This window comes from Gorilla gorilla, chromosome 16 (assembly GCF_029281585.2).
Source record: "Gorilla gorilla gorilla isolate KB3781 chromosome 16, NHGRI_mGorGor1-v2.1_pri, whole genome shotgun sequence".
Classification (NCBI taxonomy): Eukaryota; Metazoa; Chordata; class Mammalia; order Primates; family Hominidae; genus Gorilla; species Gorilla gorilla.
Window position 1 is genome coordinate 85,881,251 of NC_073240.2, and position 69,832 is coordinate 85,951,082.

Below are 69,832 nucleotides of genomic sequence, written 5' to 3' on the forward strand. Positions count from 1 at the left end.
CAATGTGAGGAGAAGTTATGTTTAAATTAGAGCATTATTTCCAGCCAAACTATTAATCAGGAGTTGGAGTAGAACAATGACATTTTAAAATATGTGGGGTCAGAAACCTTGGCTTCCATTCACTCTGTCTCAGGAAGCCACTGGAAGATGTGCTGCAACACAGTGAGAGGATAAACCAAGGAAAAAGAAGATCTGGGGCCAGGGAACAGGAGATGCACACAGAAGAGGCAGCAGGAAATTCACACGATGGTGCAGAGACATGCCAGGATGCCAACTGTGCCATGGGCTGAGAGCCGAGTCCAGTTTGGAGCAGAAGGATGGAGTTCAAGGGAGAGAGAGAAGCCTCCAGGAAAATAATGGGGCTGATAGAGTATCCAGTGTATCTTAGTTTTTGGATAATTATCACTAGGCATTTGATAGATTGGTTGAAGCATCTGAAAAAATTGGTGTGTAATTGGTAAAAAATAAAAATAAAAATAAAGAAAAACATAAACAAATGAAGGGAAAAAGTCTAAAGCAATTATTAATTCTGGGGGAATGAAGGAAAGAAATGAAACAATTTCAGTGTGGAACTTGGGTTAGGGAACAATATTTACATAGCTATAAGAATGTAAATGCTTTTGATTTCATAAAATTGTGATCCAGTCAAGTTGGTGTAATGGAGGCAAGGAAATTAAGACCTCATAAGGAAGGTAAGTCCTATACTGTGCTATGCCAGGAATTGACAGATACTGAAGAAAACAAATCAAGAAATAGCAACATAAACATTCTTCAGAAATACAATGATAGTCCGGGCATTTTGGCTCACACCTGTAATCCCAGCATTTTGGGAGGCCAAGGTGGGCGGATCACCTGAGGTCGGGAGTTCAAGGCCAGCCTGACCAACATGGAAAAAACCCATCTCTACTAAAAATATGAAATTAGCCAGGTGTAGTGGTTCATGCCTGTAATCCCAGCTACTCGGGAGACTGAGGCAGGAGAATCGCTTGAACCTGGGAGGTGGAGGTTGTGGTGAGTGGAAATCACACCATTGCACTCCAGCCTGGGCAACAAGAGCAAATCTCCATCTCGAAAAAAAAAAAAAAGATAAATACCAGAGGAAGTAGCAAAATCAGCTTAAAGAGATGGCCTCTGGGAATTAGAACTCAAAGGCAAGAAAGGAAAGGGAAGAGTAAATGGTTTTTGATATAAGCCTTTTATTATCATTTTGTTCTTTTTTCTTCTTTTCTTGTTTTACTGAGGATTTCTTGATCCAGTTACCATTTTGTTCTTAACTCTGTGTATCTAGTACTTTGATCAGAATTAAATATAATGTTATTAGTTCTGGAGACCTGTTGTACAGCATGACTATAGTTAATAATAACGTATGCTTGAAAATTGCTAAGAAAGTAGATTTTTCGCTTTTATTATTATTTTTTTCTTTTTTTTTTTGAGACGGAGTCTCGCTGTGTCACCCAGGCTGGCGTGCAGTGGTACAATTTTGGTTCACTGCAACCTCCGCCTCCCGGGTTCAAGCAAGTCTCTGCCTCAGCCTCCCAAGTAGCTGGGATTACAGGCATCTGCCAGCAGGCCTGGCCAATTTTTGTATTTTTAGTAGAGACGGATTTTCACCATTTTGGCCAGGCTGGTCCTGAATTCCTGACCTCATGATCCACCTGCCTCAGCCTCCCAAAGTGCTGGCATTATAGGTGTGAGCCACCAAGCCCGGCTATTTTTATTTTATTTACTATTTTTTTTGGCATGGAGTCTCACTCTTTCACCCAGGCTAGAGTGCAGTGGCACGATCTCAGCTCACTGCAACATCTGCCTCCCGGGTTCAAGTGATTCTCCTGCCTCAGCCTCCTGAGTAGCTGGGACTACAGGCCCATGCCACCACACCTGGCTAATTTTTGGTATTTTTAGTAGAGACGGGGTTTCACCATGTTAGCTGGGATGGTCTCCATCTCCTGACCTTGTGATCCACCCACCTCAGCCTCCCAAAGTGCTGAGATTACAGGAATGAGCCGCTGTGCCCAGCCTGCTTTTATTATTTTTAATCAACACATAGTTGTATATATTTATGGGGTATAATATTTTATACATGTATACAATGTGTAATGATCAAATCGTAATTAGCATCTCCACCACCTCAAACATTTATCATTTCTTTGTTCTGGTAGCATTCAAAATCCACTCTTCTAGCTATTCAAAACTATATAATAAATTGTCGTTAATTACAGTCACCCTATAGTGCTAAAGACACTAGAACCATTCTTCCTATCTAGCTGTACTCTTTGTTTTTGTTTTTGTTTTTGTTTGTCCCCCAGACAGGGTCTCATTCTGTCCCTAAGGCTGGAATGCAGTGATGCAGTCACAACTCACTGTAGCCTTAACCTCTTGGACCCAAGTGATCCTTCCACCTCAGCTGCCCAAGTAGCTGGGACCACAGGCGTGCACCACCATGCCTGGCTAATTTTTAAATTTTTTGTAGAGAGTGGATCTCCCTATGTTGCCCAGCCTGGTCTCAAACTCCTGGCTCAAGTGAGCCTCCCAAAGTGCTAGGATTACAGGCGTGAGCCACTGCACTCAGCCATGTACTCTTGTATCTGTTAACCTGTTAGCCAACCCTTGGTTACCCCCTCCCCCTTACCCTTCCTCACCTCTAGTAAACACTATTCTAAGCAAAGAGATCTTAAATGTTCTTACCACAAAAATAAAAGTATGTGAGGTGATTAAAATGTTAATTAACTTGATTTAATCATTTCACAATGTATGCATATATCAAAACATCACACTGAACACTGTAAATGTACACAATTTTTATTTGCCAAATATACTTTAATAAAGATGGGGGAAGAATTGAATATGATGTTAAAACAAAAACAATAGCAAAACCTAAAGAAAATTAATAAGCTAGTTCAGACCAGCCTTTTACAGATGAGGTCACTGAAGTGCAGAGAGCTGAACTGACTTGTCTGATCTTACACAGCAAGTCACCGGCAGAACTTGGCCTGAAATCCAAAGCCAGGCATTTTCTAATACCTCCAGCTCCTTCAGTCCAGCCCTCCCGGGGCTCTGCTTGGGGAATTGGTATTGGTGACAAAGGGAATAGAGAGAAACATGCATGGCGTTCTCCATTTAGATTAACATATTCACACTGTGCCAGGGCATCGGCCGGAAACAGTGCAAACTCCAAGGGTGCTCCCCCTGACCCTTTTCCCCTCCCCATCCTCTCTCATAATCAATTTCAGCTAAAAGGACTGAGAAGAAAAGGGAATCTTAGATGACTCTCACTAGGGTATAAATGGCTCCCACCGTGATGTTTATTTTATTGAGACATAAATCTAAAAACAGTTTGACGTATAGGATGCCAGGCAGTAGAATGAAGACAGATGGGGAAACTGCCTAGGGTCATGAAGAATGTGGAGGCACTGAGGTCCTGAGTAATTTCATAAACAACACCTTAGGAAATGTCCAGCACCATGGTTTTTTACCTTCACTCAGGACCCACAAGGCCCCACGTTCTGACAGATTTTGTTTATCAGACAAATTGCGCTCAGTCATGCTTCATTCATGTTCCCTGGAGAGTTCCCAGGTTACATAGAATTGAGATAATCTCCCCCCTCCCCGTCACTCCCACGAAGACACTCCATCTTTCTGTTTGCAATACAATCTTATACGGATCAATATTAGATTTTCATGGCGCTCTTTGCATTTTGCAACTATTGCTCAAGCTGGAGACCCAAAAAGAGCACTAGCTTTAGAGTCAAAGACCCCTGGGTTCCAGTTTCAGCTGAGAGACCGTGAGCGCATCACTAGCCCACTCTAATCCTGTATCCCAGTTGTATAATCACCTATTTCCCATCAATTGCAAGGCTGGAGAGAAAAGTGCCCACTCTGTGACCAGTACACAGTAGGAGCTTAGTACGCTTATCTTGCTTCCCCACTATCCTAGTGTGTTAGGGGAAAGACAGAGATGTGGGGAATGGCACCTGGGAGGCTCCAGCTGTATGCTTCATAACACTACCGAAGAAAAATCTGAATTAGGCTTCAGTTTCCCATCTAAAAAACGAGACAGGACAGGAGTGGGTAGGAAGAGGAGGAGCTGGGCTTTGTTGGTTTAAGCTGGGCCCGTCTGATTCTGTAACGTGGACTTCACTGTCGGATCCAGCCCACTCCCCAGCCGGAGCTTCGCGTGCACTGAATGTCTTTTGGCCAAGTCCAACGCTGTCCAGGGTCGGGGTGGGGAGGCGGGGTGGTGGGTAGCGGGGTGGGGAGAAGCAGTTCCCACACATAACCTGTAGGTGGCACCAGAGCAGCGCAAGAGCCAAGGGTTCCGCTCCAGCCTTCCTGGAGACCTGGGCAGGGCGGGGTAGGGCTAGGCAGAGGTGGTGCACACCGCTCAGCTGGGCAGCGCCACTAGCGCGGCTGCGGATGGATCCACACGGTTTGAAACAGACACGTAGGTCTTCTGGCTAATTTCCTCTCTTTAGTAGGGTGATCATATGCTTTATCATCCAAATCCAGACACTTCGGAGAGTGAAAGGGGACACTAATAATTGCACCGGGACAGCAGACATAACCTTGGCTGTACCTTGCAAACCAGAACGAACATATGGTTGCCCTACCCTCTGGTCACTTTTTCTTCCTTGTTTCCATTCTTTTTATTTTTATTTTTTTCTTCTTAAACACACAGCATTCTTTTTCCCCAAGCGCCATTGTCTTTTAAAATGCCCTTGCAATCAGGATATTTCCGACCATGCAACATCGGCTTTCGCATCTTGAGTCTGAACAGCCTCTCTGAACCCACCCCAAAGGCTGGTTTTAGCTTCCAGTCAGAAGACTTTGTTCCTGGCTTACTATCCCTATGACTCAGGAATTAAAGATGTCAGACCTGGAACAGTGGGCCTTATCTCAACTTTGGTGCCTCTTTGCTAAATTTGTTCCTGAATTTTTTTTTTTTTTTTTTTTTTCTGAGATGGAGTCTCACTCTGTCGCCCAGGATCCAGTGCAGTGGCGCGATCTCAGCTCACTGTAACCTCCGCCTCCCGGGTTCAAGTGATTCTCCTCCCTCAGCCTCCCAAGTAGCGGGTACTATAGGCGCCCACCCCCATGCCCAGCTACTTTTTGTATTTTTAGTAGAGACGGGGTTTCACCACCTTGGCCAGGCTTGTCAGAAACTCCTGACCTCCGGTGGTCCGCCCGCCTCAGCCTCCCAAATTACTGGGATTACAGGCGTGAGCCACCGCGCTTGGCCCTGTTCCTGTAATTTTGTTCTGAGTGCTCATGTCCTTTGTCTCTTTGAATTTACGTATATTGATTTATTGAATTGCAAGTAGACAAGCCCCATTAAGCAGGATTTTTATATTTCCAAGATCATCCCATTACGCCATTCAACCCCAAATTAGCATGCCATTTATTCCCTTGTTTCTGAACCCTCTTCACTTAATAGTCTCGGAAACATCCATTGCAAAACGGACTCAAACTTTGCTCACTTCCATTTTTAGTTATCCAAGTAATGATTTGTCTGGGGGAGTCATTAGTAGAGAATTGTGCCATTAAATGTATTTTTATAGTTGGATTCTGCTAGTTAATCTCTCTCTCTGTCATTCTCACATTGCAACCAACGACTGTGGGTTTCTGTCTTAACCTAAAATCTAGGTTAGAAATTTGGTTTTATCTGAATAGGATATTAATAGATAATGTGAGAAAAAAATTTAATTTACTGAAACTTTTCTCAGCTAAGAATGACACTCATGGTCACAAATATGTATGCAAGCAAGCAGAAAATTGGGCTGTAAATATATAAACTCTTTTTTTGAAATGGAGCCTCACTGTGTCACCCAGGCTGGAGCGCAGTGGTGCGACCTTGGCTCACTGCAACCTCCGCATCCCAGGTTCAAGCAATTCTCCTGCCTCAGCCTCCTGAGTAGCTGGGATTACAGGCGTCCGCCACCACATCTGGAAAATTTTTTTGTATTTTTAGTAGAGATGGGGTTTCACCATGTTGGCCAGGCTGGTTTTAAACTCCTGACCTCAAGTTATCTGCCCGCCTCGGCCTCCCAGAGTGCTAGGATTACAGGCGTGAGCCACCATGCCTGGCCTAAACTCTTAAAATATTATGTTTAGAGGCAAGATTTTCCTTTTTTTCTTCTTTTTTAGTAAAGTATATTTGCTATGGTTGGAATGATTGTGTCTCCTCCAAAATTCATGCTGGAATTTAAGACCCAATGTGATAGTATTAAGAGGTGGAGTGTTTAGGAGATGACTAAGTAGTGAGGGAGAAGCCCCCTCATGAATGGGATTAGTGACCTTATGAAAGGGCTTGAGGGAGCTACCCAGCTCAGTTTTGGTCTTTTGCTTTTCTGTCCTTTCCACCATGTTAGACACAGCCTTCCTCATCCCTGGAGGACTCAGCATTCAACGTGCCTTCTTCGAAGCAGAGAGCAGCCCTCACTAGACTACAAACCTGCTGGCACCTTGATCTTGGACTTCCCAGCCACCAGAACTGTGAGAAATACATTTTTGTTTTTTATACATTACCCAGTTTCAGCTATTTTGTTACAGCAGCACAAATGGACTAAGACAGTATCTTACATACAGTGAGGTGCATATACCTTAAGTTACAACTCCATACTATTTACATATGTGCACACTCGCATGACCATCATTCAGTTCAAGATACAGAATGCTTGCATCACCACAGAGGACTCCCTCTTGCCCCTTCTCAGTTGCTATTCTTCTCAAAGTTAACCACGATACTGACCTCTGTCACCATGGAATAGTTTTGCCTGTTCTTGAACATCATACAAATGGAATCATACAGTATGTGCACATTTGTGGCTGGCTTCTTTCATTCAACATCATCCTATGAGATTTAGCCATGTTTTGGGTACTGGTAGTTGTTTATTTTTCTGCTTGTGTGGTTTCCCATATTTTATTTATTACCCTTCCTTTTTTTGTTTTTTTGTTTTTTGAGACAGAGTCTCGCTCTGTTACCCAGGCAGGAGTGCAGTGGCATGATCTCGGCTCACTGCAACCTCCACTTCCTGGGTTCAAGCAATTCTCCTGCCTCGGCCTCCTGAATAGCTGGGCTTACAGGCATGCAGCAGCATGCCCAGCTAATTTTTGTGTTTTTAGTAGAGATGGGGTTTCACCATGCTGGCCAGGCTGGTCTCGAACTCCAGACCTCGTGATCTGCCCACCTCGGCCTCCCAAAGTGCTGGGATTACAGGCATGAGCCACCGTACCTGGCTATTTATTACCCTTCCATTTTTATGTCTAACTCAGTGTCTTGTGGGGTCTATTGGTACTTTTTAGCTGGATTGATATTAAAAATCTTCTTATCGAGGGAGCTTAGGAAATTTTTAGAAGACGAAAGCCTAATAAACCCAAGCCCCCCAATCTTAAGCCAACTTTCCTTCTCATGACTGCTTCAGTTGCTCTTCTTTGTGTGGTATTTTTTTCCTTACAAAGCTGATGGAAAACCAAGGAACACAGAAGCTCTTCATCATGTTATCAGCTTACGGACACTTGTCATCTGAATAACAAGGTAGATATTTATAACCTGAAATGTTAAAATAACAATAGCACACACTTACATACCACTAACTGCTGTTCAAGGTGGCTTCACATATATTATTTTCCTCACAACACCTCTGTGAAATAGACACTATTATTGTCATCCCCACATTTTAAATGGGGAAATTGAGGCAGAGAGAGACCATGTAACTTTCCCAAGGTGGTAGAGCCAGGGCTTGAACCTGTGTTTTCTGGTTTTAGAAGCTACACACTTCACCACCATACCATATTGTGTAGCCTGATGCTTCCTGTAGTTACGGTATTTTCTTCTATTAGCTTGGGAGCATTTTCTGAATAATACAAATCTTATAAATTTCCTTGAAAGAATATGAGTAAATTGAAATGGAAGATCTAATATAGAATGTGTGGCATTCGTGAATAAGTTATAGGACTCTCTGGTTTTAAATAATAATTATTTGCTTATCTTGTGACTTTTGTCACACAGGGCTGTAATGCGCTAGCCTCATTTTCCTTCTCTTCAATAGGAGGAGATGGACTCAGAGACAGGCACAATTTATCATAAAGTCTCATCACACTTTCCCTCACCATCTGGAAGCTGGAGACAGGTTCATGAAATCTTGATTGAGAACTAGTTGAATGCCACTTGTAGCATAGCAAGTCTAAGAAAGAAAGATGGTTTTACTTGCCAGTTCTGTTGCACAGGGTCCTGCAAGTTTTGGCAGTTAACATATGTGACCAACAGTTTTCTCACAAAGATTATCAGGGTTCTAGAGGAAATTATCTTCCAGTTTTATTCTGCTGCTAAAGTGCTATATTTCTTTTCTTTTCCTTTCTTTTTTTTTTTTTTTTTTTTTTTTTTTTTTGACAGAATCTTGCTCTGTCGCCGGGCTGGAGTGCAGTGGTGCAATCTTGGCTCACTGCAACCTCCACCTCCCAGGTTCAAGCGATTCCCCTGCCTCAGCCTCCCGAGTAGCTGGGACTACAGGAGCGCCACCACACCCAGCTAATTTTTTGTATTTTAGTAGAGATGGGGTTTCACCATGTTGACCAGGATGGTCTTGATCTCCTGACCTCGTGGTCTGCCTCCCTTGGCCTCCCAAAGTGCTGGGATTACAGACACGAGCCACTACACCCGGCCAGTGCTGTATTTCTTTATAAATGAACTAATTATTGGTCACTTGTTTTTCATTAGACATTTCTTTTCCTCTTTATGCTGTTTTATGTCTCTTTATGCCCAGCCCCAGGTTTTTCCTTCTAACAGCAAGAAGATTATTGAAATTTTCTCTCTCTGTCAAACTCCCAGGCTCGAGTGATCCTCCCCCGTCTGCCTCCCGTGTAGCTGGCATTACAGGTGTGCACCATTGCGCCCTGCTGATTTTCTCTTTAACCTTCCCCCTGAGCATGTGTACACATACACACAAACATGAATATGGATACCCAGACATCCACATGTATACACAAACACACACACAGAAACATACACATATCTACATGTACTTATTAGATATACATTTACAAACACAAACACACATGTGCACACACATATGTACACATCTTCCATCTTCTTCTCAAGACTCAGGGTTCTCAGAGAGTGGAAAGAGCATTATACCATGAGTCAAGAATCAACTGTGCAACTTTGCTCAAGTGTCTTTCCTTTCGACATATTGCTTATAATAATAAACATCCTTACCCACCAGTTAGGGTTATTTTGAAGATAAAACAGAAAGGAAGGATAACATAATGAAGGTATGTTGTATAGCTAAAAAAAAATTAATCTTGACCCAAAAGCGGTCTGGCCTTTGTCCTCGACTCCTAGGAGGTAATCTCCAACATGTAATGCCTGACAGGAATATCTTTGCCTGTGGATCTTGGGTCTTGATGGATAGTCTAGTAGAAAGATTTAGGGTGGGGACCAGCCAGGCCAGGAAAACCAACTATGTGATTTAGAGTCCATGCTTTATGTCACCCCTGGAATGATGGGAGACTCTAAACTAAGAGCAACCACGTGGACAATCAAGCATGCCTCTGTGATGAAGTTCCAGTAAAAACCCTGAACACTGAGGCTTGAGGGAGCCTCACTGGCTGGGAATACTCCATGTGTATTGGCACATAGCAAAGTCAGGAGGGTAATGCACTCTGACTGCATGGGGAAGGGATAATGGACACTCCATGTCTGGTGCCCTCCTGGACTCAGCCCTATACCTTTCTTCCCCTGGCTGATTTTAATCTATATCCTTTCCCTGTAATCAAACCATAACTGTGAGTATAACAGTTTTCTGTGAGTTCTAGCCAGTTCTTAGAGGTAAGCAAGCGGAGCTCATCTACTGCTTGCTGAAAAAACTATTTTAAAATCCCTAAACCAAAGAAGGCCAGAGTTCTCACGAATCTGACCCAACAGATTTTGGAGCCAAAGCTGAGGGCATTTGAAGCCAAAGCCAGGCTACACAGAGATGAGGCTCCTGGGAGGGAACAGGTGCAGTCCTGCTCAGGCTGCAGTGTTCCCGGGCTACAGCTGGACAAGGGCTCCCTCTGGGTCACAGCCTCTAGGGACAGAGTTTGGGGCAGGTTGACTGTCTGATTTGTAGGACTCTGGTTATGAGCTCAGCTGGGAAACTGTGTGGTAATGGGAAGAGAATGGTTTTGCTTTTCCAAATCATCCACCCTCTGCATGCTTTGATCCATACTTGAACTCAGTGTGGAAACAGTGCCTTTGAACAGCCTAAGCCTAAACTCTGGGCTGTGTGTCCAGTTTCCTGGCCTCCAGCTTTGTTCACTCCTTACCCCGCCCATCACTGATACCAGATCCATCCTACCAAATATCCTTTCATCATGTTACCTCCCTACCACCTCATGGCACCTTCTACACAACAGGAAATGTCTCCAACCTCAGCCTGGTATTCAAGGTTCTTTCTGATGTGGCCCACCTCTCACCACTCCACCACATCTCCCTGTGGGCCCTGCCAAATTGAATCATTTTTTTTCTATCCATGAGCTGTGAACTTTCCCACCTCCAAATTGTTGCTTATACTGTGTCCTTCCTCTGAATGTTCTCTTCCTCCCTCTCCCCCAGTCCAAATGCTATAGACTGAATTGGGTCTCCCCAAAATTCATACATTGGAGCTCTGATCTGCTATGTGATTGTATTTGGAAATAGAGCTCTTAGGAGATAATTAAAGTTAGGTGAGGGAGGAGAAGCAGATCAAGATGGCTGAATAGCAGCCTCCACCAATGATTCTCCTTGCAGGAAAATCAAATTTAACAACTGTCCACAGCAAAAAAGCATCTTCATAAGAACCAAAAATCAGGTGAGGACTCACAGTACCTGGCTTTAACTTCATATCGCTGAAAGAGGCACTGAGGAGGGTGGGAAAGACAGTCTTGAAACACTTATGTCACCCCTCCCCCATCCCTCAGCAGCGGCCGCTGTGGTGCTGAGAATCTGTGCACTTGGGAGAGGGAGAATGCAGCAACTGTGGGACTTTGCACTGAACTCAGTGCTGCCCTGTCACAGCAGAAAGCAAAACCAGGTGGAACTCTCATGACACCTGCCCATGGAGGGAGCATTTAGACCAGCCCTACCCAGAGGACTTCACCCATCCCAGTAGTTAGGAGGCTTGAGGCTTGGGTTTTGACAAGCCTTGGCATGGCAGGCTATCATGCTCTGGGGCCCTAAATAAACTTTCAAGCCAGTCTAGACCATAAGGACTTCAACTCCTAGGCAATTCCTAATGCCATGCTGGGCTCAGAGCCAGTGGACTCGGGGCACACGACCTAGAGAGACACCAGGCAAGGGAGCCAAGGGAGGGTTTGCACCACCCCTCCCCCAACCCCAGGCAGCACAGCTTGCAGCAACAAAAGTGACTTCTTCCTTTTGCTTGAGGAGAGGAGGGGGAAGAGTAAAGAGGACTTTATCCTACATCTTGGATACCAGCTCAGCCACAGTAGGATAGAGCACTAGTCAGAGTTGAGAGGCCCCCATTCCAGGACGTAGCTCCTGAATTACATTTCTAGATACACCCTGGGCCAGAAGGGAACCTGCTGCCTTGAAGGAAAGAACCCAGTCCTGGCAGGATTCATCATCTGCTGACTCTAGAGCCCTTTTGACCCAAATAACCTGCAGTGATACCCAGGTAGTATGCTATGGGCCTGGAGTAAGACTCTGAGGCATGCTGGCTTCGGGTGAGACCCAGCATATTCCCAGCTATGGTGGCTGTGGTGAGAGACTTCTTCTGCTTGAGAAAAGCAGAGAGAAACGTACAAGGGACTCTGTCTTGCAGCTTAGGTACCTGCCTGGCCACAATGTGGTAGAGCATCAAATGGGCTCTTGTGGTCACTGATTCTAGGCCTTGGCTCTTAGACAGCATTTCTGGACCTCCTCTGACCTCACCCTGAAGGGTGAGTCCCAGGCCTGGAAGCATTCACCACAAGCGACTGAAGAGCCCTTGGGCCCTAAGTGAACATTGGCAGTAGCTTGGCAGTACTCCCTGTGGGCCTGTGGGGGTGGCCACAGGGTGAGGCTCCTCTGCCTGTGGAAAGGGGAAGGAAGAATGGGAAGGACTTTTTCACATGGTTTCAGTGCCAGTTCAGCCACCATAGACTAAAGCACCAGGTAAATTTCTGAGCTTTTTGACTCCAGTCCCCGGCTCCCAGACAGCATCTCTGGACCCACCAGGGCCTGAGGGAACTCATTGCCCTGAAGGGAAGGACACAAACATGGCTGGCTTTGCCACCTGCTGACTGTAGAGCCCTAGGCCTTGAGTGAACATAGGGGATAGCCAGGTAGTGTTTACAGCAGGCTTTGAGTGAGACCCAGTGCTTTGCTGGCTTTAGGTCTGATCCATTGCAGTCCCAGTGGTGGTGGCCATAGGGATGTTGTGTCAGCCCACCCCTAGCTCCAAGTGGCTCAGCAGAGAGAGAGAGAGACTGAGACTGTTTGTTTGGGAGAAATGACAGGTAGAGGATAAGAATCTCTGCCTGGTAGTCCAGAGAATTCTTCTAGATCTTACCCAAGACCACCAAGGCAGTACCTCTATGAGTCTGCAAGAACCATAGCATTACTGGGTTTGGCGTGTCCCCTAATGCAGATACAGTTTAGATCACAAGACCCACATCCTTCAAATACCTGGAGAGCCTTCCCAAGGATGGGTACAAACAACCCCAGACTGAGAAGACTACAATAAATACATAAATCTTGAATGCTAAGGCACTGACAAACAACTGCAAGCATCAAGACCATCCAGGAAAACATGACCTCACCAAACAAACTAGAGGGGTGAATCCTAGAGAAGCAGAGATAAGTGACCTCCAGACAGATAATTTAAAATAGCAGTTTTGGGGAAACTCAGAGAAATTAAAGATAACACAAAAAGGATTCAGAATTCTATAAGATAAATTTAACAATGAGATTGAAATAAAAATAATCAAGCAGAAATTCTGGAGTTGAAAAATGCAATGGACATAATGAAGAATGCATCAGTCTCTTAATTGTGGAATTGATCAAGCAGAAGAAAAAATTAGTGAGCTTGAAGACAAGCTATTTGAAAATATACAGTTAGAGAAGACAAAAAAAATTTTTTTTAATGAAGCATGCCCACAAAATCTAGAAAACAGCCTCAAAAGGGCAAAGCCAAGAGTTATTGGCCTTAAAGAGGAAACAGAGAAATAGAAAGTTTATTCAAAGGGATAATAACAGAGAACTTTCCAAACCTAGAGAAAGCTATAAATATTCAAGTACAAGAAGATTATAGAATACCAAGCAGATTTAACCCAAAGAAGACTACCTGAAGACATTTAATACTCAAACTCCCAAAGGTCAAGGATAAAGAAAGGATCCTAAAGCAGCAAGAGAAAAGAAACAAATAACATACAATGGGACTCCAATACGCCTGGCAGCAGACTTTCTGTGAAAACCTTACATGCCAGGAGAGAGCAGCATGACATATTTTAAAAGCTGAAGGAAAAAAACTTTTACCCTAGAATAACATATCCAGTGAAAATATCCTTTGAACATGAAGGAGAAATAGACTTTCCCAGACAAACAAAAGCTGAGGGATTTCATCAACACCAGACCTATCCTACAGGAAATGCTAAAGGGAGGTCTTCAATCAGAAACGAAACGACATTAATGAGCAATAAGACACCATCTGAAGTTACAAAACTCACTGGTAATAGTAAGTACACAGAAAAACACAGAGTATTATAACACTGTAATTGTGCAAACAACTCTTAAGTAGAACGACTAAAAGATGAACCAAACAAAAATAGTAATAACTACAACAACTTTTCAAGACATAGACAGTACAATAAGATGTAAGTAGAAATAGCAAAAAGTTAAAAAGCAGGACAAATTAAAATAGAGTTTTTATTAGTTTTCTTTTTATTTGTTTTATTGTTTATTTGTTTGTTCCTTTGTGAAAGCAGTGCAAAGTTGTCATCAGTTTAAATAATGGGTTATAAGATGGTATTTCCAAGCCTCATGGTAATCTCAAATTTAAAAATATGCAATAAATACACAAAACACAAAAAGCAAGAAATTAAATCATACTGCCAGAGAAAATCACCTTCACAAAAAGGAAGACAGAAAGAAAAGAAGAAAGAGAAGACCACAGCAACCAGAAAACAAAATGGCAAGAATAAGTCAATAATAACATTGAATGTTAATAGACTAAACTCTCCAATCAAAACTGTTATGGAAAGAACTGTTACGGAGCAGTTCTCCCCGTTCCCACCCACATCATTTTTCATCAACTCTAGATGAGCTAAGGGCCCCTGAATGCCTTAGGCTGAGCATTCCTTGGGGTGAGGTCCCTTCTTGCTCAGAGCCTAAAGACAAGTAGTGATATTGTTTCTGCCTGTCCAGTGTTTCCTAACAGGCCTTCAGTCTCCAGAATGGAGAATCTGCCTTTGTGTGGGGTATTAGTAAGAAAATCTAGGAGCCACATCCAATCCTCTCTCACCCTGCTGCATCCAGGGAATGTGCATGTGACTTAGACTCAACCAACCAAATGCTCTTTCCTTGCATGGGAGAATTTGTGTGAGAAAGGCGGAGAAACAGAGATGGCTGTAGTACCACCAGAGGTCATGGGATGGGCAAGCTGAACTTTTTCTGCTCAGAGACTGTTATTGTGGTTCTTGGGGACTTCCTCTTTGTCTCTTGGCTCCTAACTGTTCTCAAGCCTGATTCGTCAGCTCACTTCTACTCTGTCAGTTCCCTGACAGTCTTTCAGTAAGTCCCTTTTACTTAAGTTAGCCAGATTAGTTCTTAAGCTTTTAACCAAGAATGCTTTCTGGTGGAACAGAGCCTCTCTCACCCTTGTGGTTTGGCCAATGGAGAGAGGAATCTCTTGGGGGAGCAACCTTGAACTTGGCTGTGTTTCCAGGCTTGCTTCGATGAAGCAGGCTGGTCTTAGGGTACTGGCTTGGCTACCAGGGCCCTTCTCAGTAGGATCATTATGCCATGAATTGGTCTTAAATGTGACTTTCTCTCTGTCTCATGTAGGATAGTTGACACTGGCAAGGACCAGCTTCCCAGAATCAGACACAGAGGAGACAGCTTCTCTAGGACTCTCCAGTGACAAGCTAGTGCCAGTTCTGTGGTCAAGGGTTGACATGGGTTAGGAACAGAGGTAAATAAACGCTTGAGCTGCTGGAAAGTTCCATCTGTGCATCCCCAGCCTCCCCTGCATCTTTTCCTTTTTGTGTAAATTTCCATTCCTGGTAAGGATGGACACATGGAGAAACCCATCTTTTTTAATACAATGTCATCCCAAAAAAAATCACTTGGAGGGGTGGTGGCCCAGAATTCTGCATCCAGGGGCTTAGTGCAGACTTCTCAGGCTGGCCTGGAGGTGGTGCTATTTGCATGTGGTCAGTCTGGGATAATAAAGATGCTACCAGGGTATTGGATAAGAATCACTAGCTGAACTTCACTTTGCATCTCTGTAATTGGATTCAAGAGGTTAATTAGTGAAAAACAAGTGAATTTCACATAATCTTTGGAGTGGTGCAGAGGACTTTCTAACACAAAACTCACAGGCTATAAAAAGATAAGATTAACAAATTTGACTGCAAAAAAATTTCAAATTTCTATATTTAATAAACCAGCAGAAAACAAACAGCAAACTGAGAAAGAGTAGCAACTGCTGTGACAAAGGGATAATTTTCTTAATATACAAAGAGCTCTTACAAATAAATCCAATTTAAAAATGGGAAAAGGACCGGGCACGTGGCTCACCCCTGTAATCTCAGCACTTTGGGAGGCCAAGACGGCTGGATCACCTGAGGTCAGGAATTCAAGACCAGCCTGATCAACATGGTGAAATCTCTGTCTCTACTAAAAACACGCAAAATTAGCCAGGTGTGGTGGCGCACGCCTGTAATCCCAGCTACTTGGGAGGCTGAGGCAGGAGAATCACTTGAACCTGGCAGGGGAGGATGCAGTGATCCGAGATCGTGTCACTGCACTCCAGCCTGGGCGATAGAGGAGGAAAAAAAAAGCAGTCATTTCATTGCAGGTGCCTCCAGTAATTGCTCTGTGCAAACATACATAACTATTCTATCAGAGACCATTAAGGGTGTCTCTCTCCATTTTTAGATTTTCCGCTTGAGTTTCCAGGTAGTTTCTCACCTGTTTTCAAGCAGGGTTGGGGCAGCCGTTTCTTCAACAGCGCCAGCCGTAGAAACACAAAGATGGAGGCCAACCTCCCACACCCGGGCACCCTCCCTTCCCCCATACTGAGACTGACAAGTAAGCAACCCGGTGATCAGTACTAAAATGGAGACGTCAGCCAGGTGCGGTGGCTCACACCCGTAATTCCAGCACTTTGGGAGGCTGAGGAAGGACCGCTTGAGCCCAGGGGTTCGAGGCCAGCCTGGGCAACATATGGAAACCCTGTCTCCATGAAATGTAGATCCTGTCTCTGTGTGTGTGTATATAAATAAATATATATATACAAATACATACATATATATATTTAAAAAATAAAATGGGGACGTCCAACAGGTGTACTAGGGGCGGTGTCTCTGCCTGGGGAGGTGGTGATGACAGGGCAAGCTCCACCCAGGAGAAGCTGGAAGAATGGGAGTTCCGCGGCAGAGGAGGCGGGGCAGGCCGTTCCTCCAAACACAGAAATACCACGTGCGAAAACAAAGGGGTGTGCGAAGACCGGGTGCATGTGTACAGCTGCAAACTGGGGGAAAGGCGCCAGGCTTGGGCGATGAGGATTTGTTCCCCCATGGATTCCCTTCCTGCCCAGGGTCCGCTCTCGCCGGTCGAGGGTGCCTAACAATACTCCTTGCCACAAGGTTCGCAGCCGAAAAGGTCCTTCAAGTCCGGCCATCCAACTTTCACTTTTTATAGACAAATATACAGAGGCCTTAGATAAGTGAAACGGCTTGTCTCGGGTTACAGCTCTGGCCAACACAGGGTTTCTGACGGTCAGTCTGCGGATTTTCCTGCCTCTGGTCCGCAGGCACTGCCCAGGCTATCAGCCCCAAACCCTGCTCCGGGGACCGCGGTCAGGTTCGTCTCCGGGCGGACTACATCTCCCACAATGCCTTGGGCCCAGCCTCCCTCCTGCCGCCCGGCTGGGTGCCGTCTTCACCAACAGAAAGGCAGAATTTCCAGGGCCGTTCTCGGCAGCCAATGAGCGTGGCGGTGGGCGGGCCTCTCCCGTCCATTGTTCTCGGTGCCCCACGGGCTTGAGCCGGGGTGAATCTGGAGGGGCCGGGCCGAGCCCGGGGGCGCTTTGGCACGCGAAGCAGCCGCTAGAGCAGGACCTGGTCTCCCGAGAGGTGAGCCAGAGAGGCAGGCCTGGAGCCGCGCGGACCCCGGGCAGTAGCCCGAGGTGAGGGAATAGTGGGCCTGGAGCCAGCTGCCGGCAGCTCTGCTGGGGGAGGGGCGTCGGGGTCGCGCTCCGTGTCCTGCGGGCCCTGCAGCCCCGATTTACGCGCCGGCTCCGCTCCGCGAACCGTCCCGGACGCGTCTCCCTGGCGGAGAGCTCCTTGCGTCTCCTACCGAGAAGCGCAGGCTTTGGACGGGAAGGGGCATTCGACGACATCCCGCGCAGCGTACACGTTTTACAGATGGGGAAACTGAGGTTCAGAGGGGGCGTGTCGTGCCCCAAGTCAGACCGCAAATTAGCTGACCTGGCACACTTTTCCCAGGCTCCCAAGTAGGAGGAGTTCTCTTATACCATATGCCAGTGTTTCTTCTAGTCATTTGAGTAAATACACGTTGAGAGCTTCGGTTTTCCCACTAGCTTTTATTTTCTTTTTGTCCTTTTTTTTTTTTAAGCTTTTGTCAGCTTTTCTCCCCTTTTCATTGGGGGAGGGTTGTTAGTTGAGTCTTTATGATGTAGTAATGATTTTTTTTTTAATTTTTTTTATTTTTGTAGAGACTGGTTCTCACTCTGTTGCCCAGGTTGGTCATGAACTCCCGGCCTCAAGCCATCTTCCCTCCTCGGCCTCCCAAAGTGCTGGAATTACAGGCGTGAGCTACAGCGCTTGGGCTAAAAATAATTTTGTATTGCTTTTATAATATTTTAAGTCGTTTGCAATTCCACTGCTTTCAGTATTTTGTAGGTGCCGTCCCGTTCTTTTTTCCTGTGAGTTCATTTTTTTTTTTTTTTTGAGACGGAGTTTTGCTTTTGTTGCCCAGGCTGGAGTGCAATGGCCTGATCTCCGCTCACCGCATCCTCTGCCTCCCGGGTTCAAGCGATTCTCCTGCCTCAGCCTCCGAAGTAGCTGGGATTATGGGCATGCGCCACCACGCCCGGCTAATTTTGTGTTTTTAGTAGAGACGAGGTTTCTCCGTGTTGGTCAGGCTGGTCTCGATCTTCCGACCTCAGGTGATCCGCCCGCCTCAACCTGCCAAAGTGCTAGGATTACAGGTCTGAGCCACCGCGCCCGGCTGTGAGTTCATTTTTAAAGGGAATTGAGGACTTACTGTGTCTATGGTTTTTCTGCCCTGCTGATTTTGTGTTTATCCATTATTTTCATATCAGAAGGATTATCTTAAATCATTAATGATTAATCTTTGTCAGTATAATTTTTAAAATATTAAAAACGTACAGCGTAATGCGCAGATCTTAAATTTCATATGTTTGCTCTTGTGCCGCGATTGCCAAATGAAGATATTGAAAATTTCCATCATCCCAGAAGGCTCCTTTGAGCCCCTTTCCTGTCATTACCACCCAAAGGTAGCCATTATTATAGCAGTTTCTTTTCTTTTTTTTCCTTTTCTTTTTTTTTTTTTTTTTTTTTTTTGAGACAGAGTCTGGCTCTTTCGCCCAGACTGGAGTGCAGTGGCACGATCTCGGCTCACTGCAACCTCCTCCTCCCAGGTTCGGGCAATTCTCCTGCCTCAGCCTCCTGAGTAGCTGGGATTACAGGCGCCCGTCACCATGCCTGGCTAATTTTTGTATTTTTGGTAGAGACGGGGTTTCACTATATTGGCCAGGCTGGTCTCGAACTCCTGACCTCAAGTGATCCGCCTCCCGAGGCCTCCCAAAGTGCTGGGATTACAGGCAACCGCGCCAAGCCTATAGCACAGTTTCTAATACATGCTGCTATATGGGTGTGTCATAGTTTATTAGCCATTCCCTGCTGCTGGATTTTTAAGGACTCGATTTTTTGGTTATTTTTTTAAGATAAAGTACTGAGAGGCCGAGGCTGGATTGGAGAGTATACGCATGTTTTAAACTTCATACTTAAAGTATGGTAATAATGCAGTTGAGATATTGCCTTTCTTCCAATGAAGCTCAGAGTGCTTTGACATCTGATCCATTGCTGATCCTTAAGATGCCCCCATAAAAACAGAAACATGAGTGTTATTATCTTTATTAGGTGGTCACCGAGTTTGGTGACTAAGTTGTATGTTAGGTCAAGGTCACACAGTGCAAGTCGAAACTGACTTATGAGAGTCCTCAGTATTTCAGTCATGGGTTTTTCCCGGGGACTTTGCATTTCTGATACTCATTCTTTGGTGTTTTGGAAGGAACAATGCTGTATTTTTTGTGCTTGGGATACTTTTTTTTTTTTTTTGAGATGGAGTCTCACTCTGTTGCCTGGGCTGGAGTGCAGTGGCGAAATCTCTGCTCACTGCAACCTCCGCCTCCTGGGTTCAAAAGATTCTCCTGCCTCAGCCTCCCAAGTAGCAGGAACTACAGGCCCCCGCCACCACGCCCGGCTAATTTTTGTATTTTTAATAGAAATGGGGTTTCACCATACCTCAGGTGATCCGCCCACCTCGGCCTCCCAAAGTGCTGGGATTACAGGCATGAGACACTGCACCCAGCCTTCTTTTACCACAGAGAGATGTTTTCAGGAATAAGCCATTTTTTCTTTAAGAGGAACAGGAAACATCTGTTGGTTTGCATAAGTAAGGACCACTTGGTGGTCTGACCTGGGCTTTTGTGAGTTAGATTGCTTTAGGACAGTCTACCTATGGATTATGGTTCTCTTTTTTGTTTCTCAGCGGGACTACTTGTTGATATTTGAGGAGGGAAGTGTCTTACCTGAGAGCCTGGCTGGAGAAGACTGAGGTCCAAGGCTTGAAGCCTAAGTGATTGCCCCAGGACTGTGGATGATGGCTGCAGACATCCCGAGAGTGACCACTCCGCTGAGCTCCTTGGTCCAGGTGCCTCAAGAGGAAGATAGACAGGAGGAGGAGGTCACCACCATGATCCTGGAGGATGACTCCTGGGTGCAAGAAGCTGTGCTGCAGGAGGATGGCCCTGAGTCTGAGCCCTTTCCCCAGAGTGCTGGCAAGGGCGGCCCCCAGGAGGAGGTGACCAGGGGACCACAGGGTGCACTCGGCCGCCTCCGAGAACTCTGCCGGCGCTGGCTGAGACCAGAGGTACACACCAAGGAGCAGATGTTAACCATGCTGCCAAAGGAAATTCAGGCTTGGCTGCAAGAGCATCGGCCTGAAAGCAGTGAGGAGGCAGCGGCCCTGGTGGAAGACTTGACCCAGACCCTTCAGGACAGTGGTGAGACGCAGAACCTCATAGGGAGAGGGCGGGAGCACCCTTCCAAGGTAGAGGAGTGTGGTGTTTCAGAGGAGGAGAAGGTGGTGTCCAGGGCAGAGTGGGGGGCCAGCGCCATCCTTCTGCTCTGTCTGCAGGCAGTCAGCGTGTTCATCAGCCTTTTAGTGTCCTCACTGTGTGCAAAGTCAGCTCCAGAAGTGCTAGGAGGGCCTTAGAGCTACATTTGAATTGTAAGCACAGTTTTTACTTCTGTTTATTTGGAGTGGTTGGGAAGGTGATGGAAGTTAAACGGGAGGAGATGGAGACCCCTGGCACCTTCACTTGGTTGTGCAAGAAGCATCCAAATAGTTCTTGCAGTTAGAGAAAACAATCTGATATTTTCAACATGATTTTTTTTTTCTTTTTTCTTTTTTCTTTTTTTTTGAAATGGAGTCTCGCTCTGTCACCCAGGCTGGGGTGCAGTGGCACAATCTTGGCTCACTGCAACCTCCGTCTTCTGGGTTCAAGCAGTTCTCCTGCCTCAGCCTTTTGAGTAGCTGGAATTACAGGCGCGCACCACCACGCCCAGCTAATTTTTGTATTTTTAGTAGAGATGGGGCTTCACCATGTTCGCCAGACTGGTCTCAAGCTCCTAACCTCGTGATCCGCCCACCTCAGCCTCCGAAAGTGCTGGGATTACAGGCGTGAGTCACCACGCCTGGCCCCAAAGTGGTTATTTTTATGAAACCAAGAGAAATGACAAGTAAACCAGCTAATAACTAGGGACTTTCTGTGGTATAAAGTAATCCTGGGCTCTTAAAATCGTAATTTCAAACTTGAGCTCTTTGCAATAGTTACTCTATTTTTTTCCGGTGTTACTAATAAGTATTGGGATTCTGGCTTGCCGTTTAACCGCTGTCTCCCTCCTGGTTTTCCATTGTAAAGGGGACTCACTTGATGACCAAATGTTTACTTCAGATGTACCTGTGCCTTGAGGGCTGTCTCAGGGCTCGAAGGATATGGCTGCCTTTGTGCTGATGAAAACTACGGAAGTTCAGAGAAGGGAGTGTGGAGAGGAAAGGTCAGGTCAGAGAAGGCTTCCTGGAGGAGGTGACACCTAAGCAGGAGGTTGTAGAAGGGAGTAGGGTGTGGCAGCTGAGAGGAGCTGTGCTGAGCAGAGGCTTGGAAGGGCAGAGCCACGGTAGTTTATACCTTTGGGTGACAGGAGAGCTGGCAGATTGGAGTGGCAAGTGTGTTTTTAGGAAGTGGTAGGAAGTAGAGTTTGAGGGAAGGGTGGGTGAGGGCTTGGACTGAATGTTTTGCCTCAGCGGGTTCTTGAACTAGACCCCCAAGGGGCATGGGAGGAAGCGGAGTTTGGCAACAGGATGTAGGTTTGATTAGGGTAGTGAGAGGCTAGGGGCAGGAGAGCAGCCAGGAAGCTCCCTTGTCTTCAGGTGTGCAGTGATGGGGGTCTGCCCCAGATGGGGCACGTGTGAGAAAGAACCGATAGTCACCATGGCTAGCACTTTCCAAGCTCTTTCTGCAAGCCAGGAAATATGCTTAGCATCTAATATGGAAAACTCATGTAATCTTCACCACCCTGGAAGATAAGCAGGATTATCATCACCAGAGATCCCTTAAGATCATGTACCTTTGTACCAGGCAGAACCAAGATTTGAACTTATGTGTGTGAGGACATAGCCCATGTTTTTAAGCGTTGTCATATGTATGATTCTAAGAGACACTTCCTAGTGGGTGTTGGAAGTTGGGGATGCAGATGGAATTAAGACAGTGACTACAGAGCATCTGGCCTGGAGGATTCAGAGGACTGGGAAGAGAAGAGAAGGAAACTGAAGGGGATTTGGGGCAGAGACTATCACAAACTCCAGGGACTGGGTGAATGGGTAGAGCTGTCCTCTGGAGAAAGGGACTGACGCCGAAGGTCTGCAGTGACCCAGCCTTGCTCTGGGCACCTTCGTGCCTGTCTCACTAAGAATCCTGTGAGTGGCTGGCATTGTCATTTCACAGATAGGAAATATAAGTGCAGGAAACTCACACGGCTGTTGAGTGGTGGAGCCAGGATTCAAACCCAGACCTGTCTCTTTCTGCATGGAGATCTCAGTTTTGCGCGAAGCAAAGTGCTTGATTTTCTTTGGCCCTGAAAAAATAACTGCATTTTATTCCTTCTATTAAAATAAGCAAACCTGTCTCCCTATTTTACAGCTGTCTTTGCTTCCCTTCCAGTGGAGGTAACCAGTTTGTAATGAACTTCTGGATCTCCAGTCAGATACTATGGAGGAAAGAGTGATGGAGGGCTGAGGAGAGGCCTCAGATTGTTATTTGGTTGGGGAGGCACAGAGCAGAAGTTCAGGTCTCAGCAGGTGTCAGAGGTGATTACAGCCCTTCCCATCCACCTTGCAGCAGGGGCTTTGTGCCTTTCATCTTTAACTGGGCACCTGAGATGGGAACCAATGGGGACCATCCCAGACACATGGGTTTGTCTGTCCCTGACTTCTGCCTCTGAGATTGTCTTTGTTGGTCTTTGTTTAATAAACGCCCCGACCTTCCTCATGATTGCTCACAGGAGTCCCTGCGTTTGTCTTCATCCCTTCTCAAACATTTACTCGAGATAAGGCCGCGTGACCTCTATTCTGTTTGTCCAGCTTATGACCTTTGGACACATTCACCCAGCACAGGACATTTCCAGGCCTGGTTAGTCAGTGGCGGTTTAATGTTTTTCTAACAGGAACCTCTGGGCACTCACAGTTCAAGTACCTTCTAATTCTAATGAAGATCGGACCTATATTAATAGATTAAGTGGCAGAGCTTATGTCTCTCTGTGACTGTTTCCTGAGGACATTTTATTCTCCATACCCAGCCCTAATCCAGATGCGTGGAGTTCCTCACCTGAATTCTTGGAGCAGCTGCCAAACTGAACCTGTCTTCAGCTTCTGCCCCTTCATCGCAGCTCTTCCACTTCTACCAGAGTGATGGGGCACTCCTGCTTAAAAACCTTCATGAGCTTCCCAGTATCTACCAAACCAAGCATGACCTCCGTGTTCTGCTTGGAATCCGTGGCTCTGTGGGACCTGGCCCAGACCTCCCCTGCAGTCTTTTCCCACCCCTGACCCCCCATACTCTATCCCCACTCCATTCAGACCAGATCTTGCTCTTTCTTGAACACAGCCTGTGCTTTTGTTTTTGTTTTTGTTTTTGTTTTTTTGAGACAGGGTCTTTCTCCGTCCCCCAGGCTGGAGTGCAGTGGTGCCATCTGGGCTCACTGCAACCTCCACCTCCTGGGTTCAAGTGATTCTCCTGCCTCAGCCTCCCAAGTAGCTGGGATTACAGGTGCGTGCTACCATGCCCGGCTAATTTTTGTATTTTTACTAGAGACAGGGTTTCACCACGTTGGTCAGACTGGTCTCGAACTCCTGACCTCAGGTGATCCACCCACCTTGGCTTCCCAAAGTGCTGGGATTACAGGTGTGAGCCACCACGCCTGGCCCTTGCTCTTGGATTTTTGGCTTGGAATAGCCTTGTCCCATCTCTGTGATAAAATCCCAGTTGTTCTTTGAGTGCCCACCCGTGGAGACCCTCTTCATAAAGCTGCTCTTAAACCCTGTCCCTTTTCCCCATCCCCAGTTCCACACACCTGGGAGCACCTCTAATCACCTCTGCTAGAAGTCATCTCCCCCAGAACATTTGGATTCTCTCTCTTGGCTTTTTATCATAGTTCACCTTCTTTTCTGTTTATATGAATACTTGTCTTATTTCTTCTAGGAACCTGTAAAATCCTAGAAGACAAGGAACCTGTCTTTTTCCTTTCTCTTTCATTCCCCCTCTTCCCTCTCTTCCACCCTACTCCCTCTTCCTTTCCCTCTCCCTTCAGTATCATGAACCTCGGAGCCCCACCCTAGAACTCCTGAAACAGACACTTTGAGGGTGGCTGGGCACGATGGCTCACGGCTGTAATCCCAGCACTTGGTGAGGCCAAGGCGGGTGGATCACTCGAGGCCAGGAGTTCGAGACCAGCCTGGCCAACATAGTGAAACCCCGTCTCTACTAAAAATACAAAAAAAAAATCAGCCAGGCGTGGTGGCATGTGCCTGTAATCCCAGCTACTTGGGAGGCTGAGGCAGGAGAATCGCTTGAACCTGGGAGGCGGAGGTTGTAATGAGCTGAGATTGCGCCATTGCACTCCAGCCTGGGTGACAGCAAGACTCTGTCTCAAAAAAAAAAAAAGAAAAAAAAGAAACTGAGGGCGATGCCCAGCATTCTAAGTGATCCTGATTCAAACTCCAATTTGAGAACCTCTGCACTAGACCTCTGTAGACCTCTGGTTCTCAAACTCACCCGCACATTAGAATTACCTGGGGGCCTGGAGCCTACTCCAGGGATTCTAATTTTCTGATTTAATTGGTATGGGGTATGGCCTGGGCAAGGGAGTTTTGAAAGTGCCCAGGTAGTTCTATTATGCTGCAAAGTGTAAAGAGCACTGCCATAGAGCTTTGTTCTTCAGGGGGTGGTCAGTGGGCCAGCAGCATCAGCTTACCTGGGAGTTTGTTAGACTAGGACTGTCAATCTCACCCAGCCCCGCTGAAGCAAATTTGCATTTGACAAGATCTCCAGGTGATTCCTATGCTTTTTGAAGTTTGAAAAGCACTACCCAGGAGAGGAATAGAGGTTATCAACTTCAAGCCTACTCTTGTCCAACAGTTGAGTGAAAGAGTCACAGCTGACCTCTCCAGCCATCCTCAGCAGCATCTGGCTTTCAGCCATCAGAGGCAACAGGTGATTTGTTTTGAGCTTGCTGCCCCAGCAAAATGCTCCCTTAATGACCACAAATGAACACATACATTCATTTGTCTCAGCCAGAAAGGGAGTGGAGAGTGTTAGAGCTTATGTCATTTTAAAGCTACAATACTTAGCTTCAAAAAAAATTACTTTTATATATATATACATATATATCTATGATATATATCATATATGATATATGAGATATGAGATATGATATATATCATATGATATATATATGAGAGAGAGAGAGACAAAGTCTCACTCTGTCAACCCAGGCTGGAGTGCACTGGTGTGATCATAGCTCACTATAACCTCGAACTCTTGGCCTCAAGTGATCCTCCTGTTTCAGCCACCCAAAGCACTGCGATAACAGGAATGAGCCACTGTGCCCAGCCCAAAAATTACCTTTAATTTACTCAAATGTTTGAAAAGTATACCAGACAGAATTCTTAGGGAACGGTAACGTTACACCTAGGAAATGTTTAGCATTCATGTATTTCACCTGATAACAGTCCATTGCTGTTTTTATCAGCAGTTAGTCTTTCAAGCAGCCAGAGTTCAGGGGGAACAATGCTCCCAGTCCCACTGGGCTTGCCAGGGCAGCGCTCTAATGCGGAGAGCCCTAGTGAGAATGGAGCTGGGCATACCCTATATTGGAACCACTTCTCTATTTTAGACCAGTGGCTGAGACACAGGGGTAGGTCACAAGCAGGCAGGAAGGGGCTGGAGAAGAATTTTGAGCCAAACACACACCAAAGCACCAAAGACTGTGACCAGTTTATTTCATTGTTACAGCAAAGTCAGGTCTATCCCCTATTGACATGAGTCTTCCCCATGTTCATTCTGGTATGCTCTGTGGTGCGGGAGAGAAAGAGGAGGCCTGTGGCCAGGCGAGGACACGCAGGGCCCTGTGAACGGCCGTGGGAATCTGTGCTGTGCACGTGAGGCCAGAGCCCACGTGGCAAGTGCGAGAAATACAAGGACCGTCGGCTGAGATCGAGCTACGGTGGCAGCTTTTGTCCACTGACAGATAAGGGGAGAGGTCCTGTGGCCCTTCAGGAACTGTTCCAGTGAATGATTTTTGGACAGTGGTCAAATCATTTTGAAAAAACTAAAATTGGATACCTACTTTGCAGCTTACAAAGAAATAGATCCCTGCTTTACAAGTTACACAAAAATAGGTCCCAGATGGATTACAGATCTGTAATAGACAGGATCTGAAATGACATGTGAGAGAATATTTTTGTAATCTTAGCATGCGGGAAGGACTTTCATGTTTGTTTGACAGGAACCTCTAGGCACTCACAATTCAAGTATGAAGTGTGAATAAGCAATACAGAAGTCATCAAAGCTAGATTGGACTCAAAACAGAAGTCTTTCTTTCTTTTTTTTTTTTTTTTTTTTTTGAGATGGAGTCTCACCCTGTCGCCCAGGCTGGAGTGCAGTGGCACCATCTCGGCACTGCAACCTCCGCCTCCCGGGTTCAAGTGATTCTCCTGCCTCAGCCTCCCAAGTAGCCGGGACTACAGGCACCCACCACCACTCCCAACTAATTGTTGTATTTTTAGAAGAGATGGGGTTTCACCATGTTGGTCAGGCTGGTCTCAATCTCCTGAACTCAGGCAATCCACCCGCCTCTGCCTCCCAAAGTGCAGGGATAACAGGCGTGAGCCACTGCACCCAGCCAAAACAGAAGTGTTTCATATAAAAAACGATACTGTGAATCAAGTTAAAAGACAGCATACACATTAGGAGGAAATATTTGCATCCAAGTCTGTAATGTAGCAGATCATGAGTCAAAATCCTTGATCTACAAGAACCTCTGCAAATTCATAAGAAAAGTCAACCAAATAGAATAAAAGGTAAAAGATATAAACAATTTAGAAATGAAGAATTAAAAATTATGAAAATATGTTCTGGCCAGGCGTGGTGGCTCAACGCCTGTTATCCCAGCACTTTGGGAGGCCAAGGTGGGCAGATCACCTGAGGTCAGGAGTTTGAGACCAACCTGGCCAACACGGTGAAACCTCATCTCTACTAAAAATAAAAAAATTAGCTGGGAGTGATGGCGGGCGCCTGTAATCCCAGCTACTCAGGAGGCTAAGGCAGGAGAATCACTTGAACCTGGGAGGCAGAGGTTGCCAAGATCGCGCCACTGCACTCCAGCCTAGGCGACAGAGCGAGACTGTCTCAAAAAACACAAAACAAAACAGAAAAACAAGAACAACCAAAAAGTGGATGTCTGGGCCATCCAGCCTCTTACTCATAAGCCTGCTTCCTCAGAAGCCGCCTCCCTGCATCTACTCATATCCACAGAATGTGCTCCTCTTGGCATCTTGGAGTAGCCAAGGCCATTGCTATCAGTAAAAAAAATTTTTTTTAATTCCCAGTTGCCACCATCTCCTCTCATCTCCATTCACAACGTGGTAAGAATATTATTTTTGTATCTGACCAAAACCAGTTTCTGAGTTTTCCTTTTCTTAATTGGCCACCAATAAATAAAGGAGGGACTCGCCTGCCCTTGAACGTGCTCTGCTGTGTGCTCTGGATCTCATAGGGGCCAGCCTTTCTCAGGGAGCCTGGAGGGGGCCAGGGATCCCTTATTCTTCCCAGCTCAGTGACTTTTTCCCATTTTGGAGGCCCTTGTCAGATCACCTGAAGGGCCACTCTTTTCTGTCCTGTAGAATGACTCCTGTGTCTCTCTGTTCTTAGAGGGCAACTTGTGAAGAACTGCCAACCTTCCTTTGGTCTTTGCTGGATAGCAGCGGTGTTTGTAAAGATAGGACTGGTCTTTGAGCAGTACAGTGAAGGGCTTATTGGGCCTGGATTCTACTCAGAGGGACCTCCTTAGTGAGGTTTATGATATTTATGTTATACAGCAGTGTAGAAATGACCTTCTAAGGGCCAGGAGCGGTGGCTCATGCCTGTAATCCCAGCACTTTGGGAGGCCGAGGCAGGTGGATCACGAGGTCAGGAGATCGAGACCATCCTGGCTAACACGGTGAAACCCTGTCTCTACTAAAAATACAAAAAAATTAGCCGGACGTGGTGGCCGGCGCCTGTAGTCCCAGCTACTCGGGCGGCTGAGGCAGGAGAATGGCGTGAACCCGGTAGGCAGAGCTTGCAGTGAGCCGAGATCATGCCACTGTACTCCGGCCTGGAAGACGGAGTGAGACGGAATCTCAAAAGCAAAAAAAAAAAAAAGGGAAATGACATTGTAACCAAAATTGGGGTTGGGAGGAATAAGGTGGTTTTATAGGATATGTTCTTTGATTGTCTTGTTTGTAATACCTGGGAGTTCAAAGACTTGACATTTAAAAGAAGATAGCCCCATAAATTAAGTATCACACTTAAAGGCTGCCAGATTTTAAAGAAATTCTTTCATATGTTCATCTAATAGTTTGATGCTGCTATTTGGGTTTTTTGTTTTAACATTTAAATCTTAGATCCATTTGGGATTTGTCCGTTTCTGGGTCCAGCTTGAATTTTTCCATTTGAATTGAATTTTTCCAGTTTTCCGTAACTAGTTCTTCCAGCATCATTTATTGTATGTTGTGTCTCTTCTCCATGGATTTAAGAGGCCAACCGTACTGTATGCTAAATTTTCATAGTCATTATACAGATTCTCTTTTCTGTTCTCCTGGCCTGTCTATTTCTGTTCCACTTGTATTAAATTCTGAACTTACATATCTATTGAATCTATTTCTGGAGTTTTTATTTTGTTTATTTGGTCTGATTGTCTATTAATGTTTTAATTATTGAGATTTCATAATGTTTTTGTTTTTGTTTTTGAAACAGAGTCTCGCTCTGTTGCCCAGGCTGGAATGCAGTGGCACGATCTCGGTACACTGCAACCTCTGCCTCCTGGGTTCAAGCAATTCTCCTGCCTCAGCCTCCCAAGTAGGTGGGATTACAGGCGCCCGCCACCACACCCAGCTAATTTTTGTATGGAGTTTCACCATGTTGGCCAGGGTAGTCTAGAACTCCTGACCTCAGGTGATTCACTCGCCTCAGCCTCCCAAAGTTTTGGGATTACAGGCGTGAGCCACTGCACCCGGCCAAGATTTCATAATGTTTTAACATCTGACAGAGATAGTCCCTCTCCCCTCCAATTTTAGTCAATAATCTTTCTTTCTTTTTTTTTTTTTTTTTTTTTTTGAGGTAGAATCTCGCTCTGTCACCCAGGCTGGAGTGCAGTGGCACGATCTCTGCTCACTGCACCCTCCACCTCCTGGGTTCAACGATTCAACGATTCTCCTGCTTTAGCCTTCCAAGTAGCTGGGATTACAGGCATGTACCACCATGCCCAGCTCATTTTTGTATTTTTAGTAGAGATGGGGTTTCACCATGTTGGCCAGGCTGGTCTCGAACTCCTGAGCTTGTGATCCGCCCACCTCTGCCTCCCAAAGTGCTGAGATTACAGGTGTGAGCCACTGCTCCTGGCCTCTTTTTTTTTTTTTTCAGAGACAGAGTCTCACTCTGTCACCCAGGCTGGAATGCAGTAGCATGATCATAGCTTACTATAATCTCAAACTCCTGGCCTCAAGCAATCCTCCCACCTCAGGTTCCTGAGTAGCTGGGACTACAGGCAAGTGCCAACACACCCGGCTAATTTTGTTTTTTTTTGTAGAGATGAGGTCTTGGCTGTGTTGCTCAGGCTGGTCTTGAACTCCTGGCCTCATGCAATCCTCTCACCTCAGCCACCTAAAGTGCTGGGATTGCAAGCAATAATCTTATCTTTTTTAATGTTTATTTTTGCAAACCTCTACTTAGCTGCATGCTTTACCAGTTTTAAATGTGAATTCTTTGAACTCCCAGGTTATTACAGATGAGGCAATCAACGAACATATCCTATAAACCACCTTATTTCTCCCAACCCCAGTTTTGGTTAGAATGTCATTTCTACACTGCCGCATAACATTCACAAGCTCTTTAATCACCCCAGTTGCCATGGTAGTTTTAGTCTTCGTTCTAAAGTTAAATTTATTAGGTGTTCACCCCCCTAGCAGTCCATTAGTTTGTGTATGTTCAAAGCTGTTTGCCTATAGATTTATCCTTGAAGGACAGTTTTGTCGAATATAGAGAAATCTTTTTTTTTTTCCTGAGATAGAGTCGCCCAGGCTGGAGTGCAGTGGCGCGATCTCAGCTCACCACGACCTCCACCTCCTGGGTTCAAGCAGTTCTCCTGCCTCAGCCTCCCGAGTAGTTGGGATTACAGTCACGTGCCACCACACCCAGCCTGAATATAGAGAAATCTGAAACCAGTTGATTTTTTTTCCCCTTGTAAGTGATTTGATCCTTTTGCTGTTGTCCACTGGTCTTACTGTTAGCCACCCTGGGTTAGTTTTTGTTGGCCCATGGTGTAGCTTTCACATGTTCTTATATCCTTATAGGTTATATCTTTAAGTATTAGTTCTTTTTTTTTTTTGAGACGGAGTCTCACTGTGTCGCCCAGGCTGGAGTGCAGTGGTGTGATCTCAGTTCACTGTAACCTCCGCCTCCCGGGTTCAAGTGATTCTCCTGCCTCAGCCTCCTGGGTAGCTGGGACTACAGGCATCTGTTACCACACCCAGCCAATTTTTGTATTTTTTTAGTAGAGACGGGGTTTCACCATATTGGCCAGGCTGGTCGCGAACTGCCGACCTTGTGATCCGCCTGCCTCGGCCTCCCAAAGTCCTGGGATTACAGGCATGAGCCACCACACCTGGCCTTTAAGTACTAGTTCTATTGCTTTGTTTTTTTGAGAACTCCAGTTATGTTTACTGATTCTCCTTTTGCCTAACTTCTGTTTCTTTCTTTTTGTTTAAGATAGGGTCTCACTCTGTCACCCAGGCTGGAGTCCAGTGGTGCAAACATGGCTCACTGCAGCCTCTGCCTCCTGGCCTCAAGCAATCGTCCTGCCTTGGCCTCTTAAGTAGCTGGGTCTACAAGTGTGTACAGCCACACCTGGCTAATTTTTGTATTTTTTGTAGAGAGGGGGTGTTGCCATGTTTCCTAAGTTGTCCCAAACTGCTGGGCTCAAGCGATCCACCTGTCTTGGCCTCCCAAAGTGCTGGGATTACAGACCTGAGCCAACGCGCCTGGCCCTCTGTCATTCTTTTTAATCCTTTTAACCTATTCCTTTGTTTCCATTTCCTGTCATTGCTTTCTTATTTTGGTCCTCTTTTTCCCATTCTTGGAATGGTGCTTTCCAAGATGCCTATTCCCATTGCGCTCCTTTTCCTGTTGTCTTCATTTCTCTGGCTGATTTTCCCTCCTTTCCTGAGTTCTTCTAGTGTACATTTAATCTCTTCCCGTTGTCTCACCATCCCTTCTTCAAGCTCTTCTCTGTGGTATTCCTTTATAAAGGCAGTTGCCTCATTTAATTATTTTTATGGATGGAAATGATCACTTTTCTCAGTAATAGTAATTCCTTGGGCCGGGCTCCAGCCTATAATCCCAACACTTTGGGAGGCCAAGGCAGTTGGATCACTTGAGGTCAGGAGTTCGAGACCAGCCTGGCCAACATGGCGAAACCCCATTTCTATTAAAAATACAAAAACAATGAGCCGGGGGTGGTGGTGTGCACCTGTAATTCCAGCTAGTCAGGAGGCTGAGGCAGGAGAATCGCTTGAACCCGGGAGGCAGAGGTTGCAGTGAGCCAAGATTGTGCCACTGCACTCCAGCCTGGGCGACAGAGTGAGACTTCATCTCAAAAAAAATAAATAAATAAATACCTTGGATTAATGTGCGTGGGTCAAAGGCTCTTTCCTTCTCTGCTTTCCAGAAACAGCTTCCTGCGTACATGGCTGCCCTGTGTGATTCCGGTTGCAGCCTCACCTCCTTTGCCTCTCTGAACCAAAGAAGCCAGCCCTGCTTACCCCAGTTCCCAAACACAGGAAGTGATTTTCTGCCTGAGCTTTCTGAGTTCTGTTCCCTCCCACCCCAGGGCTTTCCATGCTTATTCATTGCACTTCCTGCCTCATTGCTTTTACCCAGTCTGCTGTTTTGGGAAGCCCTGACATGTATTTTGGTGCCTACATATTTTATCTTCTGATCTCACTGAAAATAAAATTGGATTTTACTTGTTTTCCTTGTTGCTTCCGAGCTCATTGGAGAGCTAACCAGTTCTGATTTTAAAACAGCAAAAGCAGCCTTATTAGCTAATGTTACCTATTCAATTACTAAAATCACCCAAAAAAATGTTTTTGGTCATGTTAGTTTGCTAAAAATTAATCAGGGCCTTGGCCTGCAGGTTCTTCTAGAAGAGAGATGCTGGCAGGGCTCTGTGCTCAAAACTTGCCAAAAAACTGTCTTCCGGCCAGACATGGTGGCTCACGCCTATAATCCCAGCACTCTAGGAGGCTGAGGTGGGCAAATCACCTGAGGTTGGAAGTTCAAGACCTGCCTGACCAACATGGAGAAACCCTGTCTCTACTAAAAATACAAAATTAGCCAGCCGTGGTGGCACATGCCTGTAATCCCAGTTACTTGGGAGGCTGAAGCAGGAGAATTGCTTGAACCCGGGAAACAGAGGTTGCAGTGAGCCAGGATCGCGCTACTGCACTCCAGCCTGGGCAACAAGAGCAAAACTCTGTCTCAAAAAAGAAAAAAAAAAACAACTGTCTTCCATGGCCAGGCGCAGTGGCTCACGCCTCTAATCCCAGCACTTTGGGAGGTCAAGGCGGGCGGCTCACTTGAGGTCAGGAGTTTGAGACCAGCCTGGCCAACGTGGTGAAACGCTATCTCTACTAAAAATACAAAAATTAGGCGTGTTGGCGTGCGCCTCTAGTACGAGCTACTCAGGAGGCTGAGGCAGGAGAATTGCTTGAATCTGGGAGGCGGAGCTTGCCCTGACCAGGATAGCACCACTGCACTCCAGCCTGGGTGACAGAGTGAGACTCCAAAAAAAAAAAAACTGTCTTGCAGGAAGTTGAGGAAACACAGAATTCCTGGTTCTACCGAGTCAGAGTATACCTTGTGCCCCTTGTGTGCCTGTATCTGTCCCCTAGTGATATGAGGGGTGGGGCTGGAGGGCAATTCTATGAACCCACAGATTACCAGCAGCATGTGTGTCAGTGTAAGCATGGAGTGTAATTATATGCCTGTTTTCAACTTTAAAGGTGATCTTATGGCCAGGCGTGGTGGCTCATGCCTATCATCCCAGCACTTTGGGAGGCCAAGGCAGGAGGATCACTCAAGCCCAGAAGTTTGAGACTAGCCTGGGCAACATAGCAAAACCCCATCTCTACAAAAATACAAAAAAATTAGCTGGGTGTGGTGGCATACACCTGTGTAATCCCAGCTACCTGCAAGGCTAAGGTGGGAGCGTCACCTGAGCCCAGGAAGTTGAGGCTACAGTGAGCTGCCATCTCGCTACTGTACTACCGCCTCGGTGACAGACTAAGACCTTGTCTCAAAAAAATAAAAAATAAAAAGAAATGTGATCTTAAATTGACTGAAGGCAAGAGTGGAGCCCAGGTCCTGCCTGAGAGGGGCATGTCCAATTTTATCTTGTTCATATGTGAGAGTTTATATTAACTTACAGAAAATTAATTGAGCATCTAACCTTAAATAAAGTTTTTTAGCTTTAATAATAGAAATGTCACTAGGAGTTCGAGCGCGATAGCTCACACCTGTAATCCCAGCACTTTAGGAGGCCCAGGCGGGCGGATCACCTGAGGTCAGGAGTTTGAGACCAGCCTGGCCAACATAGTGAAACCCCATCTCTACTAAAAATACAAAAATTAGCTGGGCGTGGTGGTGTGTGCCTGGAGTCCCAGCTACTCTGGAGGCTGAGGCAGGAGAATCTCTTGAACTCAGGAGGCTGAGGTTGCAGTGAGCCGAGATCTCGCCACTGCAGTCCAGGCTGGGTGACCAAGTGAGACTCTGTCTCAAAAAATAGAAAAAAGTGCAGCTTTTTTTAGGATTGAGGTCAAGAGGGAAATTTCCTCCTCAGGCTCATCAAGAGGACGTTGTGTGGTATAAACAATGTCATCAACAACTTCCTGGCAGCATTAATGTTCCCAACAGCCATTAATTTTTTTTTTTTTTTTTTTCGAGGCGGAGTCTTGGCTCTGTTGCCCAGGCCGGAGTGCAGTGGCGTGATCTCGGCTCACCAAAGCGTCCACCTCCCGGGTTCTAGTGATTCTCCTGCCTCAGCCTCCCAAGTAGCTGGGATTACAGGTGCCTACCACCATGCCTGGCTAATTTTTTTGTATTTTTATTAGAGACGGGGTTTCACCATGTTGGTCAGGCTGGTCTCAAACTCCTGACCTCAGATAATCTACCCACCTTGGCCTCCCAAAGTGCTAGGATTACAGGCGTGAGCCACCATGCCCGGTGTCAGCCATTAATTTCTAATGACACTTCTTAGAGTGTCAGCCTGGGCTATGAAGCCAACACACTGTTCAGTAAACACAGTTCTGCCGGGGGTCAGAACAGTGTGATCCAGGCTCAGCTCTCTGCTGCTTTGGCCTCATCCTCGGGTAGATTTTACAGTCCCTCATCTAAGGAAGGGGCTGTGTTCTTCTAGCAGTCCTCCCTAATGATTTCTTTTACTCAAATATTTGGGCAGTGGAAGGTTTAACAAGTTCCTGGAAGACATATTACCAATTAAAGATCTATTCATGGCCGGGCGCAGTGGCTCACGCCTGTAATCCCAGCACTTTGGGAGGCCGAGGTGGGCGGATCAAAAGGTCAGGAGATCGAAACCATCCTGGCTAACATGGTGAAACACCGTCTCTACTAAAAATACAAAAAATTAGCCAGGTGTGGTGGTGGGCGCCTGTAGTCCCAGCTACTCGGGAGGCTAAGGCAAGAGAATGGTGTGAACCGGGGAGGCGGAGCTTGCAGTGAGCCGAGATCGCGCCACTGCACTCCAGCCTGGGCCACAGAGCGAGACTCCGTCTCAAAAAAAAAAAAAAAAAAAAAGATCTATTCATAAGCTCCCACTGCAGACAAATTTGAGGGCTCTTTTAACAATCCAGTTAACTTGCTTCTAGTCATTGGTATACACACCTAGGGTCCTTATTGCACGGGCTCTGTCATCTTTCCTGTGTCTAAATACAAAGTAATGCGGTCATAAACACCAGATACATGTTAATACAAGAAATTATTATATAAGCTCCTTTTGAAAGGAGACTGAGCTTTAGGGAAATGTCTATGGTACCAATAAAAAAACTCATTCATGCACTCATTACATTGAATCAAGCACCAGGCATTATGGTGAGTATGGGGGTAATTGGGTAGGTACCCTGTTTATGTCTTTTAAAATTCCCACCTGACCTCATTTTCAGATGAAGACACAGGTAGTGGGGACATGGAACCCAAATCTTTAAGGCTTTGAAATTCTGGGTGATTGCCACAAAGATTATGAGGCCTGACAACCAGTCAGAATGAAATAAGCCTGGGTTGTTTTTTTTTTTCCCTTCAACTTTTAAGTTCAGGGGTACATGTGCAGGATGTGCAGGTTTGCTACAAAGGTAAATGCGTGCCATGGTGGTTTACTGCACAGGTCATCCCACCACCTAGGTATTAAGCCCAGCATCCATTAGCTATTCTTCCTGATGCTCTCCCTCCCCCTCCCCCACAGGCCCCAGGGTGTGTTATTCCCCTCCATGTGCTCATGTGTTCTCTTCATTCAGCTCCTGCTTATAAGAGAAAAGATGCAGTGTTTGGTTTTCTGTTCCTGTGTTAATTTGCTGAGGATAATGGCTTCCAATTCCATTCATGTCCCTGCAAAAGATATGATCTCCTTCCTTTTTATGGCTGCATAGTATACCATGGTGTATATGTACTGCATTTTTTTCATCCAGTCTATCATTGATGGGCATTTGGGTTGATTCTATGTCTTTGCTATTGTTAATAGTGCAGCATTGAACATGTGTGTGCATGTATCTTTATAATAGAATGATTTATATTCCTTTGGGTATATTAAACCTGATTATTAAAGGCTTTGAGGATTTCCTAGCCTCTTTGTGTTCACTGGAAGTTTAATTTTTATAAATTTCCCCCTTAGTTTTCTTTTGTCATCATGACAGGGAGTTGAGTAGACATTGTATGTTTTTCTTCATTGTTTCAGATTTTGAGATACAGAGTGAAAATGGGGAGAACTGTAATCAAGACATGTTTGAGAATGAATCACATGAGATATTCTCGGAAATGCCTGAAGGTGAAAGTGCTCAGCACTCCGATGAGGAAGGTGACTTTGAGAGAGATGCTGGCATCCAGAGGCCCCAGGGACACACCCCAGGCGAGGACCACGGGGAGGTGGTTTCTCAGGACAGGGAAGTTGGCCAGCTCATAGGCCTGCAGGGCACCTACCTAGGGGAGAAGCCCTACGAATGTCCCCAGTGTGGGAAGACCTTCAGCCGGAAATCCCACCTCATCACACACGAGAGGACCCACACAGGAGAGAAATACTACAAATGTGATGAATGTGGAAAAAGCTTTAGTGATGGTTCAAATTTTAGTAGACACCAAACTACTCACACCGGGGAGAAGCCCTACAAATGCAGAGACTGTGGGAAGAGCTTTAGCCGGAGTGCCAACCTCATAACCCACCAGAGGATCCACACGGGGGAAAAGCCCTTCCAGTGTGCCGAGTGTGGCAAAAGCTTCAGCAGGAGTCCCAACCTCATTGCACATCAGCGCACCCACACGGGAGAGAAACCCTACTCATGCCCCGAGTGTGGAAAGAGCTTTGGCAACCGATCCAGCCTTAACACGCATCAGGGGATCCACACTGGAGAAAAGCCCTACGAATGTAAAGAATGCGGCGAAAGCTTTAGTTACAACTCCAACCTAATCAGACACCAGAGAATCCACACAGGAGAGAAACCCTACAAATGTACCGACTGTGGGCAGAGGTTCAGCCAGAGTTCAGCCCTCATCACCCACCGGAGGACCCACACAGGAGAGAAACCCTACCAGTGCAGCGAGTGTGGGAAAAGCTTCAGTCGCAGCTCCAACCTGGCCACACACCGGAGAACCCACATGGTGGAGAAGCCCTATAAGTGTGGGGTGTGCGGGAAGAGCTTCAGCCAGAGCTCCAGTCTGATTGCACACCAGGGCATGCACACAGGGGAGAAACCCTATGAGTGCCTGACCTGTGGGGAGAGCTTCAGCTGGAGCTCCAACCTCCTCAAGCACCAGAGGATCCACACGGGAGAGAAACCCTACAGATGCAGCGAATGTGGGAAATGCTTCAGCCAGCGCTCCCAGCTCGTAGTGCACCAGCGGACCCACACGGGCGAGAAGCCCTACAAATGCCTTATGTGCGGCAAGAGCTTCAGCCGGGGCTCCATTCTGGTCATGCACCAGAGAGCCCATTTGGGAGACAAGCCCTACAGGTGCCCTGAGTGTGGGAAAGGCTTTAGCTGGAACTCAGTCCTCATTATACATCAGCGAATCCACACTGGGGAGAAGCCCTACAAATGCCCCGAGTGTGGCAAAGGCTTCAGCAACAGCTCTAACTTTATCACACATCAGAGAACTCACATGAAAGAGAAACTGTATTAAAGTGGCAAAGAGAAAGTGAGGGACTGGCCTGGAGTGGGAGTTGCCACACTGCCCCAACAGTGATTCCCTTTCAAAGAGCTGTGCTTCCTAAACATTCTGGGGGGTTTTGCCAGAGTCTTCCCCTTGCTCATCCTCATTTCCAGGACACTGTCATTTTAGTGGTCTGAGTCAGGTCCCATATACGTTCAAGAACAGGGCATAGGAGTGGAAGGTCTGGAAAGTTGGGTCTTTTTCCCTTACGTTGGGTGACTTGATTGGCCCCCTCTCATGATTCCTCTGTGCCTCAGTTTCCTCTTTGGTAAAATGGGGGGAAATGTTTCTCCATGTGGAATGGAAGACAGCATGGCCCACAATGTGGGCCGAGTCCTCAGAGAAATACTGGAAATCATTGGTGTGATTCTGGTTGTTTTGTTGTTTTGCTGCCACGTTGTTGGGCTAAGGTGCCTTCACCCCAAGCTGTTAGTGTTCCAGGGCACCCCAAGCTGTCAGTTAGAATCTGCTCTTCTGGTTTTGGTGTCTTGGGCTTTGATTTCAGGTCAAGATGGAGGGGCTTCTCCAGTTCTGAGTCACCCACGTGAAGGTAAAGCCCCTATCTATTTCCAGAAAGTGTCAGGAGCACAGAAACTTGAGGAAGTACAGCCTGGAGCCAGTGTCCCAGTGTCCTTTCCATTGATAAGAGTTGGACAGGACCTTCAGGAAAGGGGTAAACCGAGGACATTTCAGTGCTTGCTTTTGTCTCTGCCTACTGTCCTGTGGTAGGTCAGCTACCAGGGGAACACATTTGTTCTCGTGGGGTTTTGTCCTGGAGAGTGTAGTGAAGTCCGAGAGCCCCAGCTGCCAACCCATGGTGGATGGTAACTTCTGTCTCATCAAGAGTAAAACAGTCCTGCACGCAGCAGGGTGGGTTTGTGCCTTTGGCCCAACGGGTACATAGCCCCATAATTTCTGAATTATTCTATGCACTTGTTTCCCTCTTCTTTTATTTTTTATTTGATATATGCCGACCTAGAATCCTGTCGGGTAGCTTTTGTATACTAAGAACATTATTATTACTATTTTTTTTTTTTTTTTTTGAGACGGAGTCTCACTCTGTCACCCAGGCTGGAGTGCAGTGGTGCGATCTCAGCTCACTGCAGGCTCCGCCTCCCGGGTTCACGCCATTCTCCTGCCTCAGCCTCCCAAGTAGCTGGGACTACAGGTGCCCACCACCACACCCGGCTAATTTCTTTTTTTGTATTTTTAGTAGAGACGGGGTTTCACCGTGTTAGCCAGGATGGTTTCGATCTCCTGTCCTCGTGATCTGCCCGCCTTGGCCTCCCAAAGTGCTGGGATTACAGGCGTGAGCCAGCGCACCCGGCCAAGAACATTATTTTTAAAGAAGTGCTAACTTTGAGGACATATCTGTTCCCTGGAGATATTTGGGCTTGAATCAGGAGTTTGTCCTACAGGTGTCACCCTTGATCTCGGGATGCTACCAGGGCTTTGTTCTCGGGATCCTCGCACCTGGAGAGTGAAGATGGGCATGACAGCAGGTGAAGGGGTTTGCTGTGAAGGAAGAGGAGATAAGGCGTTTCCAGGAAATGGGAAACTGCCGCCTCCTACACATGGGGCCTGTGCTCAGAATGGGCTTAGTTCTTATAGGATGGATGCTCAGTATTCCTTAATAAAGTAGAGTTCCATTCTTTTCCTGAGTCTGTCTTTTACTGTGTTAAAAACCTGAACTAGGCTGGGCGTGGTGGCTCACACCTGTAATCCCAACACTTTGAGAGGCTGAGGCAGGTGGATCACGAGGTCAGGAGATCGAGACCATCCTGGCTAACACGGTGAAACCCCGTCTACTAAAAATACAAAAAATTAGCCAGGTGTGGTGGCGGGCGCCTGTAGTCCCAGCTACTTGGGAGGCTCAGGCAGGAGAATGGCATGACCCAGGAGGCGGAGCTTGCAGTGAGCCGAGATCGCACCACTGCACTGCAGCCTGGGTGACAGAGCAAGACTCCATCTCAAAAAAAAAAAAAGTCTACAAGAAATGGTAAAAAGAGCTGGCACAGTGGCTCACACCTGCAATCCCAACACTTTGGGAGGCCGAGGTGGGTGGATTGCCTGAGCTCAGGAGTTCGAGACCTCCCTGGGCAACATGGCAAAACCTCGTCTCTACAAAAAATAAAGTAGCTGGGCGTGGTGGCAGGCGCCTGTAGTTCCAGCTACTCTGGAGGCTGAGACAGGAGAATCGCTTGAACCCGGGAGGCAGGGGTTGCAGTGAGCCGAGGTCGCCCCGCTGCACTCCAACCTGGGTGACAGAGCAAGACTCTTGTCTTCAAAAGGAAAAGAAAAAGAGAGGAAAAAAAAAAAACAAGCAAAAGATAACCAAAAACACAATCGCTTCACCCTCAACTTGGCCCTCTGGTCCACCTCTGCAAGTCTTTTACCTGACTTTCGTCACTTCCCTTTCCCAGTCCCCACAATGGCTGTGTACCCTTTGGCCATTCTCAGAATGTCAGCTCCCAGGCTCAGCTCACATCTGAGAACCTTGAACCCTTCAGGTGTGAACTCCCTCTGTTTCCCACCTCCAGGCCAACAAACTCTCTGCGCTCCCTCAGCCTCTCACCCCTACCCTCGGCCTGGAGCTATGCTTTCAGCTTCATAGTAACCTCCACCCGGAGCTTCCCCTCCACTTCTCCAGGATCAGGACCTTGCCCCATCAGCTCTTTCCTGTCTTGATTTCAAGTCTCTCTCTTGGCTTCTTCCTGCCACCTACTCACCCGCTGAAGTTGTTCCTGGAATCTCAAACTCAGCATGTCCCCTGACTGCCTCTCCTTGCCTTTCCTCTTTGTGAGTAGCACCGCCACCTATCCTGCCTCACCCAATCCCAAAACCTGGGATCATCCAAGACGCCTTCCTCCCTCAGAGCCATTCATTCGGGAACCACAGCGTGCACATTCTGCCTCCCTACTCAGCATTCCCAGCCTCAAAGCCCCTGGCAGAGTTCAGACCTTTGCCTGGCAGCTGCCACAGCCCTTCCTGGTTGCTTCCCGGCAATTTTACTTCCGTTTCCTTCCTCAGCCTCTTGAGTATCTGGGATTACAGGCATGCGCCACCACTACTTCCTTCCTGGTTGCTTCCCGGCAATTCTACTTCCATTTCCCCTATGGCTGTGGGATATTTTATCAAGAGGGTGAAAAAGGAAAAAGGACAAAAGTGAGATTTTGTCCAAAGATCTGAAATAGCTTAACTGGGCCAGGGAGCAGGGAGGCTAGAACCGCCCTCCATTTGATAATCTCCAAGGCCATCTGTGAGAGACTATGGAGACTATGGGTACAGCAAGCCCAGGACATGGGGCCCCTGCTGAACTTTCTGGTTATGAGACAGGACACCCTTCAGGGATAAAGGGCCAGGAAGGACAATCACAAGTCACATGTAAGGAATGACCAGTTACAGTTGTGGATTGTCCTGACACTAGCTAGAGAGAAGACTAAACATTGTAGGTAATATATCTTTCTTTCTTTTTTTTTTTTTTTTTTTTTTGAGCTGGTGCTCTGTCGCCCAGGCTGGAGTGTAGTGGCACCATCTCAGGTCACTGCAACCTCCGCCTCCTGGGTTCAAGCGATCCTCCTGTCTTTCAGCTTCATTGTAACCTCCACCTCCCTATGCCTGCCTCTCCATGTTGCAGCTAGAGTGAGCATTCTTTCACAGCAGAACTGAGCCGGCTACCACCTAGCTTAAGCCCTGAGGGGCTCCCCATCACCTACAGAAAGGCCATACTACTCAACAGCAGATGAGGCCTTCCCATAGGGAACCTCTGTGGAACCTCATCACATTCATTCCTTGCCTTGCCCTGGTCATCACACCTCTGTGCCCTTGACCATTCTTATCCCCAGCCAGCTCCCCATCACTATGCACAGCTGAGCCTTGCCTCAGTGCCCCTGCTCACCCTGCTCCCTTTTCTGGAACGCCGGGCCTCCCTGTTTGCCGGGGCCCGCCTGCCCATTTTTGAAGATGCAGCTTGGGCACCACCTCCTCCAGGAGGCCTCCTCCCTGCACTTCCCTGGCAGACTTGACCCTGCCTGTGGGCCCCTGCACTCTCCAGCTCAGTGCCATGACTCTTGTTACGTTGATCTGTTACATGTCCTCCCTACTTCATCCTGCCCCCTCCCTCCCTTCCATTTTTTATGTTCATACCCATCCTGAGGTTCCCAGCTCCAGGAACCTCCAGCTCTAGTACCCAGCTCAGTGCTTGTGATGGGAACTCAGGAAATATTTGCCAGTTGGTTCTCTTCATAGAAATGCAAGAAGCAGTCTGGGCATGGTGGCTCACGCCTGTAATCCCAGCATTTTGGGAGGCCAAAGCAGGCGGATCAGCTGAGGTCAGGAGTTCAAGACCAGCCTGGCCAACATGACAAAACCCCGTCTCTACTAAAAATACAAAATTAGCCAGGCGTGGTGGCACATGCCTGTAATCCCAGCTACTCGAGAGGCTACTCGAGAGGCAGGAGAATTGCTCAAACCCAGGAGGCAGAGGTTGCAGTGAGCCAAGATCACGCCGCCATTGCACTCCAGCCTGGGCAACAAGAGCGAAACTCCGTCTAAAAAAAAAAAGAAATGCAAGAGACAGATGAAGCCCATGATTCTGGCCTGGATAGTGGATTAGGTTTCCTACGCTTTCCTTGGTCAGATGATAAATGTTAGTTTTTACTTCAGTGCCCTCTTAGTATTTACCTATGTAAGTTATGCACACAGATGAAGACATTTGTAAAAACCAACCCACCAATATTCTAATGAAACAACTTATAGTTTTGAAATGTCGCAGATAATCAAAAGCCCATGGAAAACCATGCATATTGTAGCCAAATCTGTAGTAACAATTTATTTTTTTAATAGAGACAGGATCTCACTATGTTGCCCAGGCTGGTCTTGAACTCCTGGGCTCAGGCAATCCACTCGCCTCAGACTCCCAAAGTGCTGAGATCACAGGTGTGAGCCACTGCACCCGGTCTTTTTTTTTTTTTTTTAATAGAGACAGGGTCTCTTACTGTGTTGCTCAGGCTGGTCTCAAACTTCTGGGCTCAAGCGATCCTCTCACCTTGGCCTCCCAAAGTGCTGGGATAAAAGGCATGAGCCACCACTCGGCTCACAATTTTTTTTTTCTGTTTTTTTCTGTTTGGACAAGCGGTGAACCCTCAGAGACTTTATCTTACTCTTATCCTTTAATACAGTGAATCTATATAACTATATCCAGAGACAGTTCCCTTTGTTTTAAATTGTTATTGGGCCGGGCATGGTGGCTCACACCTGTAATCCCAGCACTTTAGGAGGCCAAGGTGGGCAGATCATTTGAGGTCGGGAGTTCGAGAGCAGCCTGGCCAACACAGTGAAACCCCATCTTTACTAAAAATACAAAAATTAGCTGGGCATGGTGGCGGGCACCTGTAGTCCCAGATACTTGGGAGGCTGAGGCAAGAGAATCACTTGAATCCGGGAGGTTGAGGTTGCAGTGAGCCGAGATCGCACCACTGCACTCCAGCCTGGGTGACAGAGCAAGACTTGGTCTCAAAAATAAATACATAAATTGTTATTAATATATAGCAGAGAAGTGTACACAAATGTACAGCTCATTGAATTTTTACAAACTGCACACACTTGTGTAACCAGCACCCAGATCAAGAAACTACTTACCAGGGCCAGGCGCTCATGCCTATAATCCTAACTCTTTGGGAGGCCGAGGTGGGTGGATCACTTGAGGTCAGAAGTTCAAGACCAGCCTGGCCAACATGGTGAAACCCCACCTCTACTAAAAATAAAAAAATTAGTCAGGTGTGGTGGCGCATACCTGTTGTCTCAGCTACTCAAGAGGCTGAGGCAGGACAATCACTTGAACCCAGGAGGTGGAGCTTGCAGTGAGCTGAGATGGCACCACTGCACTCCAGCCTGGACAACAGAACAAGACTCTATTTCAAAAAAAAAAAAAAAATCGCTTACCAGGACCCCAGAAGGTATTCCCCTTCCAGGCAGTACCTTGTCTCCCTCTTAACCCTGTCCTGAAGTTTGTGACATAGTAGCGAGTATTGAGCACTGGACAGATCTAGTTGTAGACAAACTTCTGCCACTAACTACACACCTTCATTTTTATTAGAGATTTTATAATTTGAGGCAAGTTATAATGAGATGACTTTTTTTATTCATGGAATTTTGCTTCACTTGGGTTGCATTATATACTTTACAATAAACCAGAAGAGCTTATAGTGACAAAATGGACAGAGCAGTTACCATGCGCCAGGCACTATGCTAAGGTCTTTACCTGCCATCTCATTTAATCCTGACAGCCCTAGGAGGGAGGTAAGTATCCTCACTCTACAGGTAAGAAAATGGAGGCTCAGAGGAGAGGTTTGGTCAGTTACCTGCCCCACACCTGTTACTTAACCATGACTCCTGAAGTCCACTGTTAAAGCCATGAGAAATACCTAATAGGAACAAATGGATAAAAGAACAAAACATTAAGATAAAAATGATACATTAGTGGCCAGGCACGGTGGGCTCACTCCTGTAATCTCAGAACTTTGGGAGGCCGAAGTGGGTGGGTCACTTGAGGTGAGGAGTTCGAGAGCAGCCTGACCAACATAGGGAAACCCCATCTCTACTAAAAATACAAAAAAGTAGCTGAGCATGGTGGTGTGCACCTGTAGTCCCAGCTACTCAGGAAGCTGAGGCAGGAGGATCACTTGAACTCGGGAGGCAGAGGTTGTAGTGACCTGAGATGGTGCCACTGCACTCCAGCCCAGGCAACAGAGCAAAGACTCCATCTCAGAAAAAAAAAAAAAAAAAAAAAGATATATTAGCTACGATGTTTAGTCTTCTCTCTTCATTGACAATAATTTGGCATCTGAACACATGGGGCCTCAGAGAGGACTCAGAACCCTGAAGTAGTTGCCTGAATTTGGAGCTAAGGTACCAGTAGGGGTCCTTGGAAGCCCTCCCTGCAGATTACTTGAGCCCAGGAGTTCAAGACCAGCCTTGGCAACATGGCCAAACCTCATCTCTACAAAAAGTACAAAAATTAGCCTGGCATGGTGGTGCGGGCCTATAGTCCCAGCTCTTCGGAGGTTGAGGCAGGAAGATTGCCTGAGTTCAGGGAGGCCAGGGCTGCAGTGAGCGATGATCAGGCCCAGGATCCAGCCTGGGCAACAGAGAGAGACCCTGTCTCAACAATAAATAAATAAATAAATAAAGGCCTCACCGACTTTCAGCTTCTCCTCCTAGTAAGTCCTCCTGAGCCCTGGACCTCTCATTTGGTTGATGGTCCTTGGTTTATTGTGAGCTGTTGCTTTTTTTTTTTTTTTTCTCCTAGGAAGAGGTTGTTTAGGATCCTAATTGTAGTTCGGAGGTTCATTCTAAAGGTTCTTCTCGATTCCCTTTTTCTAAAGACAAGGAGAACGACCCCCTTGCAGGCACCCCGTTTGGTTTCTAGTTTGGAAGTGCCTTCTAAAGGGTCTTCTCCATGGCTTTTTCTCCCAAATTAAGTTCAGTGGGTTTGTCTGCACTGAGACTTTTTGTTGACACTAACTTAAGAGGGATAGAAGGAATTTCCATGGCCCCGCTTCACAACTGATTCTCTAGAAAGCCCTTCCTGTTATCCTGTCCTTCCCTCACCTAACCACAGGCTGCTCCTACTGTGGGGGCAAGCACAGCTCTCCCCACCTTCATTGAATTTGAACCTTTCATCTGTTAAATAAGAAGTGAAACCTACAATGCAGGGTTCCAGATTTCCTTCTCAGAACCAAACCAGATAAAATGTGTAAAGTAGGTTCTTTCCCTGAGGCTGCACCATTCTGGGCTCTCCCAGCCCTTCCTTGGTTTTTTTTTTTTTTTGAAACAGTCTCCCTCTGTCACCCAGGCTGGAGTTCAGTGGCATGATTTCAGCTCACTACAATCTCTGCCTCCCCGGTTCAAGCGATTCTCCTGCTTCAGCCTCCTGAGTAGCTGGGATTACAGGCGCCCACCACCACACCAGGCTAATTTTTTTGTATTTTTACTAGATTTGGGGTTTCACCATGTTGGCCAGGCTGGTCTCGAACTCCTGACCTCAAGTGACCCGCCCGCCTTGGCATCCCAAAGTGCTGGGATTACAGGCGTGAGCCACTGCACCGGTCCGTCCCTGGTATTTCTATCAAGTCATTTCCTTTGAACACACCTCCATTTAGCACGTAGCATTTCGCAAAGCATTTATTAATAGCACTGCATTGGAGTTATTTGGGTTGCACATAAATCCGTGGCAGCGTTTTAGAAAATGCACCCTCCGCTGCATTGCATTCCTTAAGAGGAAGGAGTGTCTCCTTTTTTTTTCTCCCACCACAGCACACTCACTGCCTGGTGCTTGGCCCGAATTGCTCCCCAACTGTTGAATGAAAGTCAATGGTATTAATCTCGAATGACCCAGGACTGTGCAAGCAGGAAATGAGGAATTGTGTGAGTGGTAAGTGAGGAGGGGAGGAACAGAGTGGTAAAGCATTACCACAGCTACCAACCATGCCAGAGAAAAGCGCTTTAAGTGGCAGAAAACCTTAATTGGAGTCCCAGCTTCATAAGGGCAGAGACCTCAGTCCCAAGCTGTCTCGATATATTCATCTGCATAGTAAGGACAAATAGGGACTAACAGGGTTAAACAGCTGCCCTCGGCCCTAAGTGAAAATACTTTATAAACTGGCGTGGCAGCTCATGCCTATAATCCCAGCACTTTGGGAGGCCCACGAATTCAAAACCAGCCTGGGCAACATAGTTAGACCTCGTCTCTATTAAAAACAAAACAAAGGCCGGGTGCGGTGGCTCACGCCTGTAATCCCAGCACTTTGGGAGGCCAAGGCAGGTGGATCATGAGGTCAGGAGCTCAAGACCAGCCTGGCCAAAATGGTGAAACGCCGTCGCTACTAAAAATACAAAAAAAAAAAAAAATCAGCCCGGAGTGGTGGTGGGTGCCTTGTAATCCCAGCTACTCGGGAGGCTGAGGCAGAGAACTGCTCGCACCCGGGAGGCGGAAGTTGCAGTGAGCCGAGATCGCGCCACTGCACTCCAGCCTGGGCGACAGAGCGAGACTCCGCTTCAAAATAAATAAATAAATAAAAAATAAAAAACAAAACAAAAAATTTTTATAAAGAGCCCTCTCGCTCATACCACCAGGGCCGCGCAGGGCGAGAGATCTCCACCTCCCCTGGGAGGCAAGACCCACACCCTCCCAGGTGCGCGAGTTGTGGCTGCGGTTCGCGACCCCGCCCCACTTACCCAGCTGGTAGAAAAGTCCCACCTGTCATCAATGATTCGTCTGAAACGAATAGGCGCCTGAGATATTCTCCCATTTTATTGGCTAATGCTGCTGTCTGTCTTCGGGCGGCGGCCTCTGGGAAATGTAGTTCCGGAGAACACGGAGTCCTTCTGGGGCTAGGTTTTCCGCTTCCGGTGCTCAGTGGCTAGCCGAATAGCCGTGTTTGGGGCCTGGTCTCGGGCTTCTTGCGTCCCCGCGAAGAACATGTCACGGGGCCGAATCGTCCGTATTCTCTCAGCTTCAAGCTCCTCTACTTTTCAACCAGGTCACTAGCCCTTGACTCCTCTTATCAAACTTCCGGAACTGCCACCCCACCAGTGACTCCACAGGCACCAGGGCATGCAACAGGGCTGGGACAGGAAGGCTCTCTTCTTCACCTCAAGCCTGCTGGGCTAACACTTGCGATTTTTACTAGAGTTAACTTTGTAATGTATGTCTCTGACTCTAGAATTTCAAGAGAAGTTCCACTTAGTGACTCCTAAGTGGAAGTTCTAAGATGGCTTCCCAGTGAGGTGATGAAGAGGTTTGAGCTTTAGAGTGCAGTTGCAAGGCTCTTCTCTGACCTGAACAATGGCTGTAGCTGTGGACCAACAAATCCAGACTCCTTCAGTACAAGATCTCCAAATAGTTAAACTGGAAGAAGATTCCCACTGGGAGCAGGAAATTTCCCTTCAAGGGAATTACTCTGGACCAGAGACATCCTGCCAGAGCTTTTGGCATTTCCGTTACCAAGAAGCATCACGACCCCGACAGGCCCTCCTCCAGCTCCAGAAGTCTGTTGTCAGTGGCTAAGGCCAGGGAAGTGTACAAAAGAGCAGATCCTGGAGCTGCTGGTCCTAGAACAGTTCCCGACTGTCCTTCCCCAGGAGATCCAGATCTGGGTCAGACAGCAGCATCCGGAGAGTGGAGAGGAGGCAGTGGCCCTGGTGGAAGACTTGCAGAAAGAACCTGGAAGACAGAGGCTGGAGGTGAGCTATGAAAACATAGTTGCGAACAGTTAAAATAGAGATATGTGAGAGACAGAGCTGCCCTGGGTTGCTAGCAGTGTGGGCATACTTCACTATTGATGTTAAACTGGGATTTGCTTATTTCGTGGTCATGGTATCTGCAACTTTCCTTCCAAGTTCAGGCTGACTCTTCAGAGAATGCACAACATTGGCTGCTCTGAGTGTCCGTCCCTGCCATTAAATAAGAAAATTGCTTAAAATGGTTTGAGCCTCACTCTGATCAGGGAGGAGCACATGTGACAGGGATGTCTTTTTGGAGAACAGCTCTCACTCCGTAGCCAGCCAGAGGCAAGCGGCTTCGGTGGTCTGTCGACATTATTGAGCCTATTGCAAAACACCTGAATTATCCTATGTCTTTTTGCCTAGGGGTTGGCAAGGCAGGTAGGAGCAGTCCCCAGAGAGCTGGGTGGCCAGGATGCAGTGGTCCATGGCCTTATCTCCATAAAGCCTTCCACATGTCCGCCGTCTTTACTGCTGTTGCAGGCTTTTGCATAAGACTGGCTTTTTCCTCTGCTTTTTTTTTTTTTTTTTTTTTTGGAGAGGGAGTCTCGCTCTGTCACCCAGGCTGGAGTGCAGTGGTGCCATCTCGGGTCACTGCAACCTCCGCCAACCGGGTTCAAGCGGGTCTCCTGCCTCAGCCTCCCTAGTAGTTGGGACTACAGGCGCCCACCACCACGCCCGGCTAATTTTTGTATTTTTAGTAGAGACGGGGTTTCACCATATTGGCCAGGCTGGCCTCGAACTCCTGACCTTGTGATCCACCCGCCTCGGCCTCCCAAAGTGTTGGGATTACAGGCGTGAGCCACTGCACCCAACCTTTCCTCTGCTTTTTTATGTTTGGGATGTTTAAGTTTTAGTCCCTACAGAATTTTGACCACTTCCAGTCCTTGAAGAGGGACAGGATGTGCTCTCAAAGAAGGAGCCCTCAAGATCAGTACTGAGTTCTCTAAACATCCATCCGAAGCAAGCACAGACAGAATCTGTCTGTTCCAGGCAATGGTGAAGTTCACAGCCAGAACCAGAGGAACAGTTGAAGCACAGCCCCAAAATAGAACTCTAGCCCGTCCACAAGAGTGGTAAGAAGTCGCAGTGTGGGCCCACGCGCGCCGCACGGCCGGGTCGCCGCCGTACCGTGGTGTACGTGCAGAATGCGCAGAGCGAGCGGCACCCGCTTACCCTGCGCTCCTCCAGAGCCTGGCCGGGCCGCCCGGGACGCTGAGGCGGTGGCGGCGGCCGAGGGGGCCGGTCTTGCGCCCGGCAGGCTTGCGCGCCCGAGCCCAGGTTGCCGTTCGCCGCACAGGCCGCGTTCTCTCAGCCCACGGCGGCGATGAGGCGCTGAGGCGCTGAGGCGGCCGCCGGCGCTGGGCCGGAGCCTAGGACTCGGAAGCGACCCGGCCGAGGGCCCTGGGTGCCAGCCTCCTTGAGTCAAGGGTAGCGAGTGCATGGCGCAGTGACGGCCCCTCTCTCTCTCTCCGCTCCCCAGCCTCGGGCGAGGCCGTCCGGCCGCCACCCCTCCTGCTCAGCTGCGGTCGCCATGGCCAATGACAGCTGCGCGCCCGGCGAGCCGAGCTCGAGCGAGCGAGACCGGCAGTACTGCGAGCTGTGCGGGAAGATGGAGAACCTGCTGCGCTGCAGCCGCAGTTCCTTCTGCTGCAAGGAGCGCCAGCGCCAGGACTGGAAGAAGCACAAGCTCGTGCGCCAGGGCAGCGAGGGCGCCCTCGGCCACGGAGGGGGCCCTCACTAGGACTCCGGCCCCGCGCCGCCGGCTGCAGCGCCGCCGTCCAGGGAGCGGGCCCTGGAGGCCAGAAAGGCAGCGAGGCGCCGGGACAGCGCCTCCGGGGACGCAGCCAAGGCAAAGGCCAAGTCCGCGGCCGACCCCGCGGCGGCCGCGTCCCCGTCTCGCGCGTCCCCGGGCCGGACAAAAGCCATGGCTGCTTGTTATCCGGTCAATGGAACGGGTTATGTACGTCATGTTGATAATCCAAATGGAGACGGAAGATGTGTGAAATGTATTACATTACGTTAAAGAACGGGATGGCAAGGTAAGTGGAGGTATACTTCGAATTTTTCTAGAAGGTAAAGCCTAGTTTGCTGACATTGAACCCAAATTTGATAGACTGCTGTTTTTCTGGTCTGACCATCGCAACCCTCATGAAGTACAACCAGCATATGCTACAAGGTACGCAATAACTGTTTGGTATTTGATGCAGATGAGAGAGCACGAGCTAAAAGTAAAATATCTAACAGGTGAAAAAGGTGTGAGGACTGAACTCAATAAACCTTCAGGTTCAGTCAGCAAAGACGTCTTATAGAGCCTTTGATCCAGCAATACCCCACTTCACCTACAATAATTGTTGACGCTATTTGTTAATTTGTGAATACGAATAAATGGGATAAAGAAAAATAGACAACCAGTTCGCATTTTAGTAAGGAAACAGAAACAACTTTGTGTGTTGCATCAAACAGAAGATTCTGACTGCTGTGACTTTGTATTGCATGATCAACTTAGAATCTGTGATTGGTTACAGGAGGAAGATAAGCTACTAATAGAAAATGTTTTTACCTCTGGATATGAAATAAGTGCCCTGTGTAGAATTTTTTTCATTCTTATATTTTGCCAGATCTGTTACCTAGTTGAGTTAATTTCATCTCTCCTTTTTTAATATATGTCAAGTTTGAATTGGGATAATTTTTCTATGATTAGGTACAATTTATCAAAACTGAATTGAGAAAAAATTACAGTATTTCTCAAAATAACGTCAATCTATTTTTGTAAACCTCTGCATACTATTAAATTTTGCCCTAAAAGACCTCTTAATAATGATTGTTGCCAGTGACTGATGATTAATTTTATTTTACTTAAAATAAGAAAAGGAGCACTTTAATTACAACTGAAAAATCAGATTGTTTTGCAGTCCTTCCTATCTTACACTAATTTGAACTCTTAAAGATTGCTGCTTTTTTTTGATATTGTCAATAATGAAACCCAATTGTAAAACAGTCACCATTTACTACCAGTAACTTTTAGTTAATGTCTTACAAGGAAAAAGACACAATAAGAAGAGTTTAATTTTTTTTTTTTTTTTTTTTTTTGAGTCTTGCTCTGTTACCCAGGCTGGAGTGCAGTGGTGCATTCTCAGCTCACTGCAACCCCACTGTCTCCCAGGTTCAAGCAATCCTCCCGCCTCAGCCTCACAACTAGCTGGGACTACAGGCACATACCACCATGCCTGGCTAATTTTTGTATTTTTAGTAGAGACTGGGTTTCACCATGTTGCCTAGGCTGGGGTTTAAGTTAAATTTTTTTAAAAACTAAAGTGACTGGCACTAAGTGAACTTGAGATTATCCTCAGCTTCAAGTTCCTAAGATAAGGGCTTTCTTAAGCTTTCAGATACATGTATCCTCTAGATGTAGACAATAATGTCCCATTTCTAAGTCTTTTCCTTTGCTTCTCCTTAAGTTGATTGTACTTCCAAATTTGCTGTTATATTTTTTTCCTAATACTGTGATTTATTTGATCTACAGACAGGAACCTTGTCTCTATTGAAGAGCATCAAGGGAAGATTACATACGCCTTGAAACCGAAGTGTGTTGTTACCGACTTAATGTGCAGTAACTCCTCAGATATCTGTTAAGGCACTTCCCAGATGTGATGCCAGTCTTCTTACCTGTACTGAAAGATGTTTAGCTTAGAAAAAAAAAAAAGTGCAAAATCAGATTTAAAAAAAAAAAAAAAAGAAGTAGCAGTGTGGGGAGGAAGGAAGTACCCTTCTGTGGGGAGGGCATAGAAGTACTCTGTGAGTGCAGAAAGTGGGGTAGAAGGTACAGCTCCCTTCTACTTAGAAGATCGGTGTGTTGAGCTAAGGCTGACCGCATGAATTTCTGGGATCCTAAATGGGCACCTCCAAAGTGAAGAAGGACTTCGGTTGGCATGTTTTGTAAAACAGCATAGGGGAGCCTGTAGCACTTTTCCTTATGTGAGTCAGAGATTACCGGTCCCAATAGGTTACAGTTGGAGACAGATTTTAGGTCTGGTTGGTGGGAAGGGCAAAAGGGCAGGGTTAAACTAAGGTGCAGTAATCCTTAAAACAGTTAAGTGTCCCCAGACCAATTTAGATTACTCAGGTGTGTTATCAAAACTGAAAAACAAGGCCAGTTATGGTGGCTTATGCCTGTAATTCCAGTACTTTGGAGGCTGAGGTGGGTGGATTGCTTGAGCCCAGAAGTTCGAGATGAGCCTGGGCAATATGGTGAAACTCCGTCTCCTCTAAAAATACAAAAAAAAAAAAAAAAAATTAGCTGGGCATGGTGGCAGGCACCTGTAGTCCCAGCTACTCAGAAGGCTGAGGTGGGAGGATCACCTGAGCCCAGGAGGTTAAGGCTGTGGTAAGCCAAGGTCACACCACTGCACTCCAGCCTGGGCGACAGATCGAGGCCCTGTCTCAAAAAAACAAAAAGCAAACAAAAAACCTGAAAAACAAAATCATAAAACCCTGACAGTCAGTACCTAGATGGATATGGAGGGGAAAACCTAAAACTTTCATTTTAGAAACATTTCATTTTGGCCGGGCATGGTGGCTCACGCCTGTAATCCCAGCACTTTGGGAGGCAGAGGCGGGCGGATCACGAGGTCAGGAGATCGAGACCATCCTGGCTAACACAGTGAAACCCCGTCTCCACTAAAAATACAAAAAATTAGCCGGGTGTGGTGGTGGGCACCTGTAGTCCCAGCTACTCAGGAGGCTGAGGCAGGAGAATGGCATGAACCTGGGAGGCGGAGCTTGCAGTGAGCCGAGATTGTGCCACTGCACTCCAGCCTGGGCGACAGAGTGAGACTCCGTCTCAAAAAAAAAAAAAAAGAAATGTTTCATTTTGGTTTTTCACCAACCTTCCTTTGATAGGACAAAGCAGATATTAAGAGGGAGGAAAGGCTGTTCTGTGTCTGAACCCAGTTGGGCTAGTCCCCAAGAGGAGCTGAGAGCCATGTACTCTAATGCCTCCCTTTTCTTCCCCCAGCCCTGCCTGATGTGGCTCTGGGAATTCCTGCAGAGAAGAGCAGGGGTGGCCAGGAGATAGTGAGCAGCTCCCAGGTGAGTCAGCCATTTCTCTTATACAGGTCACCTTTTCTCTCTCTCTCTTTTTTTTTTTTAATAGAAATATAACTCTTGAGGCACAGCTCAGTTTTCTCCTTTTGGGAAAATGATTAAGTCATTTGTCTTTACAGATTATATTTCTTTTTTAAAAAATTTTCTCTGTATTTTTATTATACTTTAAGTTCTGGGGTACATGTGCAGAATGTGCAGGTTTGTTACATAGGTATACACGTGCCATGGTGGTTTGCTGCACCCATCAACCCATCGTCTACATTAGGTATTTCTCCTAATGCTCTCCCTCCCCTAGCCCCCAACCCGCCTCAGGTCACCTTTTACTATCCGAGTGGGGCTCCTGCAACCAACTCTCTTGCCGCTCAGAAATTCCAAAAGAATTTTACCCAGCAGGGAGGCCCAGTAACTTTACAATTTAGGCTCCAAAATTTCATCAGCCTGCAAAAGGTTGCCCAAATCTCCTTACCCATATGAGGCCAGTGCCATGGCTGTGGTAATGAGGGGTTGCATTAAAATTATTCTTTTCTTTGACCCTGAAATCATCAGATTCTACTGATCTGCTTGTTTGCCTTAAAGATACTGGTTACTTCATTCTGTGTCGGGATCTTGCTCACATGGCATGCAGTACTGTGTAGTGGAGGAAAAAAAACAAAAACCAAAAGCTTCAGAGTCCAACAGCCTTGAGTTGAATTCCCAGCCATACCCTGGACTTGCTGTGCAACTCTGGGCAAGTCTGAGAAGCTTCTGGCTCAGTGCATAATGTCAGCTTGTTTCTTTTCTGTCTCCTCCTGCCCGCTTGATTGCATTTAAAAGCCAAAATAATCACTGTTTCGTTTCTTCTAAGTCTGTTTTGTCACTTGCCCTGACTCAGGCATTAGAGAGGCATTTTGTTCCGAGGCCATGTGTTTTGAGAAGGGGTGTTGTTTCCTCAGGAGCTAGCGACACCTGATGATTGGGTGTATATCTCCTAGGAGGCATGGAGGGATCCAGAACCTGGACTGAAGAACTACCTAGAAATAACTCAGCAGAATTCTGAAAATGAGGTCACGCTGGGTAAGAATGCCTTTTTTTTTTTTTCATAGTCAAAGTTAGCTATGGAGTTTCTGTAGTATTCACTACTCCAGACCTTTTTCAAGTTGAATTTTTTTTTCTTTTTCCCTATGTCTGTTCTTATTTTTTTTAAACTTTTATTTCAGTAGTGTTTGGGGAACAAGTGGTGTTTGGTTGCATGGAAAAGTTCTTCAGTGGTGATTTCTGAGATTTTGGTGCACCCATCACCCAAGGGTAGTCTTTTTTATCCATCAAGTCTATACCCAATGTGTAGTCTTTGTTTTTTTCTTTTTTTTTTTTTTTTTTTGAGACTGAGTCTCATTCTATCACCCAGGCTGGAGTGGAGTGGTGTGATCTTGACTCACTGCAACATCTGCCTCCCGGGTTCAAGTGATTCTCCTGCCTCAGCCTCCTGAGTAGCTGGGATTACAGAGATGTGCCACCACGCCCAGCTAATTTTTGTATTTTTTTTTTTTTTTTTTGGCAGAGATGGGGTTTCACCATGTTGGCCAGGCTGGTCTTGAACTCCTGACCTTAAGTAATCTGCCTGCCTCGGCCTCCCAAAGTGCTGGGATTACAGGCCTGAGCCACCACGGGGCCCCAGTGTGCAGTCTTTTATCCCCTCAGTCTGTACCCAGTGCAGTGTGTAGTCTTTTATCCCTCACCCCCCTGCTCTCACCCTTTCCCCCTGGGTTGAATATTTCAAATCTATTTCTTCCTTAAATCTTACTCAAAGGAAATCCAATACCATAGTCAGTTTCACCAAGGATGAATTTCTTGACCCAGAAAGGAAAGCTCATTTTAGGGAGATGGTCAGCTTAGGTATGTGTCTGAATTTTAGTTAAGATAGATGAACATGGATATATAGTTATGCATTTGGGCCTGAATTTTTTTTCTAATTGTTCTTTTCACTGAGCTTTCCCAAGAATCCCCCCAGAATTAAAAAAAAAAATTACTATCTCCTCTCCCTGGCATATAAAATGGTTGGGATTAGATTTACCAAGCCATTACATCTCCCTTTTGTCTGCCTGCAAACAGATTTTCCAATCCATAGGCCCAAAGTGAACTCCCACGTGGAATAGGAGGAAAACCCACAGCATCTAGATCTTCAAATTCTGGAGAAAAAGAGAGTGTGAAAGACTGCTCAGTGGCTGGGGTGAGAGTCAAGTCTGGCCAGGTGCTAATCTGGAGAAAAGCCAAGACCTGGAGCGAGCTGGAGTGGCAGGCCCTGGAGGATGAGAAGGTGGCAGGAGTGCACTGGGGATACAAAGAAACCAAGATTTTTCTGGGAATTCTCAGAGGCCTGGATCCATGAAAAACTCTGCACCTGCCATTGAAACCACCAGGTGTACCGGATTATGGCTGAGCAGCTGTGAGAACATGGCTTCCTGTGGACCCTGGAGCAATGGTGCTATCGGTTCAAAAACCTCCTGACCGACTACTGCAAGGACAGGAGCACCTACACACCAGGCACCAGTGTCTTCTATGATGAGATGGATGCCCTGATGAGTCTTTGGGCACTTTCTAACACCTTTGATGCCTTAGAGGTGGTAGGAGGTCTTCTTTGGGATTGAGAGGATTCCAAAGGGAACCAGGGCATAGCACTAGAAGATGTGGCGGGATGGTAATGAAATAGTGGAGGAGTCTCAAGAGGAATCCTGGAGCCTTGGTCCCCAGGCCTTGAGGTGGAATCCCAGTGGCAACTCTCCCCGACAATGGACTCAGAGCAGTGGGAGCGACGCAGTCCTGTGGGAAGCATTCTGGCTCAGAATCAGGGGATGTGATTATTGTCCTGGCTCTGTTATGACTAATTTGGGTCTGGAATGGCCTCATCGGGGGAAAAACTGGTGACAACTTTAAGAAATACTTTTTATATCCCGTCCTCAAATATTGCTTGACTCAACCCTCTACTGAACCAGTAGTCCAGGGTGGCTCACAAAGACCACTTTGAGGCTCTTGCTCTGCTCTTTAGCCAAGGAGTCTCCCTTCCTGCCTTTAGTAACAACATTACAGGAAGAGAGGAGAGAAAGGTAGGAGTTAAAGATCCAGTCATTTGTTTCCATCTAAAGTGCCCTATAAGCCAGGCATGGTGGCACAAGCCTGTAGTCCCAGCTACTCGGGAGGCTGGGGCAGGAGAATCACTTGAGCCCAGGAGTTGGAGGCCGCAGTGAGCTGTGATCATGCCACTGCATTCCAGCCTGGGCGACAGAGTGAGACCCAGACTCAGCTAAAAAATAATAATATTATTAAAAGAATTTAAAATAAAGTGTTCCATAGATGTGAACCCTGCGTAGATTATACACACCAGTCTGCCATTTAAAAGGTTTGTTGTTCTTGGGCAACCTCTTTAAATACCCTTAGCCTCCATTTTCTCATCTGGACAGTGGACATTGTGATGGTTTCTACCTCCCTGGGCTGTTGTGAGGATCCTGACACAGTATTAGCACTTGGCAAATGTTAGTTTTCATTATCATCATCATTATAATTATTATGAAAATAGATAAGTGCATTATCCTGTACCCTCAAAGGAGTAAAAGGGGGAAAATGTCTGAGTCATGAAACTTTCTCTTCTGGGAACTAGACCTTCTTGAGAGGCGCCATCATTCTCATTTCACCTGTCACTTCCAGACATGGGAGCAGAAAGTGAATTTCAGAACTCCATGTCCCCTCCTGCTTTTCTCTGAGCAGGACTTCCAGTTCCCCAGCCAGATGGGGTCACAATGCTGCAGAAAAGTGAAGAGCTTTGGAATGAAGATCTCCCAGACTTCAAGGAGATTCAGAAAACGTCCAGTGCAGGTGGGAAATGAATGGGAGCTAGCATTCCACCAAGAAAGTCAGCCCTGGGATTCTAAACTCGGACAAGCCAGCACTGGGCAAGGGCTGAGGGGAACCAGGCACTCAGTGCACCCAGTTTACTATTCTGTGGTGTGGAAAGCATAGGACTTGAGAAGCAGGTGGCACCCAGGAAAGCCTGTTCCCCTAAGTTTGAACTTTAGTTACTTGAAAAAAGGTATAACTGAATTATGAGTGTTTATGATTTTATCTTTATTTTATTTTTTTTGAGATGGAGTCTCGCCCTGTCACCCAGGCTGGAATGCAGTGGCACAATCTCGGTTCACTGCAGCCTCTACCTCTCAGGTTCAAGCAATTCTCCTGCCTCACCCTCCTGAGTAGCGGGGATTACAGGTGTGCCACCACCATGCCCGTCTCTAATTTTTATATTTTTAGTAGAGACAGGGTTTCACCACGTTGGCCAGGCTGGTCTTGAACTCCTGACTTCAAGTGATCCACCCACCTTGGCCCCCCACAAAGTGCTGGGATTACAGGCGTGAGCCACTGTGCCTGGTCTATCTTTAAATTCCTATCTGAATTTGTTTAGGTTTTTTAAATAAAAATCTTCCTTTTTTTTTAGAGACAGGAGTTCACCATGGTGCCCAGGCTGATCTCGAACTCCTCCTGGACTCAAGCTATCCTCCCACCTCAGCCTCCCAAAGTACTGGGATTACAGGCATGAGCTACATGCTTGACCTGAATTTTAACTGCAGTTAATTATCACTTAACCAGCGAATTCACACAGGAGAAATCCCCTGGCCGGGCGTGGTGGCTCACACCTGTAATCCCAGCACTTCGGGAGGCTGAGGTGGGAAGATCACAAGGTCAAGAGATCAAGACCATTCTGGCCAACATGGTGAAACTCCGTCTGTACCAAAAATACAAAAATTACCTGGGCATGGTGGTGCGTGCCTGTAATCCCAGCTACTTGGCAGGCTGAGGCAGGAGCATTGCTTGAACCTGGGAGGTGGAGGTTGCAGTGAGCCGAGATCACGCCACTGCACTCAAGCCTGGGTGACAGAGCAAGACTCCATCTCTACTACAAAAAAAAAAAAAAAAAAAAAAAATTCAACCACATTAGGAAGCCTCTCATTTATGTATTTAGTGTTGCACATGGGAAGGGCTAATAGATGCTGACAGAGTGAACAACTTATTTATCTATTTTGTGTGTGTGTGTGTGTGTGTGTGTGTAACAGGGTCTCACTCTGTTGCCCAGGCTGGAATACAGTGGCATGATCACAGCTCACTGCAAACTTCAACTGCCAGGCTCAGGCAACCCTCCCACCTCAGCTTCTTGAATAGCTGGGACTGCAGGCTCACACCACCACAACCAGCTAACTTTTGTATCTTTAGTAGAGACAGGGTTTCGCCATGTTGCTCAGGCTAGTCTCGAACTCCTGGACTCAAGTGATCCACCTGTCTTGGCTGCCTACATTGCTGGGATTACAGGCATGAGCCACCATGCCTAGCCAAATTTTTTTTTTTTTAAGGGAAGGGATCTTGCTATGTTGCCCAGGCTGGTCTCAAACTCCTCAGCTCAAGCAATCTGCCCACCTCAGCCTCTGAAAGTGCTGGGATTACAGGCGTGAGCCACCATGTCCAGCACACTTTAATATTCACTATGGGCCCTCAAAAGGAAATGTTTGTGGGGCCACCAAAAGCAAATGTCTCTTGAACCTAGTCACCTGGGGGGACAAGTGTGGGAAAGTGCACCTGTGTTCCCATGAGAACCACTCAAGAGGAGCAGAAATCTTGTTTTGCTATTTCCTTAATTGCTACTAGGGCTGGGATTTTTTTCATGTTTATTGGCCCCTCTACATTTTTTTCTTTAAAAAAATTCACAAAGCATGTTTATATTTGTTAGCTCTTTTGATTCTCTCTATGATAGTGTGAAGACAGGGACAAAACGCTACCATTTTACACTCCCAGATCTAACAATAGCTACCAAGTAATTATGCCATGCGTTTCTTCTAACCTTCGCAATATCACTATGAGGTAGTTCTTACTATCCTCATTTTACAGATAAGGAAACTGAGGCTAAGTGACGCTGGTAGACTTGCCCAAGGCCACACAGCTGGTAACAGGGACTGGTAGTCACTTGAGTCCTACATCAGCACCCTTGCTACTACAGCAGCTCCTCCCCTTTCTAGAGGCCTGGATGGAAAGATGCTGGTGTCAGTGGGGGGCACGAAGGTCCACCCAGTCCCATACATGCAGAGAGGCATCATTTGTTGCTGATAACAACGTCCTTGGTCTGCAGGGATGCCAGGTGTGGGTGGTGACCAAAGGAGCAGGGTCCATCCCATTTCCATCTAGGAAGATGTGACCTCTGTGAGTGAAGAGAGGTTCTACTTGGCTCCGTGTTCCATCCCAAGATGTGGCATCATAGACCTGGACTGTACCATCAAAACCTGAGAATACAGAAAAGAGAGGCTTGACAATGAATCCCTAATTTTATTTTAAAATAATTTTCTTTCTATTTTTAATAGAGATGGGGTTTTACCATGTTGACCAGGCTGGTCTTGCGATCCTCCCATCTCAGCCTCCCAAAATGCTGGGATTACAGGCACCCAGCCCCTAAAATACTTTTTATAATTTGTTCTGTGGTACCAAAACAGGCTATTGGATGAGGAATCAAGGCACTTAAAAGGCTAACCATGGGCAAGTAGCATCTGCCCTCAGTGTTGGCAGCTGATGACTCCCTGGGGCATGTAACCATGAGCATCCGTTGTGCACCTGTTATGCGTGAGGCTCAAAGGCTAATTCTGGACAAGTATTAGCTCTTTTAATCCTCAGAACTGTATGACACAGATACTGTTATTTTCCCCAGGAAACTGAGGCTTAAGAGACTTCTTCAAACCTTTTCAAGTTGCCCCAGAGTCCAGTCCCCTAGCTCTGGGTCCCTTTCAGCAGATGGCCTTGTCTCCTACTCAATGGGGGAAACAGAAGCCTTTGGAGAGAAATACCCTCACGTCCTTGCACGATCTAGCTGCACGCACACTCATCCCATCCTGCCATCTTCCTGGTACTGAAGAGCCAGCCCCTCTACCTGAGCGTGGCTCTTCTGTTCTTTCTGGATCCTGGCATTTCCAATCATCCTTTCTTGCTCTCTTAATGATTTTTTTCAACCCCCACCTGCCTCGACGGATCCTTCCTGTTGGCTTTTAGATAACCACATTAAGTACTGCAAGCAACTAGCTACCACCAGACCAGAACCAGGGGCCTGCTGACCTAGCTGGCTTGCTACTTTTTTTTTTTTTTTGAGACAGAGTCTTGCTCTGTCACCAGTCTGGAGTGCAGTGGCGTCATCTCAGCTCACTGCAACCTCTGACTCCCGGGTTCAAGCGATTCCCCTGCCTCAGCCTCCCGAGTAGCTGGGACTACAGGCGTGCACCAAAACACCCAGCTAATTTTTTTTATTTTCGTAGAGACGGGGTTTCACCATGTTGGCCACGATGGTCTCGATCTCCTGACCTTGTGATCCGCCCGCCTCGACCTTTCAAAGTGCTGGGATTATAGGTGTGAGCCACCGCGCCCGGCCAACTTGCTACATTTCAAAAGGCAAGTAGGCTGAGAAGTACCCTTGAGGTGCTGTCCCTGCTGCTTTTTTTTTTTTTTTTTTTTTCCTTTTTGAGACAGAGTCTCGCTCTGTCGCCCAGGCTGGAGTGCAGTGGTGCAATCTCAGCTCACTGCAAGCTCCGCCTCCCAGGTTCACGTCATTCTTCTGCCTCAGCCTCCTAAGTAGCTGGGACTACAGGCGCCCACCACCATGCCCGGCTAATTTTTTGTATTTTTAGTAGGGATGGGGTTTCACTGTGTTAGCCACTGTCCCCTTTTCTTTCTGACCCAGCCCAATGTCTGTCCCAGTGTCTTACTATCTGCAGGCCCCTCCACCAACCTGAGACCTGAATTCCTGCTAGGCTAGGAAAGGCCTGCTGCCAATGTGTGGAAGTTTAGTAGCCAGGGTAGGAAAAGGCCTGCCACTGAAGAACCTGGAGAGTTCGAATTTCTCTGTGAGCAACTTTAACTTCTGGAGCCAGGTTTATCATGGTGCTGGAGGCTCCTTCCTGAGCCCCAACAGTCCCCTGGAAGAAAGAGATCAGATAACAAGACAAAATCCTGCTCGGCAGTACCTGAGATGGCCAAGCAACTCTTCAGGCCTGGGGCCCAAGTCACTCGCAGCAGCTCTGGGTCAGGGCTAGGTACGGATACTGGGCACTGGACTGAGCTCACAGGATGGCAGAGATCCCGGGGGTCAAGAAGACAAAGACGCCCATCTGAGCCAAGGCTGGCAATGCTGGGCCCAGGGCCCTGGCCCCAGCTCCCAACTTCAGCACACCATCTCTCTCCACCAGACCCAGGGCCAGGGCTGCGATTCTCCAACGGTGCCCACTTCTGGCGGGTGTCAACAAGCCCCAGCCGGCCCGAAGCACAGCAGAAGGCAAAGGTGTCTGCATCTAGGACCTGCAGGCTACTCAGCTCCTCACTGTCACTGACATCTGGAAGACCGAGAGCAAAGGAGACAAGCGGCTAGAGGCAGATGGGTCTGGCAATTTGGCAGGGCTGGCTGGTCACAGGTCCCTTCCCACCAGTTCCAGGCAGAATAAATCACATCTCCCTTCCAACTCATCTCACCATTGTCTGCTCAGCTGGTTGGGTGCTGGTCCCTGGGACTGCCTAATCCTGCCCCAGCATAGGAGCCCTTAGAGGCCAGGGCTTACCTCTTATTCACCGTGTATCCCCAACACCTGGCACAGAGAGTTGAACTCAGTTTCTATAGTGGCTGAGTTGGGCTGGGGGGTGATGCCGGCTGGAGCAGCGAGCAAGGGACAAAGTACCACGGTACCTGAGGTGTACGTGGTCTTCCGGGACTCCAGATCAACGACCTGCAGACTGCGGAGCCTCGCCCCATGGAGGACTCCGGGTGCCATTGTGGAGAAGACGGCCACCCTAGGCCAGAGACTCTCCTCTTTCTCATGCACAGCAATGGTGCTGGCAGCTTTAATGACATCTAGGGGAAAACGAAGAGGCCAAAATCCAGAACTTTAATGAAGGTTTGAAACATGACAGGCCGCCAGCTGTCTTCCCCTGTACATTTAGAAGGTCAAGGAAGAAAAGGAGCTGCCGGTTGGCAAGAGATGATGTTGAGACATAACTACTCTGGCTTGTGTTTACATTTTTGAAACCATCAGAAACATTTCAATTTCTTTATTATTTGTCTTATAAACTGTTTTTTGCAAATGGAAGACAACGTCATCTCAAAACCCAAAAAGCAACTCTGGCTTTTTATACTTTTATGGAGAACAGGTAGAAGACAAGAAAAGGAATGAACATGCTGCTGATGTCACTTACCCCTTCAGCGACAAGAAACAGGTACAGAATTCATGAACTGATATTATTTCTTCAAAAACATGTTCCATGACCTCGAGTGACTTGCTAAAGCCTAGCAAGTACAGGTCACGTTACAGATGTCATTGTCTTGTAAGGTAGACAAGAAAGTCCACATCTTTTTTACACTGAATGGAACATCCTTGGCTTTGAGTCAAGTTTTGTTTTGGTTCTTTTGTTTTTCTGAGACAGAGTCTCACTCTGTTGCCCAGGCTGGAGTCCAGTGGCACAATCTCAGCTCACTGCAGCCTCCGCCTCTCAGGTTCAAGAAATTCTCCTGCCTCAGCCTCCTGAGTAGCTGGAATTACATATGTACACCCTCATGCCCAGCTAATTTTTTTGTATTTTTAGTAGAGACGGGATTTCGCCATGTTGCTCGGGCTGGGCTCAAACTCCTGGTCAGGTGACCCACCTACCTTGGCCTCCCAAAGTGCTGGGATTACAGGCATGAGCCACTGCGCCCAGCCAAGTTTTAGTTTTTATTTGGTTGTCTCCACCTGCTTGGTTAGCAGGCAGGTTCTCCTCTCTGTATTCTACATCTGAGGCTTCTCTTAATATATGCTTAATGCTGCCAAAGAGGTGAGCTCACCTGAGCAGCCTAAGCTCTGCCCTTGCCACTGCCCCTGCCTAGGGAGAGTAGTTCTCTGGATGAACTCAATTCCAGGAGCAGGTTACAGGAAGCTCCATTTGGGGCTTGGATGCCATGCTATGGTTGCTAATTCACCTTGTCTGCATTAAAGCAGATTAATTCCCACCTGGCTCTGAGTCTACTTCTTTTTTTTTTTTGGAGATGGAGTTTTGCTCTTGTTGCCCAGGCTGGAGTGCAGTGGCATGATCTCGGCTCACTGCAACCTCCGCCTCCCGGGTTCAAGCAATTCTCCTGCCTCAGTCTCCCCAGTAGCAGGGATTACAGGTGCCTACCACCATGCCCGGCTAATTTTTTGTATTTTTAATAGAGACAGGTTTCACCATGTTGTACAGGGTGGTCTTCAACTCCTGAATTCAAGTGATCCACCCAGATCAGCCTCCCAAAGTGCTACAATTACAGGCATGAGACTGTCCCCAGCCTGAGTCTACTTCTTAACTGGCTCAGATTAGGGGACAGGGGTGTATGAGTCACACTTTCCTAGAACCCCAAACCCCATCAAGTCAAATTCACTCACCACTGTCCTCTGCAACCTGCCACACCTGCAGATAACAACCTGGAAGGCCACTGGTAACCAGCAATCTATTCAGAAAAGACAAAATCAGTCCAGACCATGGGGAGCTTATCCACACAGGTCCCTTCCCCTTTCCAGCGCACTTAGCTTGGGACTCCACTTCCCATATCAGGACATCTTACTGCAAGATCATCAAGGCCAACCACCCTCACTTCACAGATAAGGAGCAGGCTCAATCAACTTTAGGGAGACTGAGCCCAAGCTTCCATGTGTCATGATGGTCACCTACAGAGGACACCAGTATGGGGCCAAACACAACCTGACCCAGAGACTCTTGGCCTCTCCCAACTGAGCAATTATCACCCAAGAGCAACAGAAGAGCATCTTTCTGTCCCGTATCTATTCCCTGGAGCAACTCCGGTAGAACTGTTGCTTACATTAGTCAAAGGGCTCTGGGGGGCTATGAAGCCACAGCAGTGGTTTCTTTGTATTCTAAATCTGTGTGTATCTGTGTGCACACACTTGTGCACTCACATGTGCCCGTGTGCTGAGGGGGTGGGAATGGAGATGAGGAGGCAGAATACCCCCAGGCATTTGCAGCCATCCCATCCCATCCCATCCTGTGTGGATGGCTGGATCACAAAATTGACCATACCTGGTATGTGGCACGTGCTTTAGATCAAAGATAGACCTGTCTGAAAATCCTCCATGGCGCACTTTGAAATCTCTTTCTGGGAATAAGCCCTAAAATACAAAGGAGTAGCCAATCAGAGCCAGCTCTTCAAATGAACATTTCAGAGGAACTCTAAGTGAGGAGTCAGGTCCTAGCCTGGCAGGAGGCCATGGAAGCCACTCAGCTGGTGAAAGGGTGTTGGTGTCCTGGTATGTGGCAATGTTGGTCTCAGCTGCCTACACGTACAGCTTCCTTTTTCCTTTGCACATCCAAAACCCTTCTCCTAGCCTTTCACTAGCCCCTTTTACTACAGCACAAGCATTATACTCCAGGCCTTCCTAGAGAAGCCAGAGAAGCTTAACAGCTTCATCAAAGAGAGCAATGGACACATCCCCATTTCTCCCTCCATTCTCCCGATGGAAGTCAGGTGGGTTCCTCTAACGATAAAAATTAACAATTACAACTTATCAGTATTCACTGTGTCAGGCGCAGTGTTTAGGGCTTTATCACATTTAATTCTTACAACCTCCTATGATATAGGTACTATAATTATCCCTATTCTACAAATGACACAACTAAGGCACAAGGAGCTTCAGCCACTTATATAAGGTCATACAAGTATTAAGTTGTGAATTTGAACCAAAGTCTGTCTAACCCAAGTCCACACTGTTAGCCACTAGGCTCTACTATCTCCATGTAAGGAACCAGAGGCAAGGGAAAAGGAGGTGGCCATAGAAGAAACAAGGCAAAGCTGGTGGTGAGCGGGGAGGTAAATCAGTTCTCACAGCTAGGCTCAGTCTGGGTGAACCCCTGACTCAAGCCTGACTGGAGATGGGGAAGATGAAGAACACTAGGTGCTACCCTATAGCTTCTGTAGCCTCTGGGTTTTATGAGTACAAATTTGGCTTTTTTTTTTTTTTTAAACTTTTTTTTGAGACAGAGAGTCTCACTCTGTAGCCCAGGCTGGAGGGCAGTGGCGTGATCTTGGCTCACTGCAACCTCTGTCTCCCCAGTTTAAGCTATTCTCCTGCCTCAGCCTCCTGAGTAGCTGGGACTACAGGTGTGCACCACCACACCCAGTTAATTTTTGTATTTTTAGTAGAGACGGGGTTTTGCCATGTTGCCCAGGCTGGTCTCGAACTCCCAACCTCAGGTAATCCGCCTGCCTCAGCCCCCCAAAGTGCTGGGATTACAGACATAAGCCACCACACCTGGTCTTTTTTAACTTTTTAAATTTTGTGAAGAGATGGGCTTGCCATATTGTCCAGGCCGGACTTGAACTCCTAGGCTCAAGCAGTCCGCCGTCTCAGCTTCAAAAAGTGCTGGGATTACAGGTGCGAGTCACCATGTCAGTCTACAAACTTGGCATTTTTCCTAAGCTTTCCCTGTTGAGATTATAATTCAGTATGTTTGGGAAGTATGCTAGGAATATGCATTTTAGCCAGAACCACTCCTAATGGCCCTGGTAGGGTGGTCCTCAGGCTACTTTGATAAAAACTGGGCCACATCTGCATGGGATCTAGCCTCTCCCAGGCTGAACAATGTTTTTCTATGTCCTTGTCTAGCCTCTTAGCCTCTTCTCTTCTAAACAATTAGACTCAACTCCATAACATGGTGACGCCCTAAGATAAATTTATTTACTTATTTTTGTGAGATGGAGTGTCACGCTGTTACCTAGGCTGGAGTGCAGTGGTGCCATCTCAGGTCACTGCAACCTCTGCCTCCTGGGTTTAAGGGATCCTCTGGTGCCTCAGCCTCCCCTGAGTAGCTGGGATTAAAGGCATATACCACCACACCTGGCTAATTTTCTTTTTCTTTTTTTTGAGACGGAGTCTCACTCTGTCACCCAGGCTGGATGCAGTGGCTTGATCTTGGCTCACTGCAAGCTCCACCTCCCAGGTTCAAGCAATTCTTCTGCCTCAGCCTCCTGAGTAGCTGGGACTACAGGCGCACGCCACCACACCCGGCTAATTTTTGTATTATTAGTAGAGATGGGGTTTCACCATATTGGCCAGACTGGTCTCGAACTCCTGACCTTGTGATCCGCCCACCTCGGCCTCCCAAAGTGCTGGGATTACAGGCGTGAGCCACGCGCCTGGCCAAATTTGTTTTATTTTTAGTAGAGATGGGGTTTCACCATGTTGGCCAGGCTGGTCTTGAACTTCTGGCCTCTAGTGATCTGCCCACGGTGGTCTCCCGCTCCCAAGGTGCTGGGATTACAGGCATGAGTCACCGCGCTCGGATTATTTCTTATTTCATTAAATAATTTAAAACAAAACAAAATAAAAAAGGCCAAGTGCGGTGGTTCACACCTGGAATCCCAGCAGTTTGGGAGGCAGGAGGATTGCTTGAGCTCAGGAGTTTGAGACCAGCTTGGCAAGACCCCGTCCCTACCAAAAAATACAAAAATTAACCAGGTGTGGTGGCACATGCCTGTGGTCACAACTACTCGGGATGCTGAAGTGGGAGGATGGCTTGAGCCCAGGAGGCAGAGGTTGCAGTGAGCTGAGATCGCGCCACTGCACTCCAGCCTAGGTGACAGAGTGAGACCTCAAAAAAAAAAAAAAAAATTTTTTAAGAAGTTTGGGGCCAGGAGTGATGGCTCATGCCAGTAATCCCAGCACTTTGGGAGGCCGAAGCAGGCGGATCACTTGAAGCCAAGCGTTCGAGACCAGCCTGGCCAACATAGTGAAACCTCATCTCTACAAAAAAATTTAACAATTAGCCAAGCATGGTGGCACATGCCTGTAGTCCCAGCTACTTGGGAGGCTGAGGCGGGAGGATCACTTGAGCCTGGGAGGTTGAGACTGTAGTGAGCCAGGGATTGCGCCACTGCACTCTAGCCTGGGTGACAGAGCAAGCCCTTGTCTCAAAACAAAAAGGAATTCAGGAGCAAACACTCAAATTCCTGCCCCCACATGGCCCTTCAAGGTCATCTGCCTGCATGCCTCACTCCTCCCTTGTCCTCTGATGACTAATACCATCCCCTGGACTCCTGATCTATCCTCACCTTCTATTCCTGGAAGCAGGAGCGTGTTCCCTGTGATATTCCCTCATTTTCACCCTCTCCCTCTTCAAGGGTTACTTTCCCATAGCTTGTAACTCTGCTCAAGCCTCTGTGTTTAGGAAACCTTCCCTCAGATCTGTGTTTCCGACTAGTTGCTGCTTTAGCTTCTTCCCTCCCTACATTTCGTGACTCTGCTTCCTCTTCATTTTTAGTCTTTGGGCCTGACCACCACCAGCAAAAATCCTGTAGCAGAGGTCACCAAGAGTTTCCCAATTGCCAGTCTTATGAATGAACTCAATTCCTCATCTGAATGATTTTTTTTTTTTTTTTTTTGAGATGGAGTCTTGCTGTTGCCCAGGCTGGAGTGCAGTGGCACGATCTCAGCTCACTACAACCTCCGCCTCCCGGGTTCAAGCAATTCTCCTGCCTCAGCCTCCTGAGTAGCTGGGATTACAGGTGTGTGCCACCACGCCTGGCTAATTTTTGTATTTTTAGTAGAGACAGGGTTTCACCATGTTGGTCAGGATGGTCCCGAACTCCTGACCTCATGATCCGCCCAACTCGGCCTCCCAAAGTGCTGGGATTACAGGCGTAAGCCACTGCAACTGGCCTTCAATTCTTCTCTCAATGATTTTATTGGAACTCTAGACAGCTACTAACTCTTTTTTTCTTGAGAAGTTCTCTTCTCTTGGCTTCAGAAACATTGACCTTTTCTGAGATTCCTCCTACCTCAGAGGCTGTTCTTTCTTAGTATTCTTTGGGGAGGGGGGGGTGCATCTTCCTGTACTCATCCCTTAAATGTGTTCCCTGAGGTTCCGTCCTCACTATATTCTCCTCACTCCTTATATACCACACATTCACTAGGTGACTTTAACCACTCTACGCATTTCAACCGCCCTCTATATCCTTAATCGCTCCCTAAATCTATTTCTGATAAAATATAACCGACCTCCTCCTCTGATAGCCCTCTGTAAACCACGAGACATTCTACAGCATTTATCTCTGTGCATATGTGCCTCCCTCTGTTAGACTAGAAGGGCAGGCCTAGCGCTTTCTCTCTTTCTAGTATCCAGGACAATACCTGGTAGATAACAGGAGCTCCACAAATGTTTAATAAATAAATAAAAGTTGACATAGCATTTATATTTTAAGTTACCTTGTTTTCCTTTACAGAAAGTCTGAGAGGTAATTTCAGATGAAGAATTTCATTCTTTTTCAGGCTTTCATAGCCAGCAACAAAGACTCCTGGAAAAAGAAGCAGAGGTAGCTGTCACAAATTGTTAGAAAGATTGCAGACCATGGATAGGTCTACAAACTCTCACCCAATCCCCCGAAGTAAGGATACATTCCTTCACTGTGCAGCCTTGTATGGAGGAATTGAGTACCTGGTTGTGTCTTTTTCAGACAAGGTCTCCCTGTGTCAGCCAGGCTGGAGTGCAGTGGTCCGATCACAGCTCACTGCAGCCTCAACCTGCCAGGCTCAAGTGATCCTCCCACCACAGCCTTCAGAGTAGCTGGGATTATAGGCGTGAGCCACCATGCTCGGCTAATTTTTGTATTTTTTGTAGAGACAGGGTTTCCTTGCTTAGGTTAGTCTCAAATTCCTGGGATCAAGCAATCTGCCCGCTGCCTCAGCCTCCTGAAGTGCCCAGCCTGAAGACTTTTTTTGTTAGCCAAGCTGGAATACAGTGTCGTGATCTCAGCTCACTGCAACCTCCACCTCCTGGGTTCAAGTGATTCTCCTGCCTCAGCCTCCCCAGTAGCTGCTGGTACACAGGTGTGCACCACCTCGTCCGGCTAATTTTTGTATTTTCAGTAGAGACGGGGTTTCACCATGTTGGCCAGACTGGTCTCGAACTCCTGACCTCAGGTGATCCGCCTGCCTCGGCCTCCCAAAGTGCTGGGATTACAGGCGTGAACCACTGCTCCCGGTCAGAGATCTTAATAAGAGGAATATTAGTGCTGATGGGGCATCAAATTGCTACAAGTGACTCTCAGGTGCCCAGAAGAGTGGGTTGGGTCCCTCTAGGCTTAGCTCCTGAAACCCAGCTCAGGAGTGAGATTCCCTCTCCTTCAGGGCTAGGAAGGTATACCACCTTTGTCATCAATCCATTCAAGGACTCGAGTGGCTCCTGACAGGTCGAATGCATAGAAATCCTGGTACCTGCACAAAAGGGACATAGAATCACACGATGCACAGCACTTCACAGCTCAAAGAACTCCAAGATGGCAGCCGCATGGTTCAGTGGCCCAAACTCTGGAGTCAGGCAGACGTGGGACTGAGTTTACTTCCCATTTTACTCCCTGTTTCTGGGACCAGGCCAGTCCCTTGATGTCCCTGAGCCTCGGTCCTCATGTGTGGACGTCCCAGGGTACCCAGATTTCCCAAGGTTGACGTGAGGAATCAATGAGATCATCTGTGTTCTGAGCTGAACTCAGAGGCTGGCGCAAACTAACTGGGCACTGCGTCTTCACAAGCGCGGCTCTTACTAGTAATCTCACAACGCGCGCACGCAGG

At 47.1% G+C, this 69,832-nt stretch overlaps 3 protein-coding genes across 7 annotated transcripts in view; 2 read left to right on the forward strand and 1 right to left on the reverse strand.

Moving 5' to 3' along the window:
- Nucleotides 1-17,144: 17,144 nt before the first annotated feature.
- On the forward strand, nucleotides 17,145-39,468 carry ZSCAN2 (zinc finger and SCAN domain containing 2). 5 transcript variants are annotated; one of them, XM_063698793.1, is made up of 4 exons: nucleotides 17,183-17,313; nucleotides 19,997-20,510; nucleotides 20,645-20,737; nucleotides 36,346-39,468. In XM_063698793.1, exons 2-4 carry the CDS (start codon nucleotides 20,105-20,107, stop codon nucleotides 37,782-37,784), a joined length of 1,938 nt encoding a protein of 645 aa, XP_063554863.1. In that variant the 5' UTR covers nucleotides 17,183-17,313; nucleotides 19,997-20,104; the 3' UTR covers nucleotides 37,785-39,468. The 5 variants fall into 5 exon arrangements, with proteins under 5 accessions (XP_018866112.3, XP_063554863.1, XP_004056745.3 ...); XM_019010567.3 differs by lacking the exon at nucleotides 20,645-20,737 and having other exon boundaries at nucleotides 17,145-17,313; XM_004056697.4 differs by lacking the exons at nucleotides 17,183-17,313; nucleotides 20,645-20,737; nucleotides 36,346-39,468 and adding an exon at nucleotides 32,050-32,269 and having other exon boundaries at nucleotides 20,105-20,510.
- Nucleotides 39,469-47,661: 8,193 nt separating this feature from the next.
- LOC101153816 (putative SCAN domain-containing protein SCAND2P) lies at nucleotides 47,662-57,275 on the forward strand. The gene is given in 7 exon segments (XM_055362845.2): nucleotides 47,662-47,863; nucleotides 47,866-48,059; nucleotides 49,582-49,605; nucleotides 49,607-50,140; nucleotides 53,116-53,189; nucleotides 54,137-54,257; nucleotides 55,293-57,275. Coding segments are annotated over 4 exon segments (918 nt in total). The 3' UTR covers nucleotides 50,105-50,140; nucleotides 53,116-53,189; nucleotides 54,137-54,257; nucleotides 55,293-57,275.
- Nucleotides 57,276-58,871: 1,596 nt separating this feature from the next.
- The window catches only part of WDR73 (WD repeat domain 73), an 11,221-nt gene continuing 260 nt past the window's right edge, over nucleotides 58,872-69,832 (reverse strand). Inside the window, exons 2-8 of the mRNA XM_004056698.5 lie at nucleotides 69,411-69,478; nucleotides 68,471-68,559; nucleotides 64,290-64,378; nucleotides 63,638-63,702; nucleotides 61,933-62,097; nucleotides 61,220-61,585; nucleotides 58,872-59,497 (exon numbers count right to left, since the gene is read on the reverse strand). Of these exons, the coding sequence (XP_004056746.3) occupies nucleotides 59,262-59,497; nucleotides 61,220-61,585; nucleotides 61,933-62,097; nucleotides 63,638-63,702; nucleotides 64,290-64,378; nucleotides 68,471-68,559; nucleotides 69,411-69,478 (1,078 nt within the window). The 3' untranslated portion in view covers nucleotides 58,872-59,261. The remainder of the gene's footprint in view (nucleotides 59,498-61,219; nucleotides 61,586-61,932; nucleotides 62,098-63,637; nucleotides 63,703-64,289; nucleotides 64,379-68,470; nucleotides 68,560-69,410; nucleotides 69,479-69,832) is intronic.

Coding starts and splice junctions, on each gene's coding strand:
- ZSCAN2 (XM_063698793.1), top strand. CDS start 20,105: ATGATGGCTGCAGACATCCCGAGAGTGACCACTCCGCTGAGCTCCTTG. Junction 20,511..20,644: donor CCAGACCCTTCAGGACAGTG/GTGAGACGCAGA, acceptor CTCTGTCTGCAG/GCAGTCAGCGTGTTCATCAG. Junction 20,738..36,345: donor CTTAGAGCTACATTTGAATT/GTAAGCACAGTT, acceptor TCATTGTTTCAG/ATTTTGAGATACAGAGTGAA.